Raw genomic sequence first — 72089 nt, forward strand, 5'->3', positions numbered from 1 at the left:
GCTCTCGTAAACACAACACACACTTCCTGCGCTCCGTCTGTTTCTGTCGGCAATCGCACTCACTGACGAGGCCGGGAATTGTGTGCACCGGCTTGCTGCCTTCGGTGACAATCTCCGTGGGTGCCAGAAAACTCTAGCAAAAATCAATGAGAAGAAAGATTGTTTCCTACGCGGCTGTACCTTCGGCCTCGCGTGTCCGCTTCGCTTCCTGTTCAACCGACTATACATACGTCGGCCGTGTCAGTCAGCGGCTCCGGCGAAGTTAACGCTTACAGGAGTATAAGAAGCTAAATAACCTTTCTTTAATTGTCAGATGGAAGAGGGGGCAGCTCAAACAGCGCTGTCCCCTAGCGAGAGTTCATATCTCCGCCGACCATCATCATCCGTACAACGGCCTCCAACACCGCAGGGGTGAAGGTGATTTGAGGTTCGAGGGACGGTCATATCCTGTACGGGTTCAAGCCACCATTGTCATGTGGGAGCAGCTCTCGGCGCCATGTGATAGCGCGTGCATATATATAGCTTCATTGTTGCATTCATAAGGGAGGTTGTGACCAAGTACTGGCCAAGTACAGCTGCAACTACTTTCCTTATTCATCAATGACACATAGAGTTTTTGAGACGACATCTGCTTAACTTCTGCACTGCTATCCTATCACGTGTGACTCGCACAGGAGCACAAGTGACACGATAGGATTGTTTAAAATTGGTGTTTTAAGTTCTTTAGAGAAAATAATGCCTTATGTGCCTAGGTACAGAAAGTCATATCGCACAAAGTCTTTAATTTACCGTTTCATTTCTACATTTATTGCAAAGAATACCATTTGATTGAAGTATTGTCATTACAACTGCACAGGTTGAGATTAATCTTGATGTCGATGTTCCTGTTCCCTTGTGTGGTGCACACAGAGAATTCGTTCGGCAATTATTTTTAAAGTAATATGGCGGGATACCGTGCAATCCCGAAAAAAAGATGCTAAGTTAGTTTTATTTGTATTTGAGGAAGCAGATGTGTATAGACCATTTTTTTCCATAGAATTTCTCACATTACCTAGAGGGAAATCTGGCGCTGCTGCGCTGTGGTATGCATGGGAATGCCGCTATATTGTATCTATATTGTCACTTCGGATTGGCATCGTTTTCGGAGAGCCAGGCAAGCACCATTCCGTCTGTCACAATGATTCATTTTCTACTAAAAGAGCACGCAAAAAGCTGTTTTAGCTTAAATATTACACAAAAGCATTTTTTTCGCTAACTATGAGAACTTGTTATTGCACGTACAATTATATAATACGTAGAAAGTATCAGCGGGCCGCTAAAGTTGCAAGACAGACGACGAGATTCACGCTCGCTTTGAAACAGTTTGTCGGCTGTCCTTGCTTTTCTTCGCCTGGTCATGCATTGCAGGCGAGTAAAGATGTAATATGAGTGAATCAAGTCGAAGAAGCCGTGTCCAAGGTGAGTTTGTTGTCATTTTGTTGCGACGGTAGCATATTAAATTTTTATAGTCGCAGGGGGATACCTTTGGAAGTGAGGTGTCTTCTCGGATGACCTGAATGGCAAAGCATTACGTTGTGCCGATACATTGTTCATTAGTGCCGTTGAGCAAGGTCAGCATGCCGCACATTTCAGGAGATTCGCGGGAACGGAAAGAGCTGATAAATTCGACTGCCACGTGCCGATGCGAGGTAGTTGCATTATTATTATTTATTTATTTATTTTGCGGCGGTAGCATATTAAATTTTGATAGTCGCAGGGGGATGCGTTTGAACGTGAGGCGTTTTCTTGGATGACTTTTATGGCAAAGCATTACGTCGTGCCGATACATTGTTCATTAGTGCCGTTGAGCATAGCAAACACTTCGGGGAATCGCGGTAACGGAAACAGTTTATGAATTCAATTGCCGTGCCGATATGTAACTGAGCATACAACACACTTGGAGATTCGTGGGAATGGAACATCTTGTACTCTGTATGTGAAAGTACTACAACTTGCGTCGCCATGCAATCTGAGCCGTAGATCGTTGTGAGAGCTGTACATTTCTTTCTCTGTGGCTGTACAGCCACACTGGCAAAACACTACGCCCTGCTGATGAATACGAAACAAATGTATGCCGAGGAAAAATGGTCGTCATGCAATTTCGTAGCAGTAGACCGTAAATTGTGAAAGTTGTACAGTAACACTGATATTGGCTACGTGGTGCAGATTCTTAACGATTCTGAAGTGCTTGTAATTAATGAAGGAGCGCGTATTACTAATCCCGGCTGTTACGATGTCTAGCTCATAGTAACCAACGTTGCTAGCAACAGTGGTAGCCGTTACACGCAAAGGCGCCGATTTCTTCTATCGTCGTTGGTGTGTCTCACTAGACAGTTTTAGCAGAGCGTTTGCTTGCGCTCCGCTCCGCACACGTTTCACACGCGCCGGTGGCTGCATAGAATGCATCGATTTCGCTTATCTAACAAGCGCGTCCCCCAGAGACGCCACTGACGTGCTCTCAGCTTGGCGGTAAAACGATTACGAAAGCAACTACACGCCCCCTGACGCACCGCTAAATCAGGTTTCTAGCGGAACGTGGTCAGCGTCCCACGTTCCGTTGCCGCTATGTGTGCTGTGCGCACGCGCGTCAGTGTTCCCTGTAGCGTTTTGCTGAGCGGCTGCGTGCCAATTGGCTGCGTGTCTGAGCGGAGCGGACGGTAAACGCTCTGCTAAAACTCTCTACTGTTTTGAACCCCCGGGACTCCACGGTAGGTGATTCTCGTCAAACGCTGCACGTTCCATGTATGCACGTGTGTTCTCAGTGACCAGAGGCGCTGATATAATGAGAAGGCAGTGCAACAGCTGGCCGTCCCGAACCACTTCGCACGATCACCGTGTTTGTGCGAGTTCTGTCGCATTCGAGGCGAGTAGAGTGAGAGATACTAGAGCACTTAGAAATCATGATTTTATATGATGAGGAACACTGCCATACCTTTGAGGTCTTTGATTATTTGATGGCCGTGAGCGTTCGACATGCTCCCCAACGCGCGCGAGCCACGACCGGAGAAGTTACGTGTAGTGCGGGGCGAGCTAAGCGTGGCCGCCTAACCGCGGCCTGTGTCGACTCGTTGAGGTTCACTGTCTTTCTATGTACTGCAACGATCAATTGAGTGAGAGCCGACGGCGCTTGTTTGAGCGCGGTATCTGCTAGCTGCCGCGTGCGTGGCGCCAATCGTCGCTTGCTGAGCGCCCACTATGTAGCTTCTCCACGTTGGCTTCTCCTGTACGCTCCGTCTGTCTGTCTGCGCCCACGCCGCCTGATTGTGCCGGCAGTGCGCGACTGCGGCGCGTAGCCGCGATCTAGCACGCGTCGACTTCGGTCTGCGGGTGGCAAATATGGGCGGCGCGTTTGGGTTATGAAAAGCGTGTGGTGCGCTTCCAACGGCACTGCGAGTCTACGCCACACGCGCTGCCGATTAGAGCAATAGGGATCATTGCGTTATGTCTTTAAGAAATTATTTTGGTGGCCGCAGCTGTACTGCTTGGGTTGAGATTACCGGCGGCCGGAGCGGGTGAGTACCGGCGGTGCCAGCTCCTGTGCAGAGAACGCGTTGCGGTGGCCATCGGTTGCCATGAATCAGTTTACGCGATAGCGTTGTCGGCGTTAGGTCACACGGCCGCGTCGGTCGGTGTTCTTTGCCGAGGCCGCCACTGTGCCTCCCGTGCAAATACTTGTATGGCATATCTGTCTAGTCGGTGCTTGTGCGCTGTTGTCATTCGACAGCTGGTTCTGTACGTGGACGCGTGGACTTGTTTAGTGTTTATTGCTGCTACGTCATTGAGTACCAATATTCAGTTCTGATTGACAGACGACAAATTCAGACGAACAGGCGCGCTTTACGTCTCAGGATCATGTCGCACTTCGCAGCGTCATCGTACCTTGCACGAGTATTAATAACAACCCAATTTCTGCTGTTGGTGAAAAAAGAAAGACAAGAAAACGGCTGACCAAAGAGCCCAAATCCGTGAGAAAAATGTGCTTTAGGTACGTCGTCTATTGTACAATTAAGATACTGCCTTGGTATTCAGTGTCAGTAGCACTCCTTAATTATGCATCCTATACAGGCCGAAATAATTAGAAGCCATTCATTTTTGGTTCTGACTTAGTTGATCAGTAAACATCTTAAGTGAATTGGTGCATGACTTGGGTAAAGGCTTTAGTTTGTAAAGCGCAGAGCTTGTTCAGATTTAAAATTTTGGCAAGCTTAGTTTACCAGTAATGCAAGCTAAATAACATACAGAACTCAATGTAGCAGTGCAAGTAGCCCAATATAAGCTTGCGGCCAAGTGTTGCATGCTCTTTTGATCATCGCAATGTCTAATTCTTCTCCTGTGTTTCAGAACTGGAGCTGTTCCATTTCCAGCTGTGAGGATGAAGCAGCATCATAGGTGGACATCAGATGCCCTCCTGCAGTTCCCCTTTTCGGCAACAAAAGGCTCGGTATGCTCTTACCTAGAGCTTTTTCTTTTTCCAAATTTTTTTTCTCCCCCTGTGTCCTTTATGTGCAATGGCTAGTTTAGTGGCTTCACTTCCGCACACCATCCCCTGTGGGGTAGCCCTGTGATGAATTCTCGTGGCAACAATTCGGCCGGCTTTATGTGTAGTCGGGGACTAAATGTGCTCAGTGACATACCTCCTACATTTATTCATGGATTGTCCTACAGCAGTTGTCTTGACCTAATATTTGTATCAATGAGCCTTCTGTCCTCAGCCTGCTGGTCGATGGATGTAGGGACTCATTATAGTGACCACCTCACAACTGTCGATACCGGCTGTCAGAGTATGACATCTCCATTCGAAATAGAGGACGTCATTGCATCTAACCTGCTGAACAAAACCAGAGAAGTTAGCCTACTGAGGCGCACTTCACCGGTCGACACACAATACGAGTCCCTTCATGCAATCCTTTGCTGCGGAGCTGCGATACACAAGAACAAAGTCGCCGTTACATCTTTCGAAGGGTCGCCAAGCTCATCGACATGGTCTTTGACATCTCGGCAAGATTGAGGGGCAGCGTTGGAGGACATTCCGTGGATTCCCATACCCAAGGAAACCTCTATCCAAGATCTGGCGGGTCATACGAAGTCTCCAGGCAACTCCTCAACAAAGACACCCATTCCGGGCCATGGCTCTACATCAATGCCAGACCAAATTAGAGGTAGCAGAGGACTACTGTAAACTTACGGTGGACACGTCTAATGCAGTGGCTTCATCTCTTGTCTCCATCGTGCCCCTGTCGGCTGAAGGTGACACGAAGTACCATTTACTATGCGAGATCTTGACACTGCAATTTGTTTGCCGATTCTCATCATCACCAGGACCTGAGGGAATCACGTATGCTGCACTCTGCCATCTTGGCACAGAAGCACAATGTATCGTTTTATCATTTTATAATACCACGTTCGAGTCAGGAAATGTTCCAGATAGTTGGAAATGCAGTCACATTGTAGTGTTGCTTGAACTGGGGAAGTGCCCTAATGAGCTTTCCTCCTGCAGATCGATCGCCATTAGCTAGCTGTGTCAGTAAAGTAATGGAAAGGAAAAAATGGCCTTGTCCAGGATGGAATGGTTCCTAGAGAGCAATAATTTTCCTGATTTAGTGGATGGGTGTAGGAGAGGCCGTTCTTCCATGGATGGTGTTGTCGACTTGGTCGCCACTGTTGAACGGGAAAGAAGTTTCCGCTGGTTAGTTGAAGCTGTTTACCTGACTTTAAGGGGGCAGACGACAATGTACTTCATTATGCAATCCTTGATGCGCTGGAACGTTTAGACGTCAGTGGCCAGCTATATGCATGGATTTGTTGGGAGCTCATCTTGGCAGAGGAAAGGTATACATGTTTTGAAAGATTGAGAATGGAGAGTCTAGTGGCTTTATTCAAAAGTAAAAACAGGTTTGCCGGGTGGAAGTGGTGGGGCCCCAGTCAGGCAGCTGCTCTTCGGTTTCAGGAAAGAGCAGGGGGCAATAGCCCCCATGGTGAGGTAAACTGGATTTCCGGAGAAACGGGCAATTACCCCCACGGCAAGGACAACGAAGTGACAAATAGTCGCTACAGATTGTTAACCATCTCAGTAGCCGTACCATGTATATGTCAACAAGTGATCGCAACACCGGTCAGTACAATATCCATCGAGGTGTTCCACAAGAAGAAGTTCTCAGTCCAACCTGCTCTTCAATGTTACATTAATTGGCCTTGCATCTGAACTTCCTAACACGGTGAAGTTTAGCACATATGACGACGACATGTGCATATGTGCATATGGGCATGTGGAGCCACCTGTCCCCAAATGCGTGCTAGGCTTCAACGTGCAGTGACAATCGCACCTAAGTATCTGCGGTGTCAACACGTCCACCTCTCAACAGAAAAATGTTCCGTGATTGCATTAATGCGGAAATAAATAACGAGATATCCCATAATCGTTAATGGAACAGTGATACCTGCAGTAAGACACCACAGATTCCTTGGCACAGTCATAGACCGGGGAGTATCTCGATCAAGACACATGGCTGCACTAAAGTCAGAGCTGTGGAGTTTTGTTCACATCCTTTGCATCGTTCCAGGAACACGGTGAGACCCCTCGGAGTCATTATTACTTCAATTGTGCCAAGCCATATTCGTAGGGCATATACATTACAGCATGCTGACACTTTCGAGCATGGGACTTAGCTGTGTGCGCACGCTGGAGAGCATTCAAGCTCAAGCATTGCAAGCAAGTGTTTGGGCCTCCCACGTTGCATGTCAACCAATGGAACCATAGCAGAAGCTTGTGCTTGTCCTATTGGTGTATACTTGCTCTGCGAGCCTGTTCGAATGTACCTTTGCTTGTTGACCCAACACAGGCACCATCCTCTGTCATCGCTGCCTGCCACACACCCAGGTTGCAGCTTTTCGAGGACTCTTGTCGGGTCATCAGAATATTCTACCGTCAAGATTTTCTCCCACCTATATTACATAGCATCTCGACAAATTACAGAGCATCTCGACCATGTAAATAGAAGTGGCCACAATGTCACCTTTCAGTGGATGCTTTCGCACTGTGGCGTGATAGGAAATGAACAGGCAGACACTGAAGCGAAAACTGCTTTAAATACAGTAGAACCCGGCTATATCGAACTTGCAAAAGAAAACGCCTATCAGTTCGATATAGGGAATAATTCGATATAAGCCTGCTAAAGAATTGCACGTCAGAAAAGCAAATTCCATTTATAAAATCTTTTTATTGATGAAACTAGCTTAGTTTCGCGTGAGATTGTCATGTATTTTCTTCTGCTTGGGCAAATTTGCTGCCTGCGATGTACGCACTTCTCCACATTGTCTAAAGAGTCGGATCAGCTGAGGCCGCAAGCCTCCACATTCGCGCAGAAGCACCAGACTAGTGCATGTGCGCCAATCACCTCGGAGGATGCGCGTGAAGGATTGTCATTGCTTTCCTCATTGTGGCCACTTTCACTTGTGCTCGGTACGATGTCGGCAATGTAGTCTTCATTTTCGGGCTCTCCCGTGGTCGCGACACCATCATCTGCACTTATAAACTCGTCGACCATTGACTTGTCAACGGTTTCTGGAAATTCTGACAGCTCACACCAAACTTCGGCAACACCGGCAATGGCTTCGTCGCACTTATCAGAAATGAGTCATCACCGGGCACGTCGAAGCCGGCACTACTGGAGCCATTTCAGATGAACCACTTGTGCACGGCCGTGCGTCCGTGTCGGGTGCCACGGGCACTGGGTTGCGAGTTTGTCTGCTTGAGCCCTAATCTCCCCCTTATTGTTCAAGATCGTGCTGAGAGCGCTCCTCAAAATCTTGCACGCTGTGGGCTCATCAGACTTCTCACCGTGCTCGACTCGATTTATGATTTCAAGCTTCACGGCGAAAAGCAAATTCTGCTGCTTAATCGCGGCAACACTGTGGAAGAAGGCCCACAAGGCGCAAACACTATGAACCAGAAAAGCAGCGAGACAACTCGCGCTTGTGCCATCTTGCACGGCGAAGGCACAAGAGCCTCTGATTGGCTGTCTGAGCAAGCGCCGTAGGCAGGCCAAGATCATTTTATGCAGGGGGGGTGTCGACGGCTTGCCCGACGTAGCGCGGTCACCGTAGGGAGAGCGGTTGGACGGAGCTGCGGCAGCGGGGAAAGCCGCCGCAGGAGGGAGAGCCACCTTCTGGGGGCACTTTTGCGCCACTTGTCCTTCGACATTTTGGGAGTCGCTGCTACTTTTGTTCGATGTAAGCGTAATTTTTGCTATATATACCGTAAAAACCGGACTATAGGTCGGACCGGAATATAGGTCGATCCCCCAACTAACGAATTCTAAAAATGAAAAAAATATTTTTCGGTGGCAAAAGTACCGAAAGACATGACACCTTTATATAAACAAATGCGACTCAGCGGGTTGCACAATGGTGACAGTAGTTATTTAAATGCTGCTCGCATGTGCACCTGGCCAAGTTTTTAGTGGTATCGCGCGACCATCGACCAGCGTGCTTGTCAACACCGTATTAACGCCGCTGAGCAGTGAAACAAACAAGATACGCGCATGTGTACACATGCCCTTACTTTCACTACTTCGCCGCTCCGTGCCGTGATGATAAAAGGTGCTGACAAACACGCGGGTCGACGGTCGCGCGATACTGTTAAAAATTCGTCGGGTGTACAGTACACAGAAGGGCACGAAGTCCACAAGCGCTACTCCGAATTAGAGCAACACGTTTGAACAGAGTCGGATGACGATTGCTTCTCGCTGTCCAGTCCATAGGCGCGTGCGATCTCTATCGCTTTCAAACGAATGCATTCGACAACAGGCAGCGATCTTACACGCAGCTCTCGGACGGACTCCGCAACCTTGCCTTCCAGTTCTGCAGTCCGCTGCGATCCGGCCACGAAATGACGTTTTCTTTTGGTTGCTGCAAGTTGTAATACGTTGCGTTTGGCTCCACCACTACCGAATGCTATTTTCGGATACTCCAAGTTCGCGCTGTGCCGCCAGGTTGCCATGGGCTTCCGCGTACTCAATCGCCTTTTTCTTTAAGGTGACGGTGAACTGACGTCGGTTTCCACTCATTTTGAAACAAAATGAAAATGCAGCCTTTAATTAATATAACTTTGCGACAGTGGAAACGCAAAATGCCGGTGCCACAATGTCGTCACGCCATAGAATAAAGAACGCCGCGTGGCCGCTCTGCTGATGATGGCGATGGCGGCTGTTTACTTTTTCCGCCCATTGTTGCAAGACTTCCGTAGTTTTTCCACCAATGTCCGGTATATAAGTCGAGGGTCAACTTTTCGCGATGGTTTTATAAAAAAAAGTTCGACCTATATTCCGGTTTTTACGGTACTCATAGTAACTATACCGTGTTCAGAAATTGTTCGATATAGTCGGGTTTGACTGTAATGCTTCTCACGCATTCCGTTCTCACAAACAGACACAAGAAAGGCAGCAACTGGTCTCTTTCATTGCAAACGTTGATAAGAGGCTGCTATTAGATTAGTTTCTTTTAAGCGCTTGGCCTAATGCAAGCAGCGCGGCCCTGATGAATGGGCTGATGATGAATTGCTGCTATAGCTTTTCTACAAGCCCATTGGCTGGACGCACAGCTTTAGAGATGTCACAACGTTGTGAACTTGTATATGTGCACCTCCTCCACATATCATCATTCATCACTCCATCACCTCCCCGTCCCTTTTCCCCAGTGTAGAGTCGCAGGCCAGAGCAAGTCGCAGCTCAGGCTGACCTCTCTACCTTTCCGTAAACAAATTTATCTCTCTCTTTCTCTCTGAGTGATTGCTGTGACACCTGTTCCATGGACAAAAGATATGTAGGCATGGTTTTTCTAGAAAGAAAATAAAAATACTGAAGGAGCCCACCATGCATATTTCAAGGGGGGTATTCTGTAAGAGTCCACATAGTGGACGTGCCCATTTCTTCTGCTGTTGAAGTTTTGATTGGCTGGGCTGGTCTGCACGTCCGGCAGGGCAGCGAGGTGCCACAGTCAATCAGCACTTCAGCAGCAGACGAAATGGACACGTCCACTAGGTGGACTCTTACAGAATGCCTCCCCAGGATGAAGTGTATGATGTAAATTGCTATGTGACAATAAAACAAAAAACCAAAACAGCAGAACTTGGTGCCAGGGTAAGTGTGCAGGTCTGTGCCTCAGTATAACAATAAAAACCTATTGGAATCGTTAAGAAATATTCACTAGGTTGTTTGCCCTCACATTATTGTCATTCTTCCTTATCACATTATTGCAAAAATGGGCTTTCTTGCGAATAGTGTTGCGTGGTTGAAAGCACAGTTAAAATACACCATTTGCCTTCACCGTTGCATCCATTGAAACACGGGGGGAATTGTTTAAAACTTCCTTTGCGGAACTTGAATTTAGGTCCTTAGGCAGTTTTCTGCCTGAATATTCATCGCAGGGACCACTGCAGCCAGCTAATGGGAGTTCCTTGTTCACACATTGCTGCAAATGCAGATGTGACCGGTTTTTCTGCGCACATTTGTTGTGTTCAAGAAACTATGAATAACTTAATTCTGTCTCCATCTAAAACATGGCGCCACGTGTTGGCCATTCTTTTAGGAATTTTACCGAACCATGAAATGTTCTTTTTGGAAAGTCTTTTCTCACATCAGCTTGATACAGTCCCTGGTTTAGTATGAGTGCATGCATTATGTTTCTTTCTTTCTCTTTTTTTTTTCAGTCTTCTGTTTGAAAGGTCATTTTCCTTTGGAGTGTCCTAGCTAAAGATAGTCACAGGGGTGTCGTTGAAAATTTGAAAATATAAGCAGCCCTTTATGTGACATGACATGATTCCTTCACACATTGTAACCAAGCTGAAGCTTATTTTTTGAGCGCATGCCTTTCTTTCAGCATGAAAAGAAAATATCCTAAATGAAACAAAGTGAAAAGTGCTGCTCATGCATTCCTACGATGTTCCAACTGAGAGAGCTGAAAACTAATAAAATGTGCTTTGCTTGCATAATTCTTATGCCTTATGTACAAAATTTATGGATGGGGATGAAACAGATTTGCTTGTTTGCAGTAGCCTATAACAGAAACAAAAAATTGCAAAATTAGCTTTGAAAGTTCAAGGGGCCCAGTGGGGGGATGTTGGCATGCATATTCTTTTCTAGCGCGGCCGTTGCTGCACGTGGCCATTGGCGTGGCTCAGCGCATGTGCAGCCCGTGCACTGTTTCAGAGGCATTGGGATGCGTGTTGTGTGTACAAAGAGTGGGTGGGCTGACGCGGCGTGGCATTGGGTGCGTTGTATTCCCTTGTGCTTATTAATGGAGGTTGCATAATCTCAAGTTGCGGAGATGCATTGAAGCGAGAGACAGACGAAGCATTCGCGCCCACTGCCGGCCCTTTTCGTGACCGTGTCGTCCCACTGCGGGCAACACTATCGACCGCAGGGGCAGAGTGGATGTGGGAGCATGGCTGTCTTCGCTTCATACTGTGGATGTGCAGATTTCCTTGATGCGGCATGAAACCGTGTCTTTGGTCACTGACTCTCAAATTCAGACGTTTTTTTTTTTTTTTTTCTCGTTCGGATTTGCTTTTTCCCATTGCAGTCCCTTCCGTGTAAAAAATATCCATTGGCGAATGTACTTATTCGACTAAAAGGTTGAATTTCAATACAACAAACGAAATTGCAATTTTACTGGTTTCATTATATCGAGGTTTATCTGTACATAATTCCGAAAAAATCCAACTCACGTCTGCGCGCACTCGGTCGTACCCGCCCACATAGAAAGGAACCTTAATTTTTGCCACAATGCATATCAGTGTAGTAGCCGTCGTGTGTCTGCCAATATACATTTTGGCGGCTACCCGAAAACCTCAAAGAACAGCTGTGTTTTGCTTGTGTGCATTCGGTACTCGCATGAACATGTGTTTGCTAAGTTCCCCATACTAATGAGTTAGCTGGCGTGCTTGGAAAGGTTCAAAATGTGGCAGTTCGATTTGTAATAGCAAATTATTCTAAAAAAGCTTTGCATTACTGAGAGTAAGGGTAAGCTGCAATGGCAGGATTTAAAAAACTGTAGCAAATGGCTTCACTTAAACTTTTTTCACAGCATATACTATTCCAAAACATGTAGAGATAGAGAAAGTCTTATTAGGCTATCATCAAATCCCGCAAGAGACCACAGTAAGAAAATGTTTGAATTTCCTCTTAGGATGACGCCTTGGATTGTTCTTTCTCTGGAAAGAGTGGAATGTTCTTCTGCCTGCAAATGCTTGTGTAGTGTCCAATGATGATTCCCTCCCTGCTTTGCGTGCTTGATTTGAGTGTAAGTTATGCTACACGAAATGTATGCTACCAGCTACAATGCCAGTAAAGGTAACCACAAAGGAAACATTGTGTACGGAGCAAAAATGGCATGTGCAATATAACGATATGTAAATGTTCCGTCAGTATTGCTGTGAAACAAGTAATTGCGATATCGGGGGGGCTGAGCAAAATAACGATATGTGCATACTTGCCAAAGTATGGCTCTCCTTCGCACGTTGATTGCGACAGCTAACAACAAGCGAAAATTTGCTTTCTTTGTTTTGTCTTGTTCTGTTTCTGTTAAGATATACTTTATTCTTTGTTTGCTTTCCTTTGGGCTTTCATAGCTGTATGATGTGCACATGTGACCAATAATGTAATCTGAAAGTTAGCAGTTCGTGTTCATCGTTCCGTGTCCTTCAATTTGTGTGCTAAAGTCAACAGAACGCCAACCAGTGTAAACCTGTGCGTTGAATTTGTTTTCTTGTTTTAGCAAGAATAATCTGACTTGTTATGCGTCCGAATAAACAAAATGAAGTTCGTCGGAACATGTCGTTAGTTTTTCTTATAATTACACTATTTCAACTGCAGAACCAACATATTCTTGCATGTAGATTTAAATCGAATTAGTGTTTTTGTCATTCTTACTTTTTGATTACCTTTTAAATATTTCATATTGTCAACTGCGCCCACTGAAACATTAAATTGGAGCAAAAGTACTGTAAGTTTTCACCTCTGCAGCCATGGTTTGGGCATAAAATGTGAGAACATGTGCAGTGAGGCAGGCTATGCTGCTTAGGTAGCCGTACCTTGAACGCTATACAGCGATCATTCACACTCTCTGAAGAGCCATGTGCACGCAAAGAAACTTGTTTGCTCCTAACGCTCCATTCATGTTTATTGTGTAAGCATTCTTTGGCAAGTACTCCAGCAAAACCTGTCATGCGGAAAATCTAATGCTTGTATCTGAAAAAAATGTGTAATTTCTAACTTAAGACATTTAATTGTTATAATAATGTAAATGTAGATTAGTGGTAGCATTTTATGCGATCAACGATTGAAACAAAAAATTTTAAACAATAGTGTGTCTGTAATGCAAAAAGCATGGCATCTTACCCATGGGGATACATAGGGCTCCATAGAAAATGCACGGGGAAGCCTATGGTAGGGGTGGGTCCTCTGAAACTTGGGCGTGGGTTAACGGAAATATGGGAGTTGGCCAACTTCAATTTGGGAACCAAATTAAAAGCTAAGTGACAGCGGAGCCAAGCAGTGCTTACGCATTTGTAGACAATGCTCAGAATTTCTGTACAATTTATTTAATAAAGACTTCATAACATACTACGTAACGACTGAAACTTACTAACTTTAAGAATACTAAGATGTGAACAACATTATATAATTATTGTGATAACGGCTGTTGATTATTTGAAAACTATGCAACATTTGATTTGATTCGTTTCTGGCGCTGTTTGATTTGTATTCGATTCGGTCCCAAAAATCGTTATTCGCACACCCGTGCTTATTTCTAACAGATGAGAACAGTGCTCTGGACACAAAGCCAGTCCACATAGAAAAATGGCCTGGTGCATTGTGCACTGACTGACAACCAATCTGTTTTGGAACAGAAAAAGCAATAAATATGCAGAAATGCTTCATCAAAGGCATGAAACCACAGAAGGAGGCAGGGGTGCCCTGCTAATAGGTTTGCAAACAAGTATGCCATTTTCTTGGCAAGTTCAAAAAACATATGCTGCACTGACACACGTCTGTTTTAATTTTGTTAAATTCGATAACTTCCTGGGTTAATTGGTTGCTATTTTTACTGCCACTTTGCACTTGTGAAATTCAGGCCAGCATCTTCACTATTTGTATACCCAAACGGTCACATTGTAGTGGCGCTCAATCGTGAAGGTTCTCATTCAAATATCACCTTGGCTGGTCTGTGTATTGTGGAAGTGCCTGAAGCCGAACCTCCCTGAAGATAAGGAAGACGACGACCGACACGGGGGGGGGGGGGGGCACGAAAGAGGAGGAAGATCATTAAAATCGCTGACTAAACAGACCGTCTCACTCTTATTTCCTTACATTTTTGGCACAGCCGTGGCAACCTGAAGCTGATGTGGGTCCGGATTGGAGCCGGCCGACACTATGATGGACGCGAATACGTCCAGAGTTTCCAGATCGACAGTGAAGAGCCAGTCAGCTTGGAACCTGGAGCCTCCTTACCTGGTTCATGACCAAGTCGGGTGCAACTGTGGCTGGACTCCTTGACTAAGTTACCGTGAAGGTATTTGTCAGTAGGGAAAAGTACTACAACTTCTTTTAACCAACTCACCAAAGACGTTCTGTAGATCGTCAACCAGACTTTGCAGTAATTCTGCCTCTCATGTAGACTCAGCACAAGCTTAATACCAAACAGTTTATATCTGCTATAGTACAAGCGATGCAGCACAAGGACTATCATTGAGGCGACACCATAAAACCAGACATGTTCGATGGGACATAGGAGTTCCAACTTCGTGGCTGGACTTTTACGGTTACGCTTGTTTGCAGAACCACTGGGTGACTGACGAAAAGAAGGTATTTAATTTAAGCTTTTTCTATATAGCACCGCAAAAAAGTCGTACGACATTTGGATTGTGGAAAACGTTAGCGACAATGGAGTGAATGGGAGAAGCGCCTGCTGTCCTCTTCTATTTTAAATGTAGTACAGCAGTGGAATAACAATTGCATTTAAGCCTACTAGTGGCATTCTCCATGACTATTAGGTATATTGAAAAAAAAGGAGACTACCTGAACTGGCCAATCCCACTTCACCAGAAACATCAGTCATGCCTCTTCTGTTGCTTGGTATGAGTAACTATGGTATCTAGTGGGTATGTCCTTTCCCCTTTTATCGCTTAAGAAAGGTCACATTTCCTCAGTTAGATCTTTTAAAAATTGCTCGCATTCCATTGATGCCTGCAGAGTAGAATATATGGAAAGCCGTCTTACTAAATTCGATGACGCAGACGCTTGCATCCTATGGGATCATTTTAAGTGCATGTGCCATTACTGCATTGATAACTTTTTGCCAAACAAGGGAAAGAAAGTTAACAAGCAGGCACCATGGATGACATGTGGTATCATACATCAGAAGCACAAAATAAAACGAATAAAAATGCAGCAAGGGCAACTGGGACTAATAAATATACTACAGGAGAATCTTGTACATTCAGTGCGTCATTCCAAAGTCCACTATTTCAGCACGTGTTTGCCATTCTTGATAAAGAACGCGCCGGAAAAGTTCTGGAGAAATATAAGCTGAAAAAAGCCCATTGTGTCTCGAATATTAGTCAACGGTTCCATAATCACTGACCAGAGAGCCATTGCGCATCATTTTAATACCTATTTTCAAAGCGTCTTCTCAAATTCCAATCCATGCACCCCTACAGCCGCACAGCTTCAAGGTGCAGAAATAATTTTGTTTCTTAAACTTAAAAACCAAAAAACATGTGGGCTAGACAACATTCCGAAGACTTTTGTGCAACGTTATGTTGAATAAGTTGCGAAGTTTTTGTGTGTGATGTTTCAAGCATCCTTATGAACTGGAAAATCATCAGATGACTGGGAGACTGCCCGAATCCTTCCCGTACCAAAGAAAGATGATCGTTTGCTGTTATAACTGTCGTCCAAGTTCCCTAATTTCGTCATGCTGTAAATTAATTGGGCACGTCATTGCTAATGTATAAATCAGTTCTTAACTCTGCACTCTATTCTATCCAAACTTCAGCATGGTTTTCTTAAAGGGTATTCGGCAGTAGCCCAAATAATAACAATCATTCATTCGCTCGCACTTACCCTAGACAGTAATGGCCAAGTTGATCTCATATTAGATTTTAGAGAAGGTTTTGATAAAGTTCGTCATGATAAATTGATTTTAAAGCTAAAAACTATTGGCCTTCTAGAAGTATTGGTTATCTGGATTTCGGACTATTTAACTAACTCTAAGCAGTATGTTTCAATTGATGGAAAAGAGTCGGACGGTCTTGCAGTCACTTCCGGTGTGCCTCAAGGGAGTGTATTGGGCCCTTTATTATTTCTTGTTTATATTAACGACATCGTTGACGCAGTTGTTCCTGGCGTAGAGATTGGTATGTTTGCAGATGATTGTGTGCTGTATCGTGACATTAGATGTTCTAATCACCAGAATGACCTAGATATTTCTTTACTAACATCCTAGCATGGTGCCAGTAATGGGTTATGGTTCTAAACAAAGACAAAATGAACTCCATTCGCATATCATGCAAAAAACTTACTTTCGATGACAGGTATCACCTTGGACTATCACCCTTAAATGAAGTCTTCAGGTTTAATACCTAGGTGTAACAATAACTGACGATATCTCCTGGAATTCACATGTTGAAAATATCTGCTCATCTGCCTTTCGCAAACTATGTATTTTACAGAATAAACTTTTGAAAGCCCCCACTCAGGTTAAAATATTTGCTTATAATTCATTAAACAGGCCGAAGCTCGAGTGTGCATGCGTGGTGTGGGATCCACATACTATAACCAATATTAAAAAACTTGAGACAATTCAAAGGAAAGCCATAAGGTTTACTTATTCACAATTTTGACCGTTTGATTCATCGTCTGAGAAAAAAAGATATGCGTCGAAAATTTCTTTCCCTGCTAATAAATAAAAAATTGGTGCTTGATCCTGCACCGTATGTATTGTTTCTAGCCGCACGCGTCACCATCAACCCGGTTCACTAACCCCTTACTTTGCTCGCACTGACACATTCAAATTTTCCTTTTTTCCGCATACTATTAGAGAGGGGAATTCGCCGATGCAATAGCTGACAACGCATTGTGATGCTGCACGTTTTTTATTTTTTACTTGCTACCTTTGACACGCTATGTTATCAGTTTCTGTACTTGATCTGCTTTGATCTGTAACGTGATCCGCTTGCATCTGTAACATGATCTGCAGTATGAAATAAATAAATAAAATAAGTACAGGCGTATCCGTGAGCTTGATAAACTCAAGTTTGGTAGAGAGAAGTCGAATTTGCAAAGACAAGATTATTGAGGTGCGCAGTTATGCTGGAATAGCCAGGCTCCTTGAGAACTCTGCAACAGTTCCAGTCGAAAGGTGTTGCCATCCCTATTGAAGCAATACGAATGAACGATGTCACGTTCATGTTCATATTGTCAAGGCCAGATACAAAGCTTTTGAGAGCCAGCATCTCTTTGTAGGACAAACTAACTATAGTTCACGCACGAGATGACAACAGTGGAATGAATGGAAATCACTGTGTTATGAAAACGTCAGAGGACGTTCCCAGTCGTTACACAGAACTGGTATGCATTGAGCCTTACACTCTTGCAATGGTGTTTATTGAAATGCCATTTGAATTATGAGACACACCTGTCGTCCGTAAGAAACCTTACAGTCTGTCACACGAGAAAAAGATGTGGTTGAAGAAGGAACTGCAGCAGATACTTTGCAGCAGGAATTATAAGACCATTCATGTCGGCATATGCTCCTCTCATTACAATAGTGCCAAAGGAAGATGGAACATTCAGGCTTTGCTTTGATTATCGTACGATTGTTAAGCAGACAGACCTGTTTCCGTTACCTATGCCATGCATTGATGACTTATGAATGAAACGGGTATCTCACTGACTTTCAAGAATTGACCTTTGTAAAGGGTATTGGCAGATACCACTCCAAGAAGAGTATGAAAAATACACAGCCTTTTTGACCCCATTTCATACATATATTGCACTGGAGAAGAACGAGCAGTACGCACTGTTTCGAGAAAGGTGACAACGACGAGTTTGCTCAAAGCCTTGTGCCTGTATTGCCTGAGCTATGTGACCTCTCACTGAAGTGTTCTACTCTCTGAGAGCCTCATTAATTACACCAGAATACCCTTCAACAATTTCGTGGGAGTGCTGGGCCCTTTACTGACCTGGAACTCGACAGTTGGACGCTACCTTCAGTTTCTGCCATGCCTGAGGGCGCCGCGCATCCTGGTCCTCCCCACGCATCGCCTATCGTTTGCTCCGGTTCTGTATGCCACGCGATCCTCCCATCTTCAGCGGCACCGATCATCATGATGTGGAGGATTGGCTCTCGTCATACGACCGCGTGAGTGCTCATAACAAATGGGATGACGCAGTTAAACTGACTAAAGTCACCAAATTTTTGGTTCTGGTTGATTTCTGGTTCCGGAATCTTGAATCCACCCTTTCCACCTGAATGGCATTTACACATTCTTTCAAAGAAGTCTTCGGGCACTCTGCTGGGCGGTGTTCAACTGAAACAACGGTTGCGTGTTCACGCTCAGCAAAAGGGTGAAAACTTCACCAGCTACACTGAAGATGTAGTTGACCTTTGCCGGCGCATTAATCCTGCTATACCCGAAGCTGGAAAGATAAAGAATATCATGAAGGGCATAGAGGATAACGCCCTCCAGATGCTCTTGGTGAACAGTTCTCAAACAGTTGACGGCGTCATTACGCTGTGCCAGAGCGATGATGAGCTCCGCAAACAACACCTTACTATGCGCTGAGCTGTCATGAGGATGACACAATTTTGACTCGAACCGACAGTTCCAGTGCTGCTTCCCCCCACTCCTCGTCCCTCGGCCAAATCAAACAATTCCTTTGAAAGGAAGTCGCGCGCCAACTGCCACTTCTGCCTGCTACCCAGTCGTCTGAGTCCTCTTTGTCTCCAGAACTCCAACGGGTCATACGCGAGTCATACACTTGTCATACTTGTCATGCACTGACAAGTCAGCGACGCACTACCAGTCACTAGTCAGCCACCTCCAGCGCTTGTTCAGCTCACGTACGCTGCCGTACACTATATTTGCACACTACACGCCCACAAGCGGTTTCTATGCGTCGCCTTCTGCAGCTGTGAACTATACGCCCCGAAGCGGCTTTTGCGTGCCTCCACAACCCCTACGCTCAGCTCAGCTTTCTGCACCCCAACCTGGGCCCCCCTGTTCACAATCCATGGCGTACCCAAGAGAACCGGCCCATCTGCTTTGCAGGTAGCTTTGCTGGCCATGTGGCATGGTTCTGCCGCTGGTGGGTTTGGTACCCTCCTGATACTGCGAGACCACAAGGGAATGCTCCTCACTCCCAGTCCCGCTATGCTCCACCAGTTCCGTCCTTCACTTCCTCTTCTCCTTTTCCCTGAATATTCAACACTCGTCGGTCTCCACCTCCCAATCGACTTTCCCTGTCCCCGATTATCCGTCGCCCTTCTACTGTGGAGGAAAACTAAAAGGTGCAGTTCCGAAGGCAAGAACTGTGATCTCATCGAACTGCTCAAGCCCTCGTTTATTCCCTGTGAATGTCATTGAAGTTTATGCTGAAGGTATCACCGTTCACACACTTGTCCACATGGGTGCTGCAGTGTCAGTGATTGCCACAGAGCTTGCCGGCCAAAGTCGCGATGCTGTTTTCTGCCATTTCACTACGTACAGCAAGCACTGAAGCAATTGAGCCTTTAGGAACGTGCACCATCCATGTCGCCATAAAAGACAGTTTATGCCACATTGAGTTTGTTGTTCTTCCTTGCTGCTCTCATGCCAGGATGGGACTTCCTCTCATCTCATCAAGCAGTTGTTGATTGTGCCCGTGCAGAACTTGCACTGACCCCATTTTGTGGCAGTCTTTCGAAGATTTGCCTCTATCTTCTGCTCGAGCGTTCATCGACACTGACATTCCTCCTTTCTCTTCCACCCTTGTGCCCGTTTCGTGTGCTGCTTTCTTCGATTCTACCATTCTCTTCACGCTGTCATCCCTTCTCTCTTCCCATTTCCCTCCTTCCCATTTGCCAGGGCCCCAGTGCAACTTACGTTTTGAATCCATTTCGTGTCTGTCAAGCTTACACCATGGCGAGTGCCTCGGTTCTGCGGAGGGAATTGATGTGAGCTCTGTCTACGATGTGCTTGATGACTTGTTTCCTCTTCAGGTTGACGCCATGGCGCTTCCCGTCGCTGTCTGAGCTGTCATATGACAGAACGTTTGCTCGGTCTGTTGATCCCAACCTCACTCCGAGTCAGCACGTGCAGATCGGTGACCTTCTTAACCAATTTGATACTTCTTTCGACTTCCAACAACAATGTTGAAAACGTACCTCCATAGTCGTTCATCACATCGACACTGGCAGCCATGTGCCGCTACGCCAGCGTCCATACCGTGCGTATCAATGAGCTCGTAGGAGACGTGCACCAACGTGGCATTTTACAGCCATTGCACAATCCCTGGGCCTCTCCAGTACTGCTGGTCAAAAAGAAAGATTGGAGAATTCGTCTTCATGTGCACTATGGACGACTCAACAAGATAACCCGGAAAGAGGTCTATCCTCTTCCCCGTATCAGCAACACACTGGATTGTCTCCGAGGCGTTGAATTGTTTTCACCCTTGGACTTGGATCCGGTTATTGGCAAGTCCCGGTGGCTGAGGCAGGTCACCCAAAAACGGCGGTCGTTTCGCTGGACAGCTTACATGAATTTACCGTCATTGCCTTCTGGCCTGTGTAATGTGCCTGCCACATTTGAAAGAATGATGCACAACAACAACCGGGACCTTAAATGGCAGACATGCCTTTGTTATATCGATGACATTGTCATCTTTCCCCTGACTTTTCTTCTCACCTTATTCACCTTACAAATCGAAGATTGCTTATGGAATACTACTGGCCTGGCTGTTTCAAAGATGTGGAAAACTTACCGCTAATTTTCCCTGATAGAGGTACAAATTTCCCGAGATTTCCCTGAGTTTTTCCAGACTACTCAAAATCCCTGAGAATTCCCGGTTTTCCCGGCCTGTAGACACCCTGATATGTTGCTTCGCTATAGGGAGGTTACGCTCTAATAGAAACAGTTGGAAGACGGTTCTGTCCACGTTGTCACTTCCAACTATATTTTGTTCTGCGCTGTGCATTCAGGTTAATACCCATCAACTAGCCCAAATTAATTTACATATAACTCGTGAAAGGAAGTGCACTGCAGTTGGGGCTTTGGAAATAGGCCTGTGATTAAAACACATACGAGTGGTCAACCCATGAAGTGGGCTCATTCATGTGAGTACCCATGTTAGTGCTGTATTGTCTTCGAGGAGGATCGATGGATTTTTCCTGCTTTAGATAAAGTCGTGATCTAGAGAGCATATCTTAAAAGTCTGATGAAGAAGGTAACACTTTTGGACTTTGCGTGCTAACTACTGTCTTGTTAGCTGCTACAGTTTTTGTAAATATTCAGTAAATATATTTAGTGCATTTCTTTGCTCTGTAACACATTGCAGATGCAGCCAAGGCACTCCTTGGCTGCATCTGCAGTGCTAGCTCAAGGTGAGAATGCTTCGGGCACGTTGCCATCTGCGCCCACAGTCATCTTGGCACAACCGCCATGGTATGTTGGCCACAGAAACATCACGTGGGTTGACAATATGTGTAAGCTGCTAACACAGTTGGCAGCTGGGCTTTGCTTGCCTTGCGTGGTTTAGATTTCACCTTACGATCTTGAAAATCTCACCTTGTGCTTCTACTGAAGCATTACAAGCAATGGTGTCTGTCCTTTGGCATCGTTCTCTAAAACTTTTCACCTGTGTTGCCATCTGTTTACAGCAATGTTTCTCTAACTTATCTTATGTTCAAGTGCCATTGTAAGTTAATTCTGGTTCACACACATTTGACGCATCCTGTCATGTCTTGGCACCAAATGTTACGGAACCTGTATCTGTGAAAATAGAGGGTTTTCACACCAGTTTTTCCTCTAACATAGGATACTGATGTTATTTAGAGCATCAGCAAATGTCGATAGTGTCTTGTTTCTGTGGAGAAATCGGCAAGGAAATGCTCTGTCCTGACAGACGCGGGTACCGTGATGGGGCCGATTACACCTGTGTGAATCAGGCCTTCGGGAGGAACATAGTTGTCAATTTGCCTTTAGACCAGTCTGGCTCTGTCAAGAATTGCTGGATAAAACGCACTTCTCTCTTTCAGGAAGAGATAATTGAAGTGTTTTGGAGGTTGTTGTCGCAATTTCCTGCCTCCGACTTGAGCAGGTATGCAAAAAAAAAAGAAATTATGGGGTTTTTTGTGCCAAAACCATTTTCTGATTATGAGGCATGGCGTAGCAGGATTCCGGAAATTTCGACCAGCTGGGGTTCTTTAACGTGCACTTAAATCTAAGGACATGGGTGTTTTCGCATTTCGCCCCTATCGAAATGCGGCCGGTGTGGCCGGGATTCGGTCCCGCGACCAAGTGCTCAGCAGCTCAACACCATAGCCACTGATCAACCACGGCGGGTGAGTAGGTATGCAAGATGCAAGCATTAGGTCCATAGAATTGACTGCACCACTTGAAGGTGCACCACTGTAAATGTTCGATTTCTCTGCAAGACTGTGAAACATGCTTTGTTAAGAGTCTCATGGCTTAGGTAAATATTACATCTTAATGTGCAGAAATACGTCTTAAGATGTTGAACTTTAAACGGGTACTGATATGATATTTTTTACTATTCAGTTCTTGCATTAAATCAAGGTCCTAGATTTCTAAACTCTAGAAAAAATTGTGAGAAGCTTCAGAGCGCAGTTAGTAATTTACTAACTTTTCTACAGCCAGTTTCAGTGTCGTTTCTTTTTATACAGTGGAACCTCGATACGATTCTGCTTAATACGTTTCTCGGGATGTTAAGTTTTTTTTTCCAAAAATCCGATTTGGTTGGATAATATGTTAGATGATATGATTTTCCTGTGGTACACTTTGTTTTCCAGTTCCTGTGAAGATTGTGTCAACGAGGTTCTATGCGTTTCAGTTTTTAATTTATTTCCCATTACCTCTTTATTGACGATTGTTGCCTACAGGCAACATACCACAAAAAGAATGTCTTGCATAGTTTCATTGTTGAGTACCAAGATTCTGGCTAGATATCTTTGGCCAACACTGAATGAGAGGCAACAACTGTCATTTGTTGGTTTAGGGCAGGAATATTCGACAAGGAAGAAGTTTGGCATGTGACTCACTGTCTTTTAAAAGCAAGGTCAGAGTATACAGGCCAATGCAAGATATCAAACTGCGGTGGTGTCACACATGTGATGTAAAGCAAAAGAAATGTACACCTATGGTTTATATGTGATGAGAGCTGTCTATACAAATTGAAAACGAAGCCTTAGGTGGCTTGGGATAAAGCCCACTTCCAGGTTCCTGCCTGGGGCTATTGTATTAAATAATTACCCCTTCATATCAGTAAAATAATAAAGCTTTCCACATATTTATTCATGAGGAGGAAATGTGCACCATCAGCAGCTGTGAAATATCATAACCTCGCCGAGCATTCGACTGCACTCAACCTCAAATTTGTCCATGAGGTTGTCATTGCCATCGCTAAAAATTTTTAACAGCCAACCAACATCGCATCACTTTGGGAGGTTGAAATCAGAATAAGTTGACTTTATTACGTAAGCCTTGTGAACCTTGTGAGGTTGGCCGTCTTTGCGTGAAAGTCTACATTCTGTGGCCCCCTGTAGAGTCCTGGGGCACTATAACATAAAATGATTCCAAACTTTTCTATTCCAATTCTGCAGTCAGCCCACCACGATTGGTCAAAACTTTTTCAGGCCACTCCAAACTTCACCTGTCTGTCACGCGACAACACGAAAACCGTGATGGCTCCCCATCTGATATAACTTGTACACACTGATTATGAATGATTAAACTGCACAAAAGAAAAACAATTGTTCCTGATTTGACGCCTTTTCACCATTAGCCCTCTGCTATTGGTTTGTTGTTTTCGGGCTACACCCACTTTGCCTGTTTGTCACGCGGCCTCACAACACCGCGAAAACTCGCTTCGTCAAAGTGATGTGTACGCGGAAAAAAAAATGCATTAATATGCCGAACAAAACTGAAAATTTTTCATAATAGCCAGAGACTGCCCGTTCTGAAAGGAATGGAAGATGACTGCCCGCCGATCGCTCCGGCCCTCGCTACTTGCACCTGCCGGTGAGCATGTATTTATTTGCACTTGATAAACCTTTTTGCGTGGCAGTAAAACGTTATCGAGCCCTTGTGGCACGTATACAGCATCGCTCTGCCAACTCTTCCTTGCTGAGGATCCGTTTTAGTGGCATTCTTATCCTTCTGTTGCACGCTGCTGCGATTTTCGACCAGCCACCGCAAGCTAAGTAAGGCGAAGCGGACCAATCGGAGAAGCCGGCACCACCCTCTTCATGCGGTTATCTATTTTCACTGTGCTGGCTCGGCCTCATCGAAACCCTCTCCGCTAGACCGTGCTCCTCGCCTCTTGTAAGCCAATTAGATAAGGAAAACTGCTGAGTGTAGGCCATGTTATTGGTTTTCAAAGTGAGCAAAGGTGGCCTCCCATAAACGAGGAGTGTGTTTGATTGGGTTGGTCAGACCACGCTGCAGGTCACCGCCCGATGCTTGCGCCGGAGGTTACGTAAATTTGACGTCAGGAGATTGGAATCAAAACACTTTGGAATCGTTTTACATTATAGCGCCCCTGAATGTGCTTTACTTTAGGTGCGTTCGATTCGCCTGCACCACCTGAACCAGTTCACGAGGTGCTGCACCCTACCAATCATTTCCAGCGGTGCGCCCACTGAACCACTCCGTTCGTTTCAAAAGGTGCAGGGCTGGTTCATGATTTTGCTGCACGTACTCCGCTCTCGATGCCGACTTGGTGCAGGCGTACAGGTGCGAAGCAGCAGTCCAGCAGACAATCCAGCACACGGGCACAAGCACCATTAAGAAGCCCGCTTACGCACGTCTGATGTGTTTACAAGTGTGGTTTGTAGTTAAGCCCATTAGCCGATAACACTTGTAGTTCAGGATCTTTCAAATGTACGCACTCAGTGCACATTAATCGGGCATAACATAACGCCTGCACCGCATCTGCACCTTGGCATTCGTTTCGAGTGTTGCACTGTGCCTGCGCCGCAGAAATCAAGCTGCACAATTTCTGAACTTCTCGTGAACCTCCGTTAACTGGTTCACAGTGGCGCAGGCGAATTGAACGGACCTTTAAAGTGCTTCCACATGAAGTTCTTATTTGCCCTTATGTTGCTTGGTGGCCTGATGGCTGCTTCAGGTATTGCACAGAATGTTCGATTCAACATTCAAAGAAAATTCAAGGCTGTGAATGCTGATGAAGGCCAAAATTCAGTGACAAACAAACGCTTTAATTTAAAAATTGTCAAATTTCCTTCTTCCTAGCTGCATTCAGTTAAGCGTGCTACTACATTGGAATTACTGGAAAAGTGTAAAAAAAGGCAATTCGCTTTTATAGTGTAGAGTGTTGACTGATAACTGGGCTTACGGCCAGAAATGATGCGCTTACCTTGAGGAGGATGCGTTGGTTCAATGCCAACTGTAATCTCTTTATTCAAATACATGGACCACTTTCAATGAAATTTTTTGCATTTGAGAGAGAAAGCTAAATTTTAGTCATTCTAGGCTGTACAATTTTGATTTAGGACCTTGAATATTTAGGAAAAATTGCTGAGAGTCAGTAAGCTTTAAAAAATATACGCACAAAGTTTACAATTTCATGTCTTTTGTATCAAGTTGTAAACTTCACATGGAATTCTTTTTTATTTCGCAGTTTTCAAAATTTCCTGCCACATGCCACAAAAAATTGCCCCGTGAAACAGTAGCTACATTTCAGCTTTTTTTCTTTTTACATGTAACCAACCTCATCGAATTCTGTGCGCTGGCTTCAGAGAAAAACTATTTCTCTGTTCCCATGTATCCAGATAGGAGCTCCCGAGATAAAACTGCCTCCAAGTCAGGTAAACTATTGTATTAAAGAACATTATAAGGAGAAGGAGGAAAAACATTTATTAAAAAAAAAAGGAAAAGCAGGTGTCTTTCTGGTTGTGCGGGAGGCGCCCTTAGTCCCGGGCTCCTGCGGCTCTTGCTGTCTCCTGGGCTCTCCGCACCTGGTGTAACAAGAATTGTGTTCTCATCTTATTTACTGATGTATCCTTTTTCCTTTGTCATGGGTGGAAAGGTAAAGTAACCGCAACATTCTCACACCTACACTGTTCTTATTGGTATGTAGTGTAACTAAATTCTGCTTCTGCATTACTTGTGTTGATAGCATGCTTGTTCCAAATTCTTATTTGTTCCTTCTGCAAATTTTCATTTTGTTCACAGAACTTTCCAAAAGGGGCACGTATCCAGTAAAATAAAGCACTAATTTACTTCCATGCTGAAGATTCATAACTCTTACAAATTGGTGTGGTTTCTACCTGGTGATCTTCACTGCACTAAAGAGTTATGAGCTAGGTACTAGGGTATCCCAGCAACATCATGAGCAAGCAACACCATTTTCGCTCATCTCTTAGAGGAAAAAAAAAAATTCGCTATAACCTTACTTCACTTTGCAAAATGCTTAAAGCATAAAAATATCACTCTTTTTTTTTATTTTTACGTGTTGTAGTACACAAGCCCATGTTAAACAATGAACAGTACACCTCATCCAGTCATCCCTGGCCCAAGACTACGTGACTGCCAGGTCAGCAAGGCAAGTTAAAGAAAGTGTACCACACATGAAATAGGACGCTGAAAAACTTATAAATTGTGTTGTAGTTTAAACACCCCCTCCCCCCCTTTCTACATGTCAAAAGCTTGTTTACATATCAAGGTAGCATCAGACTGAATTTCTCTTCTGATGGAAATTAAACCTGGAAAGTATTCTATGAAGTGCAGAAGAGCATTAGCAAATATCATAGCTTTCAAGATTTTTCACACAGTGCCTATAGGTTGCCTTGATGCTGCCTCTAATCTCGCATGTATTGAAGCATGCACACACATTATAGCTCCATTGATACCGAAGTCCCACCAAAATGTCTCTGGCCACTGCAAATCATCCTGCATGTACCGCTGACAAGGTGTACATCTTTGGAGAAGTTATTCCTGATTCAAACATCTGATGGGCCAAAAAACTATAAATTTCATTATGTCACCAATAACCCAAACACGAATTAATATTCCTGTTTTCAGGGACACAAACTGACTGTTGTTACTGAACAGCGCTCCATGGCATTATAGGGAAGAATGATTTTGAGCGTCACTTATACGAATAATCATTCGGTTGTATGGCTGAGGTTCCTAGGTCGTGTGAATTGCAGTGGAGCTGCTTAGTGTAGTGACTGACTTGGGGCTGCTCCATATTTTCTTTTTTTTTTTGTGATGCCACACTAATGTTTGCCAAATAAAAGAAAATGTTTCCTTCTACATTGTGTCTTATCATTGCTTTGCAATTAGCAAGTACAGTGCAGCAAGAAGGGGGCCTTGCCTTACAGTGGTTCTATTTGAAATAGGCAATGGCTGTTTATTTCGGCATACATGCTGCAGTTCATGCTCTGCAGGTCTCCAAGCATGAGCGCCTGCTTCCGAGAAGATGACAGCTGTAAGAAACGTATGATTCTGTGTCACACAAGAGCATGAAGGTGCCTGCTTTGATAAATACACAAAATGACGACTCGGGCAGACTGGCAGAGCAGTCATCAATAATAAAACAAGACATTGCACAGTTTATTTGCCTAAGAAATGTGAGGTCTGTACATCAAGCTTAGCTATTCCCGGCAGCATGCTCGCCTTGTACAATCGGTTCACATTGTTAGCTCAACATATCCGCTTGATGGATTTCACAGTCCGCTTTAACTCTCTGCCTGTCCTTTACTTCACCAAATCTGTTACTGCTGTGAACACCACTGAAATTACAGTGCAATCTCATTGATAACTGTTCAGGCAATTGTAGCTGTCATTCATTTTAACATCTAGTTGAACAAACCAGTTGGGCAAGGGCCTAAAAACCAGCAATTTGGAACCATCACGTTACAGTGCACAGGGCTGTAGCAAATGAACGGAGGGATCAGATGCCAAGGAGCAAGCATTTTCTGCTAGAAATGTTATTGCTGTTGTGCCTCAGCCCTGGTGCTGCAAATGGAAGGTGGAAGAAACAAGTACAGTACAAGTTGAAAAAGTGTTGTGGCACGAGTGAGCGGCATTAGATCGGTGCCTCATCAAAATGATTGAATTTGCAGTGCTCCTCTGCACTCAACAAAGTGTGCTAACCTGTGCTGCTGGAAGTGTGTGAGCTATCTCGAGATGAAATGCGCAGTCAGCCAGCTCTTCCAGATTCAGAAAATACTTAGGACCAGAGGAAAATTTCTAAAACTACAAGACGGCAAACTGAGTTGATGAATCATAGTTTGTATGTTTCCAGTAGAAGCACCTGCACCAACGGAAACTAAGTTGCAGTAAAAGTTGGACTTAGAAAGTAAGTATGTCGACATTACACCAACGATAAACGCAATTCCACTACATGGATGACTTGCCTTGTATGAAAACATTGTTTTCACCTATTGCTCTCCTGTTCGCCACATAAGCATTGCGGATTAAGACGAAGTCTCACTGTTTGGTGCAATGCGTGTCACTGGCTGACCACAAATTAATCGCTATCAATGTCGTATAATGAGCATTAAAAAGTTCTCCAACTCCTACTTTGTGACAGCTGGGCCGGTTGCGTTTAACATAGGTGCGGATCCACCTCCCAAGGGTCATCACTGAATTGCATTTTTTTAACAGAAGCGTGGACACTTGCATATATAGCGTTTTTTGACTGACTGCCCATAGGTTACCAGGCTTTTTATCAATCTTTTAAATCACGCACACATGCGTACGTTATCCTCTTCATTTAGTAAAGAGGGGTAAACATCGACAAAATGATGCAACTCAAATAGCTTGAACGTTTATGCGCTTTCTATCCGCAGTGACGGACAAGATGGCTAGAGCGTTGCAAAATGCCGTTTGCTTTAAGTCGGCTTCGCCGCACGGCGACAGTGTCGCGCAATCAAGCATGCGCAGTGTATTGCGGGGAAGTATACCAAGAGTGGAAAGCGGCCACTGTCAAGGGATATGGTGTGATATACGTACGCACCTGCCGTCACGTCTCCTGTGACAGTACAAGCACGGAGGCGCCGAACAAGTGTACTGGCAGCCCTTCAGAGCTATTTCCCACGCGATTGTAGCGTTCTGAGCCCTTGTTTCGCCCACATAGAGCGCCCGGCCGTATATGAGCTAGACATCGTAACCAACGTTACTAGATTACTTTCAGTTGTCAAACTCCGCCGCGGCACCTGGCCCCTTTCTGTCGCGCCCGCGGGGTGGCGCGCGCGACACTGTCGGCCCGAAGGCGGGTGGTGCGAACAACGTTTGTGCGGGTGGACAGAGACGCCGATGCGTGCAGAAGCGTGCCACGTTTTGCTCGTGTTTCTTATTTGTGTGCCAGGAAAATGCCTCTCGCCTTGTGAGCAAACATACCTGCAATGGAACAATGAAACGGCAATGAAACAAGAAAAAACACGAGAACGAGACAAAGTGATAGCTAGGGAGGGCGCAGCGCTCATCACTTTGTCTGTTCTCGCTCCTGTTTTTTTTTTTGTGTGTTATTAAATGTCGGCGAGCATCCTACGTCAACACAGTTTATCAGACCACCGCCTTTGAACTTCGTGCGCATTTCCTAAGGGATATAAAATTGTTACACTAATCATGTCAGGTCATCAAAGATTTTTTGGAACTGCTGAACTTGACAGAACAGACTGCAATTCAAAAGAACCTGAAGGTTTTTGCACCACAACAAACGACAAAGTCACTGCGAGTAACTCTGATGTAGACTTTAGACATTGTCGATGATCTGCCGCGTCCAGGTGTGCTGTATGTTTCGACAGCCAAGTTACATCAAGATCCACTGGAGGTAAGACACACTGTTCACATTTGTTGTGACTACATTCAGATTGCACTGTTTGCTAGGAAATTCCCTCTCACGTTTCTTTCAGCAATCCATTAGACTAGTGCGTTCCTTCGGTTGAGATGAGTCCCATCCTACTATAACCAACTTCACGCAGATATATTCCGCCTTCTAAACCTGTATGGCAGTGTCTGCTGTGCCCGGGGCACAGCAGACGAAAGGTGCCCGAAATGTCTACGTTCACCCATGACGTCACGTCCGCTATAACCCGTGATGTCACATCCGCTCATTTTCATGGCGTCTGTCTTACGGAGCCGGCTGCGCTGCGAAGCGGTTCGTATTCCGTGCCCACTTAGAGCGTGAGTAATTCATCTTTCCACGCTATATGCGTGTAATAAAGGATTGGGACTGTGAGCTGTTTGATGCGTTACTATTAGGTACCTTGTGCGCATATTTTGCCTCATAGCCGCGTCAAATTGCCGCCGGCATGTGGAATGGGCCGTGACATCTTATATGGAGCTGCTCATGTGAGTGGTATTGCCTCCATCAGGGTCGTCAGTGCGTGCACAGAACCATTCAGTAGTCTGATTCAGGGGAGGGTGCGCGTAAGAACGAGGACGTAAAAAAACACTGGCATGACGAGCGGTTCCGTCAGATCGCGTTACATCGCGCTTTTTTTCTAAGACCATCTCGCTCGAGCGAGAGGATCTTAGAACAGCATTACTACTGCTTTTTTACAGCTTTGCTGCGGCTCATTTAATCACAACCTGCATTCTTTTAATAATACAAATGGCATCGCTGCGCGGAAGAGCGTCTCTTGAAGTTTACAAACAAGAGCCAATGCCGCCGTGCCTGCTGCATGCATACACGCTTACCTTTCCTAACGCAGCTACGACGCTGCACTAGCTCTGCTACTGCGTGATACAGGGTCACTGTGATAAGAAAATTAAAAAGAACAAACGAAATTAATGCAGAAAATGTCAAACGCTGCCAAGCGTGATAAACGGACCTGCCTCGCTAGACGAGTTGAATAAATCGGCGTCCTGAAGTCAGCTTCGCCGCAGTAGACTAGTGTTACGCGGTGAAGCATGTCAGAACTGAAGAGTGACCGCTTTCACCGACATATATAATATGTGTTCCTTAATGGTGTACGCGTGCACCTGCCGTCTCCTATTACATTACGCGCACCGAGGCGCCTAAGTGTACTGGCCAGCCTTCGGCGCTATTTCGGACGTGGCTGTGGTGCTTTGAACCGTTGGTTTGTCGACCTCGTCAGCCAGTTAATGTTTACACGGCCATTTTGTTCTGAACTGTTGCTTTCTTCCATCTTTGTTATGTGTGAAAAGGTGACAGATACACAATATGGGGAGAACGCATGCACTTTCATATTTTCTCGCGCTCAAAAAAAGCCGGAGGAATTAGGTTTCTTCACTGTGCCATAGAAACTATATGTTTGCTCTCAAAGGTAATTCTGATTCATTGGATATGTTCCTGTGCTGTGTTTATTTTCTTGAGTGTGGTTTAGTTGTTGCACGTTAATGTTTCAAACTCGTTTTTATTTTCACAGACTGAACATCCCACGTCTTGGCTTGACTTCCTGGTACAGGATACTTGCACTTAGCATGGAGTGATGAAGCAGAGCAGTGTACTTTTATTAAAAGTGCAGATTTTAGCAGTATAACAGCCGTTCAATAAAAAAAAAACATGTGTGCTGAAAATAAAGTGTTCTTACCCTCATACCTCCTTGTCTATTTATTTATTTATTAATAATGTCAACCCTCATAGAGGGTCATAACAGAGAGGACAATACAATTACATAAATCAAATATGGACAATGTCAATGTACGTAAAGTTGCTTAACACTTGTCAATTCACAGTGAATAAGATGTTCACTTGAATGTTGTTCAGCACACTTCTGACATTTATCAATATATGTACAATGAATATCAAGTTGCACATATCACTTGGCACTTCAAAACTAAATCGAAAACTCCCATAAATATGCCTCAGCAGCATTTTCAAAGTCGGTGACATCTTTTAGGCTAACAATAGCGTTTGGCAATTGGTTCCACATTTCTATCTCATCCAGGAAAAATGAGTATCGATATGTATCACTGTTGGTATGGTCCGGCTTTATGACGTAGTCGTGGTTAGTTCACGGGTATCTTTTGCCTGATGCATGTAGATATTTGAGCTTATCAATCTTAAGTTGATCCTGCATTATTTGATAAAGCACCTTCAGCCTATATTTTTTCCTACGTACCTCAAGAAGATAGAAGTTGCAACGCTGTAACATAAGCGTGACCGATTCCTTCCTTCGGTATGTCGAACAAATAAAACGTGCCGCCAGACTCTGTATCCTTTCCAACTTCCTCTAAAGCGTCACTTGATGGGGACTCCAAACAACGGCTGAATATTCTAGTATCGTCCTAATGAAGGCGGTGTATGCAATAAGTTTTACATTACGTGATGCATGTTCCAGTTTTTTTTCTCAGAAAATATAACTTTTGATAGGCAGTCATGCAGACGTTATCTATATGTTGGTTCCATGTCAATTTTGCTCGTATTCCTGTATTCTCATCAGCAAAACCACTTATATGGGGAACTGATCATGATAAGTGCTCATGAGCATTTTAGAGAACAGCCTTGAACCCTACTCATGTACTGGTAAAATGTATAGATGCAGTGAAATTGAAACAGAAGGCAAAATAGCAAACATGATGCAGTATTTGTCAGACAGTTATGTCAGCAATCTTTGCATAAAACAATTTACTTAGAGCATACTAGCACTACAAAGTACCCACTTTCTTGTTAGGCATACATTACCACAAGCTCTTTAAATGTGGTCACAAGAGAGATGCTGGCTTTAATGAGGAACTATAAAGGTTAAAGGCAGCCATGAAAATGTATTAAGAAATAATGCAATGCATAGCATTTACTCAGTTCAGAGAGCTCTCAAAGTTGCCATAAGGCCTTGATAGCTGTGGATGAAGGAACAGTTGTAGTCCAATTGGAGTACGAGAAATGAACATTAAGATCGAAACAAGTAACAACTTGTGATGCAATTAAAAAATCTTGCTATACCTTTAAAAAGACAGTAAAATGAAATTAGTGTGACAATTTCCTTTTCCTTTTACTTCATTTAGGTTCAACATACTTATTTTAGTAACACAAAAAAGCAGAGGGGTGAAGCACATAAAAAAGATGCTAGTCTGTTTTTATATTCTGCCTTCTCTAAATTCAAAGTTCAGTAAAGTTAACTTAGAAAGTTACAGTGAAGCCATTGCATCTGCCTGTATGGTGTATAACAGCAGCAATCGCCAGCCTAACTGCTTGGGTTTACAGTGCCTTATTTGTATTGTATACCTTTTAAGTGCTGAGCTATTGGAAGATTGATTAAGGTGGCCAACATGCTGAACCAGTAGTTTACTGAGTAAAATACACGGAGAAGGGTGGAAAGATAGGACAGAGCACAGGGGATGTATTCCGTGTCCACCTAGTGGAAATGTCCATTTCATCCGCTGCTGAAGTTCTGATTGGCTGGGCTGGGGTATGCACGAGAAGGAGACATGCTCCCCCAGCTAATTCAGCAGAAGAGGATATGGAAATGTCCACAAGATGAATGCTTACAAAGCTATTTAATAAAGTAATTCTGTAATCAACATGCCTGCTATGCCATCCTTGCTTTCAATGTCTGTCTTAGTAAAAGTGTGAAAGAACCAGGTTTGTGCATGAAAAGTTTTCCTGAGGGTGTGTGCCTTGAAGCCAATAGTGGTAATCACAGGAAACGGGGGTGGATCCAGAGTAGCACCAAAGGGCAAGCCTTCATCGAAACAAATATGGAGAGAAGTGACTGCATGCTCAAACTTGTCAGCTCACAAGTTTGCCAAGACCAAGTGATGTCAGAAGCTGATGAAGCCTACATGGTTAATGTATAACCGTTTAGGCCAAAATTATTTAGATACTTTTTATGAGGACTACGTATTTACTGGAAATCTCAAAATAATTATGTTAGTGCAGAATACCTTCCACTAGGTGTGACGTCCTTGAAAGAATGAAAATGTTTGAGTTGTACTTGTGTGGTGCATGAAGTTACTTTTAAAAAAAAACTCAGCAATGGAAACAAAATGCAAAGAGTAGTATTCGAAATAAATTGCCACCTCTTTAGTGCTAGATGAATTCAAATAATAATAATAATAATAAGCAAATGAAGATCGGGCATACAAGATAGATGCAAAGCTCCAGTTAAACCAGTTCTTATTTTTCATTTTTATGGTTAGCATCTAATTTTAAACTACTTACCGTGCCTCTTTTGACCAAACCAGGCAGGCTGCCGTCAAACTCTTCACTACTTCAATGCAAATAATTGGAGGTTGGCAAATACATTTTTCTAATAGGAATGGTAGGTAACGAATAGTCAAACACTGATGCATACAGTTAGAGCAGGCATATTTATCTTGGAATTAAGCACCATGCTTATATTGTCTAGTAAAAAAAGGACAACTATCAAGGAAGATTAGGATTATTTTTAAGCAAAAGCAATTGTACTTCATATACTTGAAGCAGATGTAGTGCTTCTCAAGAATCACGTCCAAACTGCACACACTAAAACATTAAGCTGGGATATTCAAAAAGACAAGTACATGTTTTGCTCTCCAAGTGACTTTTAATGTGCTCAATTATGTAAAGTGTGCTATTATATGATTAATTTAATTTGCTAATTTAAAGAAAGAACAAGCCAAGATCTCTTGCTTCATATATATGCGCTGAATCAAGAAAGTAACTAAGGAAGAAGAATACCAGAAATAAACACAAATATTTGTGTGCTTTCTGGCATAAAATAATTCTCATGTAAGCCACATAACATGCTTTCCAAAGCATCCCCTACCTTAACTTAACTTACAGCTGCATCACATGAGGGCACTTTCTAAGAACACACATGCTTCATGATCATTCACTGTGTTAGTGACTCCCACTGAAGTAGACTGAGAACATATCTGGGCATTACATTCAATAGCTGATGTAAAGTGAAAAGACTGCTGCTTGTAGGTATGAATGAACCAAGTGAATAAGAAATATAAGTTCTCAAACTTCTACTAGTAAGTGTGGCAGCACTTAAGAAGAACATATTGCAACTAAAAATTGCAACACATGATGAAATAACTGAAATAGCTAGGGAGAGTTTAATAGACCAATAAACAGGAAACTGCAAATTCCCAACATTTCTGAATACTTTTCTTCACATGTACTCACCATATAAGTATGACTTCCCTTAATGCTCGAACCTCTGCCTTAATTTCATAATTCCCCATTCTCGCTGCTTCGCTCATGCTGATTGACATCTAGCACAAAGGTTGGCAAAAGTACCTGAGCATGTGCATGTGTTGTGAGGCAAGCTGCCCACATCTGGTAGCTGCATGCCAATTTCTCAGAGTAGATGAAAGGGAAGCCTTGAGGGTAAACCATAGAGAAGACGGATACCTTGGTTCAATGATAACTGAAAACACCAACATGGAAAATTTGCACAGCCCACAGAATCAGCAGAATTGACATAGTTTGGAAAAACTGAAAAGATGCATTATGATATTTATGTTACACAGGTTCCAGTCAAGTTGAAGATTTTCACTGTCTAATAAACTTATAAGACAATACATGACCAGCAATACTGTATGGAACCCAAACAATTTTAATAAAGTCACCTAGAAGTCAGGATGGAGAAGTGACTGAATTGAGGATGCTAAAATGGATGAAGTGGAGGCAGATTGTGAAGACAGGTCTTAAAAAATTAACATTCAACACACACTTAAGTTGGCAAAGATTGGACTCAATGTTCAAGAAGAAATTGACTAAGATAATTGATTGGTATACATACATGAGAGAGCAGCAACAACACAGCAGAGATAACTGTCATGCAAGAGGAAAGGATGTCAGTCTAAAAATTAACATTTGATCAGAAGAATGGTTATGCATGGGCTCAGGCTCACGCACAATTCTGTATGGTACGCATGATGTCAGAGCTGCATTGCATAAGGAACTGTGGCCTTACATGCCTTGATTATGAAATGATGTGGGCCAAGAGTGGAACAAGGATAGCATCAAGAGGGGGCCTCCTCCAAAAGGAGAACGGTAGGGAAATGGGGCGAGAGAGATTTTCTACGCAACAGATAGAGAGTCATATGAGTCATAGTCATAGAAACCATGACCTAAGGAGCTGTACAACAAGGTATATAAATTCAAATCTCTATGCAGTTAAGCCTCAGTATAACGAAATTCTCGATATAGCGAAGTATTTAACTTTTCATAACCTCTTCTCCATAGAACACCATGCATTTAGAGCCTCAATATAAAGAAGTGTGTTTGTGTGCAATTTCAATATAACGAAATTTTGCTTCTGCTGCAGAGGAGTGCCAAGACAATCAATGGTAACTTCCGCGGACGCAGATAGTCAAATGATTGAATTACAAGCGGCTGCTTGCAACCGCACCTCTCAAACTGCGTGCAGCGCGACAAGAACAACAGTTTGGAGCCGCATTATGTTCCGTATAAATTAAGTCCAAGTGCGATCAGATCCTATCGCGCCCCGCGCACTTGTGCTTTAGGTGCGAGTGAAAGAGTGCGAGGGTGAGACAAGAAAGATGGTGGCTTCGTAAATGCGGCCTTCCCACGCGAGCAATGGCAAAGTGGGGGAGGAAAGCGAGCTCGCGGTAACGCGATCAAGCGCGCGCGAGGGGACGGAGTGGGGGGGTAAGTTGGCGCGCGTCTCAGCCATGACTGCGCGTGGCTGTAAACGCGGCTGAGCGCATACGCAGCCGCGCACACTGCTCTAGAGGTAATCTGCTGCGTGTGGAAAGAGCGGGCATGCCAAGACGGCGTGGCATCATCTAAGCTGCTTTCCCGCACGTTTAGTATTGAAGGTTGCGCAATCTCGAGTTTTGATGACCCGTTGGAACGAGAAGCAGACGAAGCATTCGCTCCCAGCTGCTGGCGCTTTTCATGATAGCGTCGTCGCAGTGCGACCGGGCGACGCTTTGGGGGCGGAGTGCACGCAAAAGCATATGGCGTCACTTAATTCGTACGTACCGCTGATGTGAAGATATCAACGTGGCATGAAACCGTATCATTCATCGCTGACTCCTATATTCGTCAAAATAAAATGTTTTCCCATTCAAACTTGCTTTTTTTTATTGCCCAATAATTCGGAAAATTGCATGGCCCCTTTCTATGCAACAAAAATCGATCGGCGACTGTACTCATTTGCATAACAGATCGAATTTCAATACAAGGAAATTTCTATATAACGAAGCGAATTGCCGATTTTACCTACTTTGTTATATCAAAGTTTAAGTGTATAACGAAATTTCCTGTTCTCTACAAGGGGGCGGCATGTGGGCTTGTTCGTTGATCATCATGGAACAGCATGTAGTGTAGCGCAGCAAAAACAAGAACACAAGAAGAAATAAAACACAGACACAAGCGCCTAATTATGTCTGTGTTTTGCTTTTTCTTGTGTCCTTGTTTTCATTGCATTACACTACATGACATTCAATACTTTCACTGTCACATTCATGAGCACTGAAAACCTAGAATCAACTAATATCTTGCCCGATTTGCCATAATTAAAAAGAAAAATGTGGGCATAGTAGGTCTAATTGAGTTCTGGTGATTTTAGTATCACTGACATATAGCTTTTAAGAATATTTAATCGTTTCTTCTGTTAAGGCAGAGTACATGCTCAACTGCTACAATAAGTGTGAACGTAGGCAAAAACGACATTTTTGGCTCTTGCATCAATTTTATGGCATGTTGCGCGTGATCTAATCAAGTGGTTTCAATTTGACGAAGTTCTCGATTTAACAAATAAAACCTCACATCCCAATAAAATGTATTAACTAGACTTACTGTACTTTATAACCAAAGTACTGTGTAACTATAAGCAGCTAAAGCCGCCATGAGTGGCGAGCAGAATTGAAATGAAATTGCTTTAGTCGAAACACGCCGAGCGCTGCTGCTAAAGTACGCGCCACATGCATTTGGCGACTGCGGGAACCGCGGTACCACACGCAGTTATTCAAAGCAGCACATAAAAGTGCCGCGGACTCAAATTGGTTAGTAAATGCATTTGGAACTAGTCTTTCCATTACTCAATTGATATATCAGCCACGCACTCGCATGGCACGGCCACGTGGCAAACACGGCCATGCGGACGCTTCACTATGCACGGATCGGCTGGTTGCAATATTGGGGCACTCTGTGGGTGCATGTTTAAAGCACAGCGTTTTTTGCCTATCGCATGATTGTTGTGGGTACTCCATGGCTGAGTGTATTGCATGGTACAGAATTAGCCCCAGTACCAAAAGTACACAGGTAGGGTGGTCCGTGTAGATGAAGCGTGAACGCGAGCTCAACATAACCACGTCGTCATTATTCTGTAGCGAATATTTATGCGAAAGCGTCAAATGACCCATTGAGCAAAAAAGCCGGCGTCTGTCGTCTCAGCAAAACAGCACCTCAAATCTCATTTGCGACCACGTCACAAGCGCACCTCGACGAAACAGAGCAGGTGAAAGGGTACACCCGCTGTCGCTATAGTGCACCAGGTGTTGCGTGAGGGGAGAGGGCGTTCTTGCTTAGTTCTTAGTTCTTGCGTTGAATGGATGCTTTTAGCGTTTTAAATTCTGCTACTTTGTGCCACTGCCTCCTTCTCCTGAATAAGCTAACTTAATATTGATCCACATGCAATCACTAAAATTCACTGCATGCTTTCTTCATGACTAAACACAATTTTTATGTTAACAACTCCAATTCACAAATCTGTCTTTTGTCACTTCTGGCATGCCACAATGCTGAGTGTTTAGGCCCTTGATTTTTCTCATTTTAGATCTCGCAAAGAACTTAACCTAGGAAACTAAACTTTCTGTTGATGACTGTGTTTTGTCGTGAAACAACCAAACTCTGGCAGGTCCGTTTCTGTTCAAACAGACTAAACAAATGGCCCACTGAGTAAAAAAGGCAGCGTCTGTCGTCTCAGCGAAATGGAACCTCAAATCTCCTTGGCTGTGACCACATTGCGAGCGTGCCTCTACGGAGCAGAGCGGGTGAAAGGGTACATCTGCCGTCGCTCTAGCGTGCCAAATGTTGCGTGAGGGGAGAGGGCGCCGCCGCAATGCCACGTCATCCTTGCTCTCGCAAGCGGGCGCAAAGTCCATATCTCCCCCCACCCACTGGGCTTAGCTGCTGCACATGCCCAGTGGGGCAATGTCTCCACTAATGTCTCTCCGGAGTGCCATCACTAGTTAAAAACCTAACATCAGTACCCTAGCAAAAAAACTGATAGAAATTTCTATAGTGTCTTAGGAATATGTATAGGTTGTACAGGTCCTTCTAAGAGTGATATATATTCCTACCTGCACCCATAGAACTCTTTACCAGACTGGCAGGCAGCAGATAGATCTCACTGTGCTGCCTACAAGCCCAAATAGCATGATGTACGTATCAATCTTTTAAACCCAGATAGAGATCATCATATGACATACAGAAATCTGATTGAGGCACTGATAAAGCATGTTAGAAATAGCACACATGCCGGTGCCCACACGCCTGAAGAGACGTTTTTAAAATGAACTGAATATACAACCCTGAATGCATTGCCTGTCACGTGAACAGATTAACAAACACAGTTGGGATATTGGAGTATCAAATAAAAATGAAGTGTGTAAACTGTGCAATTATCAAAACCTTTTACGGCTTGTATGCAGATATATTATTCTAAACATGTTTCAACAAAAATTAAAGCACACGTTTTCAAAGCACAGCAGCGTTACTTAGCCTATGAAACTACATTGGGGAAGTTGCATGAGAAAAGTATCAGTCCATCTTTGTAGCAGGTGCGCTCCAGTTCCTTTAATACAAAATTACGTTTACAAATTTTGCGAGACGGATGTGCAACATTTAATGCATATCCAAAACAGGATTACTGTCATCATCGTCATCATCATTATATTTATGTCCACTGCAGGATGAAAGCCTCTCCCTGCAATCTCTAATTACCCCTGTCCTGCGCCAACCGATTCCAACTAGCACCCGCAAATTTCCTAATTTTGGCGCATCACCTAGTCTTCTGCCATCCTCTACTGCACTTCCCTTCTCTTGGTACCCATTCTGTCACCCTAATGGTCCAACGGTTATCTAATCTGCGCATTACATGACCTGTCCAGCGCCATTTTTTTCTCTTAATGTCTATTAGAATATAATCTATACCCGTTTGCTCTCTTGTCCAAACTGCTCTCTTTCTGTCTCTTAAAGTCATACTTAGCATTCTTCGTTCCATCCCTCTTTGCACGGCCCTTAACTTGTTCTCAAGCTTCTTTGTCAGTCTCCAAATCTCTGCGCCATATGTCAGCACCCATAAAATGCACTGATTGTATACTTTACTTTTCAATGATAATGGTAAGCTCCCAGTCACAATGTCTGCCGTATGCGATCCAGCCCATTTTTATTCTTCTGTGAATTTCCTTCTCATGGTCAGGGTTTCCTGTGATTAGTTGACCTGGGTAGACGTACACCTTCACAGACTCTAGAGGCTGACTAGCGATCTTGAACTCTTGTTCCTTTGCCCGGTTATTTATCATTATCTTTGTCTTCTGCATATTAATCTTCAGCCCCACTCTTACACTCTCCCTGTTAAGGTCCTCAATTATTTGTTGTAACTCGTCCGCAGTGTTCCTGAATAGAACAATGTCATCGGCAAACTGAATGTTGCTTAGGTGTTCGCCGTCGATCCCTACTCCTAAACCTTCCCAGTTTAATAGCTTGAATACTTCTTCCAAGCACGCAGTGAATAGCACTGCAGAGATTATGTCTACTTGTCTGACTCCTTTCTTCATAGGTATCTTCCTACTGTTGTAATAAAGTTTATTTACAAAAGCAAAACAAAGCACTTTCAAGACTGTGGATACTAACTGTAGCTCTAACATGTCCGGCTGAGTTTGTGAATGCCATAAATTAGACACTACCAACGTGATTTCATTAAAGCTACTTTCTGGGCTAGTTAGTGCATACTTGATTTGAAAATTAAAACAACGCTAATGCATCCATCCACAAAGGAACAAGGACAAGACACAAGCAACATGACTACAAACATGACTAGGGTTTATTTTACACTCCACTATCTAAAGAATAAGCAAGCAACTTTAGCCACATTTAAACAAACACATAAGAGGAAGAACACAGACTGAAGTACCAACTTCACCATGCCCATTTGTGCTCACAGATGCTGTATAGAACACCAGGTCTAATTGGCATATGCTTTTATAATATTACAACTTCATATGAAGCTATTTTCTCTATGCATTTTTGCATTCATCCCAAAAGTGTTGTGATATGTGACAGAACACAAGTTAGCTTGTGCAAAAAGAACAAACTGGCATGGCACATTGACAGGAAGCAAGGAAACAGGACAAGCATCGCTATTGGTACAAGATCTACAGCAATATATCAGAACATGACAATACAGCAATATTATTTAAGCAAAAGTGAGTACAGATCTGAGAACTTATTCAAGTAAGAACATGGATTTACCATTTTTAAAACCACATAATCATGAACAAAAACAGCTAAACATCAGTGCACATATTGCAAAATCAGAAGACACAATTCTTCACTGGGTGCTAGTTCAACCACCGCACCTCGATATGTGTAAAAGTAGTTTAACCTGTGTAGCCTTCAGCATGCGAAAGCAAAGAAGACTATCAGAACAGGCTTCATATATAGTGTTTGGAATCTTTGATTCAAACCGTAATGCACTGTTAAAATAAAATTTCAGAGTTTGCTTGTTTCATTCAGAAAAAAGATAGTGTCTTAGTCATGCTGCCACAGTTAACGGATAAACTTGCACCGGCTACATTGAGTCAAAGGAGTAATTAAAGTGAGGCAGACAGATGCATGGTGTGAAAATGATGCTGTTGTATCAAGTAGCATAACTGCTCACTTAACATTCAGCTGCTTTCCATGCCTCTGCATACAGACTGAGAAGCTTTACCTCTTCACCATCTGCTAGTGAAGCACTGTTTGTTCACTGTGATCACCCACTCAAGGCAGTCACATGGTTAAGTAGAGCCCTTCACTACATGTAAGGACACCGACCTGAAACTGTGCATAAGTCCTGTAAATATTGTCATTTTTTGGCTACTGCAGCTGTTCATCAGCAGCTGCATCACTACTGCCAACATGCAGACCATGCAATTCCCCAAGCACTTAATCAACAAGAGTACAATAATGAAGAGTGGCAAATTGGGCTAGCTGGTTCATTAGGAAAACAAGAAGCTAATGCAAGAAAAAATAAACACTCTAGAATTTTGATGGCTCTGGTTTGGTTAATATATTCAAACTTCAAAAAGCTGATTATTACAGAATGCCATAAAGTGTGGTGCACTGTTACCAACTGTTTTTTTTTAAGCTATAACCTGTTATTACCAGACATTCATGTACCATGGCTGAAGACATACTGTTCATCGTTGCCATGTCTTGAGCATCGGAATTAGTCTCTTTCATAAAGGTTTCATATTATCCATTCAAAAATATTGTTGTCTATTTCTATAAACACATAAAGGCATATAACTTCACTGGGTGTTACGTAAACTAGTGGCTCCTCTCTTCTGACGCAGACTGAAAGGTGCTTTGCATGGAGAATTTCAGCAGGAAATAGTTTCTTGCATTTCAGAATTATACAAGAATTCACTCCAGTAAGAATTCTACAAATGAGAGAAAACGCACTTGAGAAGCTGACAAATGCACTGTTTTTAGTCTTTATAGTTCAAGTGTACTGGAGAGAGTGGAATGTTTGTTGGTTGATGACCATTCGCTAATATTCAGTGACACTTGTTGAGTCACAGCCACGGTTGTGGACTACAGCCTGTTTTTCACTTTCATCCAAGTTCAGACACAGCTTTCCAGTGCTTAACAAAACTGTCTGCTGACCAGCTCTCCTCTCCTGTACACCAAAAAAACTCACTGCTTCTGGTGAAAGATTTAAACTAGCTTTAGCTGCCTATAACTTTCGACCAAGTACATAACATTCCAATATTTGTAAAGGAACATCATTAGCTCCGCTGACCGATTTCACAAGAAGTTCATTTCCGCCTTCAAATAAATGAAGAATGCGACCAATGAGGTCCTAGTTTAGCCGCACATTTAGGAAGATGAAGGATTTGGTGTACATTGTATGTCATTGCACCCAATCCAAGCAAAGACTGTGCTCTCACAACAAACTCCGAGAGAAGATCAGATGATCTCATTATGGTCATCTGAAGTGACGGTGTCTAGTAGAAGTATATAGACACCCTCCACAAGCAAACTGGAATGTCTGACATACTTATCTGGCAAAAAGCCATGAAGGCATGGTAATGAATAATGAAGAACCCACCACTTCCATTCACTAGCTCTCCAGATTGTGAAGTCTAACAATCTTTGGGGTGTACGTGTGAACCAATTCGGTGGCTTGATTGCCAATAACCTCCTGTTCAAAGAGGCTAAACTTTGTTGTGAACCAATCTAAACAGCTTTTCTCTTTTAAATGTGATCACATTTTTATTCTTTTTAAGCTGTTGTATGGTGTATATTTGTTCCAACAATCTTTCCCTTCTGAATCCTGGGCTTCATATTTGACTTATATGCATTGTCTTTTCTGGTAATATAAATGCATTATTTCTGACTCATTTTTTGGGCAAATGAGGAAGCTTGCTTCTCCTTGAAGCACATTACACCTATACAACACACATAGATACTGATAGACTATAGAGCTGGCAAACTAATATGAATACACTATTACACTAATAAAAAGAATACACTAGTAGAGTTGTACAAGCAGAATAGCACAGATACGTCCAGAATAGAACTAAAAGTAATTTTATCAGTGTATCAGTTGTATCGTTTCATAATGCAATAGAAACAAACTGCTATAATTTTTATTAGGTTGCCCTATCAGATTTTTCGCTAGTGATCTTTCAGTGTAAATGCATATCAACTTTTTGACTAATGCTAATAACTGAACACATGGCTTTTTTTGCTGCAAGTTTTCTTGGACTCCTGCTTCCCTTAAACTTATGCTGTATAATATGCTTGCAAGATAAAAACTGGAGTATGCTTCATCAATCCGGGATACACCGACAAACACACACAACTCTCATATTTAGTTGAAGCCATACAAAACCAACCTGTACATTTTATTGTAGCTGCTTATTCCCATACTGCAAGCATATCAACAATTACAACTTGCCTTGATTGGCCAGGCTTGTCAACAAAAAAAACTTACCCATTTATTTCACAAATTCTCTATTGAAACATATGTTATTACCTCCTTGTATCTCATTGAGAATGAACTACAACCTCAAGGTACAGGTGCCAACTTGCCAAACCAATCTTTACTATCCCTGCAAAAGGAAGCCTCAGAACACACACACGCACACACATACACACACATATATATCAATGAGCTACAAGGAGGTAATAAAAACATGTTTCAATTGAGAATTTGTGAAATAAACAGGCAAGTTTTCTTGTTGCCTAGCCAATCAAGGCAACTTTTAATTGTTGATATGCTTGTGGCATGGGAATAAGCAGCTACAATAAAATGTACAGGTTGGTTTTTTATGGCTTCAACTAAATATGAGAGTTGTGTTTTTTGTAGGTATATCCCGGATTGATGAAGCATACTCCAGTTTTGATCTTACAAGCATATTACACAGTATAAGTTTAAGGGAAGCAGGAGTCCCAAGAAAACTTGCAGCGCAAAAAGCCATGTGTTCAGTTATTAGCATTACTCAGAAAGTTGATATGCATTTGCATTGAAAGATTATTAGTAATATGATTACCTATGTACAAGGTGCTTAATAAGAACAGAGTGTTTAATTTTGTAGGTAAATGTGTTAAAAGCACTAGTCATGATGTGAAAATCTCTTCAGTTTACTCTTACCACCTCACCTTACCACCATTTTACCTTTAAACGCACGCACGCACGCATGCACGCACGCACGCGCGCGCGCACGCACACACACACACACACACACACACACACACACACACACACACACACACACACACACACACACACACACATACATACATAAGATAGAAAATTGGGCAAGTTGTTGAAGCTTCATGGCAGCTACTGCATGACAGATGCCGTCAAAAGTAATAGAATGGGACAGGATACAGCACTATCAAATGAAGTTTATTGAAAGAAAACAACCAATATATAACACACATCACGTGACCAACACCCGGCCCCCTAGCATATGCAGATACATACCAAAACAACCTTCACATCACCGAATGCACATGTTTTGACGGCAACACACATGTCACGGCTGATTAATCAATGTAAAAAACAATTACTAAGGCACAATGCAACTCAGTGGCTTTACTTAAGATCTAACACGGCAACCTCGCTATCTCACAGCGAGATGGATGGCTGGCTAACACATAGTGAGCCTTTCTTTCTAATGTGATAAGCCTCCATTAATACATGTGAGAGCTTTTCACAGTGTGTGAACAGCAGAATAGTACTTTCAAAAACTGGATGACGCCCAATGCTGCAACAATGCACAGAAAGGTGTGGATGCGCAAAAACCTTTCAAAAAACTATGGTACTTCCTTAGTCGAATGTTTAAGCACCTTCCAGTCTGACTGATATATATTTTGTAGGCTTCAAGAAAAAGGAATCGAATAAACAACATTTCGTGTGCAAGAGACAAACTGTATGCTGTATTTCACTTTGCAGTCCTCCCTGCTCAGACACCCGTTGTGAAGAATGTGCTTGTTTATTGCTTCACAAATTCCCTTCAGCTTATCTTTAAATTAAAACCCAATCCTCTCCTGGAACTTAGAAGCCACCTTTTTCTGCCTGTGCGACAATTAATAGAGGGGATAATGGCAACTTTGTTCCGCTCTTGCTCCTTAAGCTTCTACCATCCTGGTCGCACCTGAAGTTCCTTAACGTGCTTCAAGATAAAAAAACCACTGAAACTGAATAACCTGCCTCATTAAGCCTTGTCACCAGATTTCTTACACTTTCAAGGATAAGGTGAGGATAGCTCTTGGTTGAGGCATCTCCAATTGCGTGAGTGGCAATACTGTACTTAATAAGTTTTGAATGGCTAGACCTATAATCAAGAAGGAGCTTAGAAGTTCTCAACTGATATCCCCAGCATACGTGATCTCACATAAAAGTAAGCCTGCCATAAGAAGTTGCAGCACATTTTTTTTTTCTGGAACTTCTAAAGTGAAGTTGAAACCTTGCTATTGTTCTCTAAATAGCTTCAGTACTTCGATGACAGCTCTGTGAAAGTTATCATTTGCTCATGAAAAACAAATAATCATCCACGTATCTGAAAATTTTAAGAGCAAGCCCACTCAGGTTTTGATTATCTTCTGGTCAACATAACTTAAAATATTACTGGGCAATGGTGAAACACCGGAACCTATGCAGATGCCAGCATTCTGGACACATATTTTACTTTCCCACCAGACCAAAATTGACCTTAAATAGAAATCAAGAAGCTCCAGAAAGTTTGCAACAAGAATTTTACACCTTTCAGCAAATTCCAGCTAACCTGTTTGCTTGTGTATGCAGTCCTTAACAAACTGCAAGAGACGCGCCTGCGGTAAAGAATTGTATAAATCTTCTGCATCTATACTAAAGCCTGCCCATTTTCCCAGATTATGCTCCTGCAAGAAGTGTACAACAGTCTGAGAGCTGGCAGCAAGGAATTGGTCGTTGATTCCCAGCCTGTCAAGGTGTGTCTGCAGAAATTCTGAAACATGAAGCCATGATTTATATTCCGACACAATGGTTCTGAAATGGATTCCCTAAGCTTGTGTGTTTTGCACTGAAGAAGGCGCATAAAAGAAAACCTTTTTCCACCTTAACATCATTTGAGACTGTTGTCAAACCAAACTGATTCAACTTCGTGACAGCTCAACATTTTATGTCAGCTATATTGGTATAAATTTCATTAAAATTGATGTCAGTGGCTGACACACCCTCCTCCGGAAAAGTGCTTTCCAACATGACAACACAATGCCCTTTTTTGTCTCCAAGAAACCTCCAAGTTTCTGCCCCATACGTTAGCTCAGATAGAAGGCAATGATTCTATGCTTGATTGTACAAAATTATATATATATATATATATATATATATATATATATATATATATATATATATATATATAACTTTGTATTCATTATCCAGGGCCAGGGAACAAGAGAAGCCAGACACCACTGACCAATTTCTGACTAAAAGAATTAATTTTTGACCTTATACATCTTGTTTTTACTGTACATGTCCCTCACCTCCATCCAGGTTCCCAACATTTATATCTAAAAAGCTTGTCTATCACCACATACAGGGTCTGTCCTGGAAGTAATGTCAGTAAATTTATTGTGATGTGACTGTATGTCAGAACGGTCTAACTGGTTGAAACTAGTAGCGACGGAATCTAGCTAAGCAGCGGTCCGTCAGTCAGTGTGCTCCGAACATCGGAGAGTGTCGGACGGGCCCGTCCGTGAGCTGTTTTTTATTCTTGTGCAAGTGAAAATGCAGCGCTCATTAGAACAAAGATTTGCGATCAAGTTTTCTGTGAAACTTGGCAATACCGCTGCAGAAACTGTTACTATGCTCAAGACTGCCTATAAAGAACATGCCTGGTCAGATCGGCAAGTGTTTCGGTGGCACAAGGCCTTTCGGAAGGCCGGAAAGAGGGCGACGACAAGGGCTGCGCTGGATGGCCATCCACGACCACTACGACTGACAATGTAACACGAGCGAGAGAACTGTTGAACTCAGACCAACAATTAAGTGTTCGTTTAATGGTCGATATGTTAAACGTTTCGAAAACTGAAGTTCACGAAATTCTTACAAACAATATCGGCATGCGGAAGGTGTGCACAAAAATGGTTCAAAAAGTGCTCACTGACAACGAAAAGTCACGCCGCGTTGAAATATGCCAAGAAAATCTCAACATGTGCAAACATGAGCGAAAATGTTTTGACAACGTCATTACAGAAGATGAGACTTGGGTATCTGAATATGACCTGGAGACCAAAAGGCAATCATCTGAGTGGCACACACACTCGTCCCCTCCCCAGAAGAAAGCCAGGATGAGCAAATCAAAGATCAAGATTATGCTCATTGTTTTTTTTTGACATCCACGGACTGGTTCATCATGAGTTTGAAGAACCTGGAACCACTGTGAACTCCAAATGTTATGTGGATGTCCTTGAAAGACTGAAACGCAGGGTTCAACATATCCGGCCGGACATTGCACACAACTGGAAGTTGCACCACAATAATGTGCTGGCCCACAGTGCCTTCAGCGTCACCGACTACCAGGTTAATGCAGTGGGGCCAACGATTCCCCAGCTCCCGTACAGCTCGGGCTTGGCTCCCCCCTGACTTTTTTTCTGTTTCCATGCCTCAAAACACCCCTGAAAGGCAATCATTTTGGGACAGCGGACGTGATTAAAGCAGCTAGCACCACAGCATTAAAGGCCATTCCGGAGGAGGACTACCGCAACGCATTCGAGAGCTGGAAGTCTCGCTGGAGCCGATGTATTGACGCAAAAGGAGAGTATTTTGAAGATTTTAAAACTTTTTGTAACAACAAATTCAATAAATGATTTTTAATCGCCTTACTGACATTACTCTCAGGACAGACCCTGTATATGCACCTTGAAGGTATGTATGTGGAAAGCATTTCAACCTCTGCTTGCTTTTCTGGCATGGAATAAAACGGCCTTTGTCCCTAAACCACTTACTTTTAAACTATTCCGTTTGGTTCATTTTTCTAACTTCTGCAGAGTTGCATTCACAACTTTCATAGTTAACCGGCTCCGTTTTCATTCTTGCTTCCTAAAATATGCTCTCCTATCATGCATAATTTGGAAGGCCTTCCGTATTGTATTTCAAGACTATCAGTGCAATGTTGCATGAAGAAACCTATTCTTGGAGTGAATTATTGTTCAGCTTGATATCATGATAGTGCTGCATGGTTGTTATTTAACTCTGCAAGAGAATGGTCCTGCCATCCTACCAAGAGTGCATTTCATGGGTATTACTCTCTTTCTTTTGACATTAGTTTATGAGGCTCACAGATATGTATCTGTGTCAACAATAACAATTGACAACTAATTTTGTGCAACATGCACTACATTTAATCAGATAAAAGTTGCATGTTTTGTCTCTTGGACCAGTCTGCTCAGTGGTAGGAGGTCGAGACCACAAATGAGAATGGCTGGCCAAGATCTGTGGTGTATGTCCCGTGTTATGCATCTGACAAGATTTCATGGTGGCAAGAAGACATGTCGGACCTGATGTGATCTTTCTAATTATTGTGCACAGAGTTATCAGCATGATAATATCCTTAATGCTATAAAGAGTACCTCCAGCAAGCAGTATATATGCTTATGCCTTTTTGTCGCTTATGGCAACAAAATCCAACATCCTTTGAAACATGCTCACTTGCTGTCTGATGCACAAAATGAAGATCGCTGCCTTCTCTAAATTTATTAGCAACAAGAAAGCCACTCTGGAAGCAATTATATACATACACAGCAACACACGCTAAAACCTACAAAAGGGAGAAAAAACACAAACTAGGCTAACAATAAAAGAAACCTGACACCCAACAAGTGTTACATGCATGTTACTCAAGTATGCACATTCAACCTGAGTTAGAGAGATAGATGGTCGACTCCCGCACTCCTGTGCATGCATGTGGATATGTTAAGCCTCAGCTACTCTTTCTATATCATAACTGTCCCCATGTTTGTGAAATCTGGTGTACAACTGCAAGAACAATGATGGCTTGACAGGTGGTTTACCTTTCAGTGAGTTCTATAAGGAGGATGCATCAACTCTTCCAGCCAATGTACACATTACCACATGAAAGCAGCAGCTTATAAACAGCACAACACCATACAGCACAAATTATATATTCGCCACGTGTTATTAAACTTACATCATTAAAGTACATTAGAATTGGTGCGCTAAGGCTGGTGCACAATATATGCATATACTTTAAACAATCATAAATAATGCAGTAGCTTGGAATATGATTGGCTATTCTCGGAACTGCTTTGATAATACAAAAGTGAAGGCTTTGTTTTTGGCATCACCCACTCCAATTCGTTTTCTTTCTTTTTCCAATTGAAGCATTGGCAAGGTTTGTGCCATGCGCTTCGACCGTGATTTTTTCTTGTTCGCGCACGGCCATGACCATAATACAAGAAAATCGCCCCAGTAACGCAGTGGTCCCTGCCTACTTTTTCATATACTTTACCGCAATACATTACGTATGCTTCACCGCATAACATGACTGTATTGCGGCAAAGCTGATTTTATGGAACTGACATTACGTAACTTTGTTCTTCTGCTGCTCGGATGAGCATAAGCTCGAAAAACCACAAAATAAAGACTTGGCTTGCTGCTGGTTGATTTCTAGCTAACATTTCGAGACGTCCACGTTGTTAAAAAAAGCATCGGTGAAGTTCCTCGCGCTCGGACGCGCTTCAAAAGGCAGCGTGTGACCACCTATAATTAAGGCAGTCATAAGCGGCAACGAAATCCACACAAGGTACATCAACTTCCGCAAAGCTACTGGGCAACGCCATCAATAACTGGCACACGGGCCACCCAGGAGCTGGCAAACGCTGCGATGACATCCACACAAACCACGTCGGTTTTTCACAAAGCTATTGGGCAACACGATCAGTCACAGGCACAGGTGAAGTCCGCAAAACACTACATGAGCAGAACCACTACGGCCATACTCAATCACTTCGCCACAAGCTCTCACATATAACGACATCAAACAGCTACAATCACTTCTCCACAGCCACTGACCCAGGCGAAGACCGCACGGACAGAACGGAAGCACCGATTCTGGGCTCGATAGTCGCGTTCCACAAAGCTAGTAAAGCACACGAGCAGCCAGGGGCACGGCCGAAGTCCGCACGGGCAGAATGGAGCTCACGTCGCGTCCATCACTTTAGCGACACCTATTTAAAAATAATATACGGAGCCAAGCCAAATCATTATTTAGCGTCTATTTGGGTGAACCTAACGCTTTCGGGCCCTAACCGTTCGTACGACCAGGGCACTATAACGGTTACCCCCCCCTTTCCACTCCTACGACCGGGTCGTAGGAACGGCGGCCAACCTGTATACACCTGTTAAAACAGCGCTACGTGGTAGTGTGGACGGTGTGCCAGGACCTGTGCTCGTCAGCATCAATGACACATTCAAGCAGACGAGAGAAGCCTGCAAGTAAAAAAAGTAGTCTTCGCAATGCCATTGAGGCGACGTTGATAAGTTGCCTGGAGCGAAGCAGCTCACCAGAATGTGCTTGCAATGAGCATAGCAATGAGCAATGAACATGGGGGACAATGTTGTTTATTATCTGTGTGGATATGTTATTCGTAAAGTCACAAAGGGTGCCCCATGGGATCTATGCATAACGGACATAAGCTTTGAAACCACAGCAGTTGGCTGTGACAGTTACTTGAGGGCAGAAGTCTCAAGCAAGGTTCCTTAAAGCACCTGATGCCAAAGATACTGGGCTCTATGAAGACTGCTAACAAAAGTGTGTCGGCTTCCCTGGATGAGGCAGGCCTTTGCGGAGAGATATTTTGGAAGGTTTTAGTAGTATAAAACTTTTATTTAAAAAAAGAAAAAAAAATCACATTCAGGTCCAGTGGGTGGGTCCCTCAGTCCAGGGCCCCACTGGCGATCGCGGCACGCCGGGCTTGGTCGAGAAGGGCCAATTGGTCCTCCCGCACCGTGCTGGCTAGCCACACCTCCCACTGCCTACTGTTGGAGTTTTGCCCCATAAGGGGTGATTGGATTTCTTGTGGCCGACTCTGGCACGACCATGTGATATGGTCAAGAGATGGTCGCCCTCCGCACCAAGGGCAAGTGTTGGGATACCGAGTGGGGTGTATGTGGTGTAGTAGGAGTAGGTGTGGGTATGTACGGGTTTGTAGTCGGCGCCAGTCCCGCATTTGCGCTGAGTCCAAGGATGTGTCTGGAAAGCTATATTGTTGCCTTCCTCGTCTCTGTGCCTCTAAGATATCTTTTGCTGTGATCGGGGATTCTACGAGAGTGCGTTCCGTCGCTCGGATGCTATATTCTCGAGCGAGGCGGTCCGCCCTCTCGTTACCCGTCACTCCGGCGTGCGCCGGACACCACGTAATAGCGTGGTGTTCCGTGAGATTTCTTCCTAGGATTTTGATGGTGAGTTTGGGCAGGGTGCCTGCCATGAAAAAGCGACATGCCGACTGCGAGTCGGTTAGTATTACCGCAGAACGTGCTCTATTTTCAGCGTCACGTATAGCCAGAGCCACCGCAGTAGCCTCTGCTGTGGCCACCGACCCTGTTCTGACTGTTGCGGAAATAGTAGTTTGTGCGTTTGTGGCTACCACAGTGAAAGTTTTGCTATCCTGTTTGCACGCGTCCGTGTAATAAACCTCCGGATTTCTACCGAACCTGCGTTCGAGTGTCCTGGCCCGTGCAAGGCGCCGTTGTCTGTGGTATTTCTCGCTCATGTTTTTAGGGATTGGGGACACAGAGATCTGGGCTCGTATGTTCGGTGGGAGGAGTTCTGTTTGGTCGTTACAATGTGCCGGTCTGAGTGGATACCCTAATCTACAAAGAAGTGTTCGACCTTGCTTCGTGGAATTGAGCCTTTTTCGTTGTGCAATCAGTGTTGCAGCCACGAGTTCTTCAAATGTGTTGCTAATACCCATTGCATTAAAAAGGGTCGTGCTAGTGCAAAGCGGTAGACCAAGCGCCGCCTTATAAGCTGAGCGTATAAGGGTGTTTATTTTAGTTACCTCTGAGTTTGATACTTTTTGGAAAGGAAGGCCAAAGGTTACACGGCTTATGATAAATGCCTGTACGAGCCTTATCGTCTCTTCCTCCTTGAAGCCTTTTCTGTTTCTTGCTACTCTATTTATCATCCTAGACACGCTGTTAACCGTTTTCCGGAGATTTGCGATCGTGTGCCCTACTGCTCCATTTTCCTGTATCCATAGTCCGAGTATTCGAGCTTTAGATACCTCCTGTATTGTTTGACCTCCCAGAGCAAGCTTTATCGGAAGTCTATCGTCCTTTCGTGTATAAGGCGCTCTTACTCGGATTAGTTCGGACTTCTCCGGGGCGCAATTCATGCCAGCTTTTGTTACATGATCCTCAACAATACTAATTGCCTTCTGGAGGGTTTCCTGACGTTCCCCTAAAGATCCCTTTGCGGTCCACAGAGTTACGTCGTCCGCGTAAATCGCATGTCCTAAGTTTGGGATCCGTTGTAGTTTCACCGCTAGTCCTTTCATCCCTATATTGAAGAGTAGCGGTGAAAGAATTGAACCTTGCGGCGTTCCTCTTTTGGGGGTCTGTAGAACATCTGAGCGGGTGGATCCTAGCCCTATCGTGGCGGTGCGGTTGTCTAGAAAGGATTTTATGTATTCATAAGTGCGCTGTCCGCAGTTCATGTTCGATAGTTCCGTTAAAATGCTTTCGTGCGAGATGGTATCGAAAGCTTTTTTGATATCTAATGCCACTATGAATCTGTCTGCATTTCCTCTCTCTGTGTTTAATACTTCTTCTTTCAGTAGGAGAAACACGTCCTGTACCGACATATGCTGTCTAAAGCCGAACATAGTTTCCGGGAAAAGGTTGCTGTTTTCTATGTACCTAGTGAGTCTCATCTGTATAACCTTCTCAAAGAGTTTACCCAGACATGAGGTAAGGGATATGGGTCGGAGGTTTTTTATGTCCCTAGGTTTCCCTGGCTTCGGTATTAGAATTATCTCTGCATGCTTCCATGCCTGTGGGATTTGACCTCCTTCAGTCCATACATGTTTGTTAAAAAGATCTGTTAGCCCTGTTAAAGCATTGAGGCTAAGATTGCGAATCATGGCGTTTGTTATTTTGTCCGGTCCAGGTGCCGTATTTTTCTTGAAAGTTTGCGCTGCCGCAAAAACCTCTGCCACCGATATAGAGGCATCTAGTTCCTCATTGTTCTCTCCTAAATATGTGGGAGTATCATGGTTTTGCATGGAATTTGCTCCTATATACATGTCTTCTAGTGTGTCTAGGAGATGGGTGTCAGCGTCTTGAAATTCGCATTCAAGTAATCGCAGATCTCGGTTCGTCGCTGTTTTTGTACTTGCAGGATCTATCATGCTTCTCAAAATGGCCCATGTATTTTTTGTGTGTAAGGTTCCTTGTAGAGATTCACAAAATTGGCGCCAATTATTGTTTTCTAGTGTTTGTGCATAAGCATTAGCCTCCTGTGTTAGTTGAGCTATACGTATTTTGAGCTTTCTGTTTAATCTTTGTCTTTTCCATCGTCTCGTCAGGCTTCTGCGTGCTTCCCATAAGTATATGAGGCGGCTGTCTACCGCTGTTATATCCGATGTTGTAGCAATCTCCCTCGTTGCGCTTTCGTGCGTTTCGCGTATTTGCTCCACCCAGGTTTCAATATCTTCTGTGAAAATGAGCTGCTCTTGTTTATCTCGATATACAGTCCAGTCTGTAATGCAAGCCCTCCCTATGGAGCGACGGATTTTGGGGGAATTGATACCTATCGAGACAATGTTATGGTCACTGCCCAAATTTTCCTCCAAATTTGTCCACCGCGTCTCCCCTGGATGGCTCGAGAAAGCTAGATCTGGGGTTGTATCCGCCGCTACATATTGCCTAAACGTGTGTAACACCCCGGTATTGTAATGAGTTCTAACCCGTATCGATCTGTCGTCTCAACTAGTGATTTCCCCTTCACTGAGTCTTTGTTGTAACCCCAGGCGGAGTGTGGTGCATTGAAGTCACCAACCACTAGCAGCTTGTCTTTTCGCTCCATGTCTGATATTGCATGACTTAGTAGGGTATCGAAGCATGGTGCTCGCTCTCGAGGAGGACTGTATATATTTACGATTACAGTCTTGGCTTTATTCCTTTTGCATGGCCACACCGTTAGTATTTGATGCTGTGTGTCGTGCTGTGGCATATACGTGACGCTGAGGGCCAGGTCTTTTCTCGCAAAGCTGGCGACCCTAGGATAATCAGGATTGGAATACGTCTCGTATCCTTTTAGTTTTTGTGTAATTTGCCCAATTTCTTGTAGGCATATAATGTCGGGTAGGACTGGCGCTGACTGTATATATTGTGCAAGGGCAGCATGTTTGTTACGTAATGTACGGCAATTCCATTGCCATACCTCAAGGTTTTCAATGTTTCTGTGTGTCGTGTCAGCCATGAATGGTACTATCGCTATCCGTCGTCTCTATCACTTTAGGACGACGGGTAGGAGCTCCAGGGCTAGCATTAAGGCGTTTTCGTGTGGTTACTTTGATGCAGCTTAGGGAGTCGTCTACGTGTCTCTTAAGATCACGCAGTTCTGCGAACATCATCTGTACTTGATGTGTGATTGTTTCCAGCTGCTTTCCTATGGGCTCTTCTGGTGTTGGTGTAGGTTTACTAACATGTGTTGTAGACGCTTCGTTTGTTTTGTTTGCGAGGTCGTGCATTGTTTGCTTAAGGGCAGCCATCTCTTTCTTCAGTTCTGCCAGACTGGCTTTTAGTGATCTATTTTCTTCTATAAGTTTCTGATCCGCGACCGATTTGTGATTCGTATGATGTTGTGCAGTGGGAGCTGCAACTTGCGCCCAGCTTACCTTTGGTGCCGCCATTTGTGGTTGGCCAATGGTTTCCCTGGACTGAGGGTGTTGAGGTGTTGCCTTCTTCATCTTGGACTTCTCTGGTCCCCGCCCGGTTTCTTGACGGTGTACTTCCGGGAAATTTTCCTGGTCGAAGGGAATAGATCCTTCCGTGGTATATCCGTGCTCTTCTTCCTCCGACTCGAACCACCTTTGTTTACGCTTGAGGCTGCATTCCTTTGATGGCTTCCATTGTTGGCGTCCTGACGACGGTTCTGGTCGGCGAACCTGTTTTAGACGCTTTCTGCAGCTTCGGTCCCCCGTTAGGTGGGCTTCACCGCACGAGGCACACTTCGGGTTACATTCGTGTCCGTCTGCAGGATCTTCCGTTCCACAAATCCTACACACACACAGTTCCGGTTGTGGGCACACATCAGTTCTGTGACCCACCCTTTGACATGTTTTGCAGACTTGCACTGTATTTCGATACGGATAGCAGGCCATTTCGCCTCCCTCGTAGTACACATATCTTGGTACTACGTTTCCGAAGAATACAATGACGGCACTCTTAGTGTCCCCCAGCATTCGTGCGTGAGCGACTTCCACGTTTAGCGTGCGCACTCTGATTTTCGATTTAAGGACGTCTGAGGGCGTATGTGGGGTGAGTCCGTGGATTACCCCCCGAACTGCTCCGTCCCCCAGAGCTACATACGCTTTCACCGCATGGGGTTTTCCATTTATCTTGAGTGATGTAATCTGGCGCAATGTGTTTGCGACTTCCTTTTCTGGGGTTGAAACAATTACAATGTTCGATCCAGGCTTAATACGTAGCAGAAACTGCTCACCTTGGATCTTTTCATTGCAAGCCTCTATAATAGCACGGGCCAACACGGGAGTTGTAATTGCTCGAAGTGGGAGTCCTTGATGCGGTCTCACAATGACCTTGAAATCGTCCTTTGGTAAGGGTGGTAGTTTCTTCCCGTTGCGTCGCGGGCGAAATCTTGGCTTGTCTGCGTTCTTTGGAGATTCGTTCTTCCGGTGCTCCTGCGCACGTTCTCTCCGTTGCATTTTTCTTTCCCTGACGGACACAACTGTGGTCCATCCCTCTTGGGCGTCTTGAATGCGTTTGTCGGTCGTATTCTCACCGCTGTTGACGGTGGACGGTGATGGGCTTATCTCTGCGTCGGTGGTCATCGCCTGGTGCGGTCGGATGTCCGTGCAATCCATGTGCTCTTCGGTGTTGGAATCATGGCTGGTCGAGGCTCTTCCCGCTGAACCGCTTTTCGCACAACGCGCTGGAGTTTGAGACGCCATCAGCGTCGGCGTCGCGGCAGAGTCGCCGCCGGCGTCGCGGCTGCCGCCGCTCGCTACTCGTCGGTAGGCTTACACTGGCTCACTTGTGGAGGTAGCAATCCCTTCGTGGTATTTCCGTGAAAAATGGTCCAAGGGCCAAAATTCTGGCCTCCCTGGCTGCCGCTTGACTTCCCGGAAACGATGAGGTGCACTTTTCGTAGGTTCGAAGAACTGGACCACACGAAAAACATGGAAATTGCGGAGCGTGATGCGAGTGCGTCCACACTCCTCGATGCCTTGGACGCGTCCTCTTGGAAGGTTTTAGATTATCTAGAGGTGTGCTGCCTCCCTCTTCTTGGTTGTGCAGCGCTTATGCTCGCGTTCACGTGCGAAGTACTGAATTTCTTCATTGTTATGCGGATGCAGTTTTACTTCAGGGATGCAAACTTTCGACTAGAAAGCAGTCATAAGGTAGCTGTTGCAACCAAGAAAGCGCGTCTTTTGTGAATATCGATGCATAATGCTTAGATTCATCAATCCGGCGTTGTACTGGTCCTATACTTTTTTTCATGTGTACATAAAACATTCCACTAACGAAAATCCTCACTCTCCTATTCATTCGCCTATTAGCTGCTTTTTACAGAGTGCACAATGTAAAAAGGCTATTCTTTGAATATTTAGCGCCAGGAAATGCAGCAAACAAAAAAAATGTGGCATTGAGTCGGCGGCGCGCTGCTGCTTTGGGAAGCTTCCGCAGCCAACCGGGCCAACCATGGCGGCAGCGCCACCTCGCGAGAGGAGACGGCAGAGGGTCACCTCGCGCCGCTCCCAGGCGGAGTTTTACAACTGAAAAGTATCTAGTAGCGTTGATCGTAACAGCCGGGATTAGTAATACGCGCTCCTTCATTAATTACCTTTGTGCACAAGCACTTCAGAGTCGTTACGAATCTGCACCACGTAGCCAATATCAGTGTTACTGTACAGCTTTCACAATTAACGGTCTACTGCTACGAAATTGCATGACGACCATTTTTCCTCAGCATACATTTGTTTCGTATTCATCAGCAGGGCGTAGTGTTTTGCCAGTGTGGCTGTACAGCTCTCACAACGATCTACGGCTCAGATTGCATGGGGACGCAAGTTTTAGTACTTTCACATACAGAGTACAAGATGTTCCATTCTCACGAATCTCCAAGTGTGTTGTATGCTCAGTTACATATCGGCACGGCAATTGAATTCATTCATAAACTGTTTCCGTTACCGCGATTCCCCGAAGTGTTTGGTATGCTCAACGGCACTAATGAACAATGTATCGGCACGACGTAATGCTTTGCCATAAAAGTCATCCAAGAAAACTCCTCACGTTCAAACGTATCCCCCTGCGACTATGCTACCGCCGCAAAAATAATAATAATGCAACTACCTCGCATCGGCACGTGGCAGTCGAATTTATAAGCTGTTTCCGTTCCCGCGAATCTTGCTCAACGACGAACCTTGCTCAACGACACTAATGAACAATGCATAGGCACGATGTAATGCTTTGCCACTGAAGACACCTCACTTCCAAAGGTATCCCCCTGCGAGTATAAAAATTTAATATGCTACCGTCGCAAAAAAATGACAACAAACTCACCTTGGACACGGCTTCTTCGACTTGATTCACGCATATTACATCTTTACTCGCCTGCAATGCATGACCAAGCGAAGAAAAGCAAGAACAGACGACAAACTGTTTCAAAGCGAACGTGAATCTCGTCGTCTGTCTTTCACCTTTAGCGGCCCGCTGATACTTTCTACGTATTATATAATTGTACGTGCAATAACAAGTTCTCATAGTTAGCGAAAAAATGCTTTTGTGTAATATTTAAGCTAAAACAGCTTTTTGCGTGCTCTTTCAGTAGAAAATGAAGACGCGTAGCGCCACCTGCCGGTGCGCAAAGGCAGTAATTGAGTTGTGTGAAGCCCGACTCACCTGCTGCTAAGTTACCTGTGCACCTAGCGACTGCGAAACAACGATTTAACTAGATTTTGGTCCATTTAACTATATTTTGGTACATATTGCGAGTGTTTTGCGCATTTAACACCCAGACAGAGAGCTATGAATTTCTCCGCAAGTCGGACGCGTCACCAAACAACTTTTTTTTTCTTTCTCTATGACCAAACTGCCATAAAGCGCTTGCTGGCTCACCCGTCAGACTGATGGCAGTAACGATGGCAACCTCGACAGCTCCGCGCGCTACGAAGAAACGCCGCAATCGACGCTTTACTGTTGTGTTGTAAATTGCCATGTACGTGAAGGACTGAATAAGAACGTTCAGTTTTACAGATTTCCATCGCGATCTATGAAGGGGAAAGGCGAGAGCGCTGGATATGGGCCGTTCGACCTGTTAATTGGGCAATGGAATTACTTGCATTCCCCACAACACAGCGGCTCGCATGAGAAAGTGCGACAATTTTGTTCTGTTGTAATTGTGTTGCCTAGCTCTGACGGAGGACCGCAGTAACCAAGCGAAAACTCAAGAATCTGTAGCCGCCACTTAGTTGGTAACAGAAGAAGATAGATAGAATAAACTTTATTGTCCAACGGATAAGGGGATCTACCCACCCCCCGACACGCAAGTCAGAGGGCGAGTGCCGCCGCCTCAGATGCAGGCTGGGAGGTCTTGGGTCCCAGCAGCCTCTTCAGCCAGTTGGACGAGCCGGAGCTGGAGCTCAGAGTCCGAGCTGCGCAGCAGGGTCTCCCAGGTGTCTGTCTCTACTACCTATTTTGTGCGTTCCCCCGCGATGTGGTCGAGGGTCCCTCTCGCCCCCACAAAGATTACATCTATCGCTCCTGGCCTCGAGGAACATGTGGTTCGCCATAACCGTGTGCGGATACATATAAGTTTGTATAAGTTTGCGACTGCTTGTCTGTTGTTTAATTTTGGGTCTGGCGGGGATACCAGTCTACGAGCCAATCTATAATGCTGCGTGATCTCCTCATATTTTAGCATGCGCTCTCCGCTCCCTCGGTCATCGAGGGGCCCCGTAGCGGCTCGGCGGTAGAGATCTCGAGCCAGCTCGTGGGCCGCCTCGTTGCCGGGGACGGCTTCGTGCGCCGGAGTCCAAATTATTTGAATTTTTCTATCTAACTTTCTCTGGCCTAAGATTCTGGCCGCTAAGGGCGAGATCCTTCCCTTGCTAAAATTTTGTATGGCAGTTTTGCTGTCACTGATCACAAATTTCGCGTCCGTTCCTGCGCAAGCTAATGCGATCGCAATTTCCTCGGCAACTTCTATGTTGCGCCCGCGCAGAGTGACAGCGGTCACGGGAATACCCCAGCCGCTGACGGCCGTTGCCACCGTAAAACTGCCGCTACCATCCGCTGCGTCTACATAGGCCACCTCATGTTCCGAAATTTTACCGAATCTAATTTTTAATGCTTCGGCTCGTTTATGCCTCCTGTCTTTGCTATGTTCCGGGTGCATGTTTTTTGGCGGGGGGGGGGGGGGGGCATAATCAGATTTTTTCTCACTTCCCTATCTAATTCCACCTTTTGGGTGGGGCCTCTGTCCGGATTTATTCCAACTTTGGCTAATATGGATCTTCCTGTCCTCGTGGTGCTAAATCTCAATATGAGAGGTTCGCACCGCTTCCGCCAGTTCTGCCCATGTGTTGTGCACTCCTAGAGCCACCAGTCTCTCTGTTGATGTGCACATGGGCAGTCCAAGCGCTCCTTTTACGCATTTCCTCATTAGAGAATCAATCTTTTCTCTTTCCATCACTTTCAAATCGAGATATGGTGTTGCATAGCTCACCCGGCTGAATATGTATGCCTGTATTAGTTCAATTAAATTTTCTCCTTTAGCCCTCGGCCTTTGCTGGCCACCCGCCTAATTAGGCTCAGGGTCTGTATTGCGTGATTCTGCAACCTCTTGACGGTCTCGCCATTGTGGCCGTGTGACTGGAGAATCAGGCCCAAGATTCTAATTTGCTCGACTATTGGTACCTTCTTACCCGCCATATTAATTTTGATCTCGGACGGTGCCTTGCACCTTAAGTGTTTCGGATTGTATATAAACAATTCTGATTTCTGCGGCGAGCATGCTAGGCCTCTCTCGGCCGCGTAATCGACTATGATGTCAGTGGCGGCCTGAACCAGGCTTTCGACGGCTGAATCACTTCCCCGGTTGACCCAGAGGGTGATACCATCCGCATATATACTAAATTTTAATCCCTCGAGCTTTGCCAATTGCTCAGGGAGTTCTCTCATAGCGACGTTGATGAGTAGGGGAGACAGCACTGATCCCTGGGGCGTACTCTTACTCCCTAGCTCAATTGTGGGGGATTCCAGCGTTTGGAACCTCATGCAGGCAGTTCTTCCCGTCAGGAAGTCCCTGATGTATCGATATGTCCTGGTACCTACATTAATCTTGTTCAGCCCTTCCAGGACCTCCTCATGCTTTACGTTGTCAAGAGCCTTCGTTGTCAAAAGCCTGCGTATGTGCCATCGATATTTACACCTTTTAAAAGGCGTCCGCCTCCGCTTGACTCAACAAGTGGAACAGGGAGATTTGGCAAGTCAGTTTAACCAAAGATTTTGGTTCGTTTATGAATTCAAAATCCTGTTCTAGAGCATCGTTGTATCGCGAGCTCATTTCTAGTTTCGGTATTTTGTATGTCCTGCGCCGATACAACAAGCACGTTTCCCAATGTGCGGAGCATGCGTTTTTGAAACGTGAGCAATAAAGTTGCTGTAGAAGCTCTGGATGAGTAATTGCGAAGTAACTCACGTGTGTAAAGAAAAAGATGTTGCGTTTATTTACATTTATTTGTGCGCGCTTGTTAAACTGAAGCGTCTGCGAAAAGTTCAAAGCTACTGCATGAGTGAGGCTGTAGCTCCTGCGAGAAAGAAAGATCCGGCGGGTAGGCACTATAAGAAGCTTACTTTCGTTATGTTCGCACGCTGTTTGCTGCCTTGGGAAACGTTTTATGTTTGCTGCCCTAGACCTGGGTTGGCAAGAATTGGGGATAAGAGTTAATGGAGAATACCTTAGTAACTTTCGGTTCGCTCATGATATTCCCTTGCTTAGTAACTCAAGGGACCAACTGCAATGCATGCTCACTGACCTGGAGAAGCAAAGCAGAAGGGTGGGTCTAAAAATGAATCTGCATTAATTTAACGTAATGTTAACAGTCTCGGAAGAGAACAGCAGTTTACAATAGGTAGCGAGGCACTGGAATTGGTAAAGGATTACATCTACTTAGGTAGTGACCGCGAATCCGGATCATGAGACTGAAATAATCAGAAGATTAGAGAATGGGCTGGAGTGCGTTTGGCAGGCATTCTCAGATCATCAACAGCAGGTTGCCATTATCCCTCAAGAGAAAAGTGTATAACAGCTGTGTCTTACCACTACTTACGTATGGGGCAGAAACTTGGAGGCTTACGAAAAGGGTTCTACTTAAGTTGAGGACGACGCAACGATCTATGGAAAGAAGAATGATGGGCGTGAAGTCAAGGGATAAGAAAAGAGCAGATTGGGTGAGGGAACAAACGCGAGTTCATGATATCTTAGTTGAAATCAAGAAAAAGAAATGGGCATGGGCAGGACATGTAATGAGGAGGGAAGATAAGCGATGGTCATTAAGGGTTACGGACGGGATTCCAAGGGAAGGGAAGCGTAGCAGGGGGCGGCAGAAAGTTAGGTGGGCGGATGAGATTAAGAAGTTTGCAGGTACAACATGGCCACAATTAGTACATGACCGGCCGGGGAAGTTGGAGAAGTATGGGAGAGGCCTTTGCCTTTGTAGGAGTTGAGGATGGACTTCGGGATGAAAACAAATTTGGAGGATTTATTTTACATTATATACAGAGAGGTGATAGTCAAGTAACAGTCGTACAGTCATTACGGGCCGGCAGCAACTCGGACGCTGCGGCCCGCGGCAAGAAGTTCGAGAGAGGTAAATCGGGGAATGCTCTGAAATCCTCTGGCATGCTCCTTTTAAACCCTTCGAGGACTGGAAGTCGCGTCATGTTTGGCCAATGGGAGAGTCCGCTGAGATGACGCCATTTTCGGCCAATGGTAGGCGCCCGTGCGGCGGTGTCACACCCGGCGGCTCCCTGCGATCTTGCCTTGCTGACTTGCAATGCGCTCTTCAAAGGCGGACGAGGGGGGACGCTTGGGCCCCATTGTCCGAGGGCCCCCCTACTCCCGGCGGTACGGCCCCGCTGGCTTGCAAATGCCTTCTTCAAAGGCGACCGGTGCGACGCTGCCAGGCCTTCCCGGTACCTCACAGCCGCCTGACTTCGGGACTCACGTTACCTGGAACAGTGCCGGGCTATCCCCTCGCTTTCTGGAAGAGCCAAGCATTGAATAGCTCCACCGGCGGCGTACGAAGTGGCGGCCTTCAACTTGTTTGCACGTGCGCGCCTCTGGAATGTGCTTTCCGCGTTTCTGCGCTTCTCAATTAGTTGTGCTGCGATTCGATGTGGTCTGGGGAACTCGAAGTAGGCGCAGGAAACAGCCCCATATCTAACACCCTGCAGTGGGCGTAGCCAGGCTGATGATGATGATGAGCGCGATTAAGCTTTTATTCACGCGTGGCTGCTTCGGCAATCGCGTTGTCAGTGCGATGTTCTCGGTCTGCGACGGATATCACGACGACTGGCCGCGGACGATGGCCGGGCAGGCTGCTTTTGTCGGCGTCTGTGTCACGAAAGCCTGTCACTCTACGACGACTCGCTGTCGTCAGTCGCGCCGGTGTCGTGTTGGCCGAGTGTTGTTGCACCTCAGGGCGATCCCTCCGTTAGCAACCAGTTTGTTGCATTGGTAGGCGATCCCACTGCTAGCGACCTGTCTCTTGCGTACTCCAGGGTAGCGTACCGTGCTGCTGCCGAGAAGTAGCGGCGCCTGCCTTTCGGACCGACCTTTCCTTATTGGGTAGCGTGGCGTTGTCGGCGAGCTGCAGGCATCCGGTAGACCATGGCGACCGAGCAAGGGCGATACGACGATTTTCTAGTGCGAAACTTGCACTATTTATTCAAAGGTAGTTGAAAGAAAATAAGAAGAGCATGAAGTATCAAGTATTAAGTATGAAGTATATCACAAGTGTGTTTCGGAGCCCCTTAAATAGGCTCTCTACAATCGTGTGGGCGGGATCTTGCTTCCGTCGATGACACGTGACAGGCATAAAGAGAAGGCCCCTCCTCCTGCAATACCGAGCACGGAAAGGAGAAGTCGATCCTCTTTTCGACGAATCCGGGGAGAGGGTCGGATGAGTGGCCTCTCTGGTAGCGTGGGGTCCGGCCATGAGAGGGGAAGGGGATGACGTCTCACCCACGGTGCCCGTCCAAGTTGAGAGGGGAAGGGGATGACGTCTCACCCTCGGTGCCCGTCCAAGTTGAGAGGGGAAGGGGATGACGTACCACCCATGGTGCCCGACCAAGTTGAGAGGGGAAGGGAATGACGTCTCACCCACGGTGCCCGACCAAGTTGAGAGAGGAAGGGGATGACGTCTCACCCACGGTGCCCGACGAAGTTGAGAGGGGAAGGGGATGACGTCTCACCCTCGGTGCCCGTCCAAGTTGAGAGGGGAAGGGGATGACGTCTCACCCACGGTGCCCGACCAAGTTGAGAGGGGAAGGGGATGACGTCTCACCCTCGGTGCCCGTCCAAGTTGAGAGGGGAAGGGGATGACGTACCACCCATGGTGCCCGACGAAGTTGAGAGGGGAAGGGGATGACGTCTCACCCACGGTGCCCGACCAAGTTGAGAGGGGAAGGGGATGACGTCTCACCCTCGGTGCCCGTCCAAGTTGAGAGGGAAAGGGAATGACGTACCACCCATGGTGCCCGACCAAGTTGAGAGGGGAAGGGGATGACGTACCACCCACGGTGCCCGACCAAGTTGAGAGGGGAAGGGGATGACGTCTCACCCACGGTGCCCGACCAAGTTGAGAGGGGAAGGGGATGACGTCTCACCCACGGTGCCCGTCCAAGTTGAGAGGGGAAGGGGATGACGTCTCACCCTTGGTGCCCGTCCAAGTTGAGAGGGGAAGGGAATGACGTACCACCCATGGTGCCCGACCAAGTTGAGAGGGGAAGGGGATGACGTCTCACCCACGGTGCCCGACCAAGTTGAGAGGGGAAGGGGATGACGTCTCACCCACGGTGCCCGTCCAAGTTGAGAGGGGAAGGGGATGATGTCTCACCCTCGGTGCCCGTCCAAGTTGAGAGGGGAAGGGAATGACGTACCACCCACGGTGCCCGACCAAGTTGAGAGGGGAAGGGGATGACGTCTCACCCACGGTGCCCGTCCAAGTTGAGAGGGGAAGGGGATGACGTCTCACCCTCGGTGCCCGTCCAAGTTGAGAGGGGAAGGGGATGACGTACCACCCATGGTGCCCGACCAAGTTGAGAGGGGAAGGGGATGACGTCTCACCCACGGTGCCCGACCAAGTTGAGAGGGGAAGGGGATGACGTCTCACCCACGGTGCCCGTCCAAGTTGAGAGGGGAAGGGGATGACGTCTCACCCTCGGTGCCCGTCCAAGTTGAGAGGGGAAGGGAATGACGTACCACCCATGGTGCCCGACCAAGTTGAGAGGGGAAGGGGATGACGTCTCACCCATGGTGCCCGTCCAAGTTGAGAGGGGAAGGGGATGACGTACCACCCACGGTGCCCGACCAAGTTGAGAGGGGAAGGGGATGACGTCTCACCCACGGTGCCCGTCCAAGTTGAGAGGGGAAGGGGATGACGTCTCACCCACGGTGCCCGTCCAAGTTGAGAGGGGAAGGGGATGACGTCTCACCCTCGGTGCCCGTCCAAGTTGAGAGGGGAAGGGAATGACGTACCACCCATGGTGCCCGACCAAGTTGAGAGGGGAAGGGGATGACGTCTCACCCATGGTGCCCGTCCAAGTTGAGAGGGGAAGGGGATGACGTACCACCCACGGTGCCCGACCAAGTTGAGAGGGGAAGGGGATGACGTCTCACCCACGGTGCCAGTCCAAGTTGAGAGGGGAAGGGGATGACGTCTCACCCTCGGTGCCCGTCCAAGTTGAGAGGGGAAGGGAATGACGTACCACCCATGGTGCCCGACCAAGTTGAGAGGGGAAGAGGATGACGTCTCACCCATGGTGCCCGTCCAAGTTGAGAGGGGAAGGGGATGACGTACCACCCACGGTGCCCGACCAAGTTGAGAGGGGAAGGGGATGACGTCTCACCCACGGTGCCCGTCAAAGTTGCGAGGGGAAGGGGATGACGTACCACCCACGGTGCCCGACCAAGTTGAGAGGGGAAGGGGATGACGTATGGCCCTTGGCGTCCGGCCATACCTAACAGACTCTCCGGCGGGGGAGGAAGATCCCGACGTGTAGGGGCCAGCAGCCGCTGTACGAGGGATCGGCGTTTTGGTTCAGGATTCTCCGTAGAGGTCACGAACGCTTTGTTCGTAGCAGGTAGATTCCGGGCAGTGTTGCCAGGTCGGACAACTTGGAGTAGCCCAAAGCTAGAGAAACTGTAGCCCAAATGTAGCCAAACGCAAAAAATGAGCAAAACAAATTTGTAGCCAAATATAGCCATTGTTATTCTCAGTTTTATTTGTATATACATTTTCGCATTCGACTACGGTAATCGCTTTTTGTACAACCCATCGTAAAAAAATGTCCGTGATGCCGTGACGGTCGACCCTTGACATCTACAACAGCTAAACATCTTGAAGGGGCAGCGCAATATGACGAAGACAGAAGGCAGGAACACACAGGACAGCGCTGATCTCACAACTAACTCCATTCGAAGGCATACAAAAACTTATGTACACAGCCCATAGCCACATGCTCTCCCATCGATGGCGTCATTGACAGTGCACAGGCAAAAAACGCAAAACCCTGTAATCTAGTGTTACACTATGAGGCGGCTAAAAATTCAAATTCACTGTCATGCAAATTTAACGATGGCTTGCTTACGCAACGCGACCCTTTTTTCCTGATATAGTAGACCTCCATAATCTCCCTCGTGGTCTCCCTCGATGTCGAATGGAAGCGCGAACAAAAAACTTGGAGGACGCTTGGAGGACAACTGGTCAGAAAGTGTTGTGGGACGTTGATGGAAATGAACTGATCATGATTTATGACGATAGAAACAGCCACGCTGTTCGGGATTCAAGTAAGGATTATAATTTAAAATTGGCAAAGAATATCTCAAAGGCCCGTAAGTGGCGAGGCCTGGCAATGAAATCTTGGTACTTCGAATGTAGTCTATGCGATTACTGTAAGTAAGTCGGCTGTTATTTAATACAACATAATTATTGCTTAAAATTGCAGTTGCTATAGTATTAGACACTTGCGCTTTATCCTATGCTTCGGAAATCAAAAGCGCACATATGGCTACGGCAAGACGCTGAGCTGCGTATCACGCGTAAAATCGTTGTTTCGTTTTCAATTCGATTGGTTTCGCTTTGACTGTTTAAATACCAAAGTAGTTGGGCAGGGAACAATGGAAACGCATAGCTATTACCGCAAAAGTACTTAAGACTTCAGAAAACATGAATCGCAGGAACGTCGAATTGTTAGACAAACTACTTTGTCACACTTACGGCCGCACTTGTCGTCTGCCTCCCACTAATGCCGGCGCATAATCACTATCGCGATCACCTACCACCGCTGCCAACAAGCTGCCAGTGAAAGACTACATCCTCACTGCAGATAAAAAAATTCTGATAAAAAAATGTTCCCCGGCGTTTTCCGCGTTACCATTTCATGATTACACACTCTGACTAGCAAACTTTCCATTGCAGTAAAAAAATAGGTACCATGAAATGTGGCTCTCAGCTCTTTAATATTCACATTTGAAAGTGGAATGCGATAGCATTCAAAGATCCCTGACTGCTTCTCACCCTTCCCGGCAACTGCAGTGTATGCAACTATAATGTTTACCTGCAAACGCTGGAGGCGAACAATATGCGTGAAGCCGAGCTTTCTGGTTCTTTTCTTTTCATTCCACTCGCATGGCAGGCGCCGCTTGTCCTCGTTATTTTCCTGTGTCTCATGTCCTGATTTGCGCTGCACCACTCAGTCTCATGGAAAACCAACTAGCCCAAACCATCGCCACAACTACTAAGATGTCGAACAGCAGCTTGAAAAGGGGTTTGTGTTCGAGGTTCCGCGTAACAAACATAGTTTTCTCGTATAATCAAATTACAATTCGACGCTACCATGTCTATAGAGTGAGTGTAAGTCGTATTTTACGAATTTTCTGCCGCGTTTTACGTTGAGAAAATCAGTTACTTCAGCAATGCATATGCGCCAGCCGAAGGGCCTACGTGGTTCGGGATAATTTTTTCACACGGCAACGGCGTCGACGCCGGATTTTCTGCGACACGGGGCCCCTAACGCCTGTCGCATTAAAGTTCATTTCACACGCAAAGGAAAATGGCAGTAAAAAGCTTACCGTGGGAAACGCGGACTAGGTCAGAAACTGTGCCTAGCGCGATACTTCAACCAGACACCTTCGCCTTGGACACACTGGAGCATGTCGTTTACCCAGGCTTCCCTTCTTTCATGTCGGCGCCACGATGGCACAACCATATTGCTCTCTGTTTCTCAGCATAGCCATGTTAGTACAGTGCACTGTGAAACACGCTCCACTCCCAGGCTCATCCCGATGCCCGGTGATTGGGTGTCGGGATAAGACGAAGATGAGACAACATTGCTGGAGTAAATGTTAGCACGGTGAAGCGCGGTGTAAATTTAAGTTCGTCAAGGATTAAATCATCGGCTTAAAGAATGATGCACTAAGGGGGATGGGGGGGGGCATTTCGCGCACACACGCACAGCCACGCTGCTGGCTCAGCCAGCTAAAACATAGCCTTCAAGTTTTGTTTATACTCTATGAGAGTCACCTCTGGAGCGTGGATTAAGGATCCACTCTTAGCCTAAACAAAGCCAAGTCGCAGATTTTCGTAGCCCAAATATAGCCACGTAGCCAACTCACCCAAGTCGACGCCAAAAATTTTTTTCTGTAGCCGAATTTGGCTATAGCCAAACCTGGCAACACTGAAATTTCCGGGGAGTGGTTATCCGTCCTCGTGGCGCTCGTGTGACATTTCTCCCTAGTCCGGTCCGGTGAAGTTAGTCTTGCAAGCAGGTCTGGCCATTTGTCGTCTCCTGCGTGGGCAAGCAATCACCACAGAACAGTGCCGGACCGACAACCACAAAGCAGCGAGCACAAGGCCACTCTCCCCGAAGACACACCCGGTTTTTCACAACAACAACAACAACAACAACAAAAAAACCGCTACACCTTTCCCATTTCCTACGCGCGTCCTCCCCCCCTCAACACTAAAACCAGCCATTTCATGAAAGCGTTAGGACGTGGTTATTAAAATCAGCTAACAATCGGCTTCACTTCGGAAACATATGAATGCACAAAAAAAATGCCATGGAAACCCGTATGAGCATGAGGCTTTTCGATACTCAGGGGCAACAACTTAAACCGTCGGCATTGCCGTTAAGCTGACTCTTCTTGTAGCGATATAGCAAGCTAGCTTCTGCACCGCCCAACTACACGAACCGCATGTTTCCAACCTATCGCAGTGGCGTACTTATCGCACGTCTTGGTGCCACTGAACAGTCTGGCCATCTTTACAAGTACGTAATCACAAGCGCGCTAGCCTTGTGGTCACTATTCAGAACGCGTACTTGCGTGGTAGGCAAACTTTTCATTACGCCTACTCACGTTTCTTCCTTTGGTCCCTACAGGACACGTAGCTTAAACGAGCAACTAAAATTGCGTAACTTACGCACTCCGCAGAACTCTTAACAAATTGCGTCTGCTAATAACTCGTTCTACGCACGCTCACAAGAGAAGTCAGAATACGGCTGTCCTCAACACACACGAGCAACCCAGTAATAATTCTGCTTCCTTCCGTCCACACAGGACAGATGCTAAAGGAACTAAAACCGCTTCTCGGTGCAAATCATGCACTCACTGAAAACTTACGCGGTTAACCTTAGACAATAAAAACGCATAAAAAGAAGGTTAACTAAAACACACCCGCGTTACCATAGGCCTCTCAACGATAACCTTGACATTCAGGTTACTTACACAAAATTTGAAAGCCTATCTACTTATTAGTGAACACCTCGCGATACTACATGTTTACAAAAAACCGCGTCTTTCAAATCTCGAGCTGCTCCAACCAAACACAACCAGAGCTCATACCTTACATATTGAAAGAAACTCTAGTCTCAACTCGCGAAAATTTCCAAATGTTCAAAAATAAAACAAAACACTTTTCTACGGAAGCTCCCTTGTTCTCCCGTTCCAAACGTTTTTGACTGACTCATACTTTGAGCCGTACTCGAGGGGGTCGCGGACCGAAAGCTACTCTGGCTACGGAGGAACAACAAAAGGGCTGACTCACTATCAGCTCCCCCAAGACGTTAGAGTCCCCTGCCAATTTGCGTCCTGGCGTGTCGCCTTCTGGCTTCGCTACTTTAGCCACCGCATTCCGATCCTTACGGCGCTTCTTTCTGCGGCGCTTTCTCTTTGAATGCTCTTTCATGTTGCCTTCTGGCTTCTCGTGCTGACCGTTACACATCTCATCGGCCCGGATCGGTCTCTTGCCCGCACAGTCTGAGTGATTATCATTTAAATCGACTCTATCTTTGCCTCGACTGGCGGACAGCTCAACCGACTCTGGCACAATGCAGCAGGCTTTACTCGAGCTATGCAACTCGCACTCTTGCGAACTGCCCTCTACTGCATTGTCCAGCTCACGCTGTGCATCATCGCACAGCCCGTTGGTCTCGAGCGCTGTCTCACACGCACAGTCCGAATCATTCCTAATTAAATCATCCATCTCTAGGCTACCTAGACTGGCGGAGAGCCGCACCGATCCCTGAACCATGCAGTTGTTCTCTCGTGAGCAACGGAGCTCGCCATCCCGAGAAGTACTCTCAACTGCATCGTCCAGCTGGCACCTCACTTCGGTACGCAGGTCTGACTCGACATAGGTGCTCGTGTCTGTCAAGTCCGCAGTATTCTGTACCTCGCTAACGACCTCGCTACCTTGAGATGCGACGCACACGCGCGGTAACTGTGCCAATTTGTTCGCAGCTGGCCTAGCTGTCTACAGTCCTCTGTTGGCACAGCACCTCGTCGCTCTCACTCTGGCCTTTAAAGGCCTCTGTTGTCACTAAGGCATCGTTAGCAGCTAGCCCTTTCCGTTCGAGTATGACTGGGCCGTTAATCTCACAGGCAATACTTTTCTCGTCGGATTTTGGCGACAGTCTGCTAGATACATTCTCATTCTGTTGCTCTGTACTGCCTACAGAATTTTCAGACAGGCGTTCTCTTTGTTCCTTTAACTGCTGCAAATATTGTATCTGTTTGTCCAATGCTGCTAACGCTTTCTCGTGCTTTTGCTTACGTTGTTGTTGTTGTTGTTGTCCTTAGTGGCGTTCTTCTCTTGCCTCAGCGCGCTCGCGCTCTTCTTTTTCCTCTAGGCGCTTGCGCTCTTCTGTTTCCTCTTTCTCTTTAATGCCCTCTAGGCATTCCGTCAGTTCCTCGCCGTCTGCCCCGGTCGCTTTGATGGCCTCAATGATCTCCGGCTTTCTCTTTGATTCGGCAATTTCGAGGCCCAACTCTTTAACCAAGCTCAACAATTCCGGCTTCTTTATTGCCTTCAAGTTCATGGCTGCCCTTAGTGCTGCTAAACCTTCACTCTATACAACCTTGACGTACTCAAACTTCCGTCAACGGTTTAGAAAAAAATCACTGCTATGTACTTTACAAAAATTACATAAGCCAAGTGATATCTCAGTGAAGAAAAGCCGTGCACTCACCATATGCAGTCGTGATCCAGACACCTTCTTTCCGAACGTTGTTGCCAGGACGAAGAGGCTTCGATCTCGTAGTTATCGTCCAAGTTGGGGTCTCCAGGATTCCGTATCCCACGGCTGCCACCAGTTTGTTGCATCTCAGGGCGATCCCTCTG

The 72089-nt window shown here is 45.2% G+C and overlaps 1 long non-coding RNA gene across 1 annotated transcript; it reads left to right on the forward strand.

Annotated features, from left to right (window-relative positions):
* The first annotated feature begins 2669 nt into the window (after positions 1–2669).
* Positions 2670–27538, forward strand: LOC139055635 (uncharacterized). The gene is made up of 4 exons (XR_011511900.1): positions 2670–2747; positions 4381–4480; positions 14419–14607; positions 26074–27538. It is a non-coding gene; the product is annotated as an uncharacterized lncRNA (long non-coding RNA).
* Positions 27539–72089: the final 44551 nt, after the last annotated feature.

Source organism: Dermacentor albipictus, chromosome 2 (genome assembly GCF_038994185.2).
Source record: "Dermacentor albipictus isolate Rhodes 1998 colony chromosome 2, USDA_Dalb.pri_finalv2, whole genome shotgun sequence".
NCBI classification, from domain to species: Eukaryota; Metazoa; Arthropoda; class Arachnida; order Ixodida; family Ixodidae; genus Dermacentor; species Dermacentor albipictus.